Source organism: Camellia sinensis, chromosome 11 (genome assembly GCF_055761805.1).
Source record: "Camellia sinensis isolate YWXY chromosome 11, ASM5576180v1, whole genome shotgun sequence".
In the NCBI taxonomy this organism is placed as follows: Eukaryota; Viridiplantae; Streptophyta; class Magnoliopsida; order Ericales; family Theaceae; genus Camellia; species Camellia sinensis.
Genome location: NC_138971.1, coordinates 164,017,926 through 164,090,014, shown reverse-complemented (window position 1 = coordinate 164,090,014; position 72,089 = coordinate 164,017,926). Strand labels below are relative to the sequence as shown.

At 36.7% G+C, this 72,089-nt stretch overlaps 1 protein-coding gene, 1 non-coding gene and 1 pseudogene across 4 annotated transcripts; 1 reads left to right on the top strand and 2 right to left on the bottom strand.

The window, feature by feature from the left end:
* The first annotated feature begins 21,745 nt into the window (after nt 1-21,745).
* LOC114324071 (flavonoid 3'-monooxygenase CYP75B137-like) lies at nt 21,746-28,414 on the top strand. The gene is made up of 3 exons (XM_082896004.1): nt 21,746-21,931; nt 26,862-27,673; nt 27,794-28,414. Exons 1-3 carry the CDS (start codon nt 21,835-21,837, stop codon nt 28,412-28,414), a joined length of 1,530 nt encoding a protein of 509 aa, XP_082752130.1. The 5' UTR covers nt 21,746-21,834.
* Nucleotides 28,415-32,799: 4,385 nt separating this feature from the next.
* On the bottom strand, nt 32,800-36,622 carry LOC114324123 (flavonoid 3'-monooxygenase CYP75B137-like; annotated as a pseudogene). Its single transcript, XR_014344903.1, has 2 exons — nt 35,534-36,622; nt 32,800-33,657 (listed from the first exon to the last, which is right to left on the bottom strand). The product of XR_014344903.1 is annotated as a flavonoid 3'-monooxygenase CYP75B137-like (transcript).
* A 6,939-nt stretch (nt 36,623-43,561) lies between these two features.
* LOC114324122 (uncharacterized) lies at nt 43,562-52,261 on the bottom strand. Of its 2 annotated transcripts, none has more exons than XR_014344902.1 (2): nt 52,048-52,261; nt 43,562-44,401 (listed from the first exon to the last, which is right to left on the bottom strand). It is a non-coding gene; the product is annotated as an uncharacterized LOC114324122 (transcript). The 2 variants fall into 2 exon arrangements; XR_014344901.1 differs by having other exon boundaries at nt 43,562-44,415; nt 52,048-52,255.
* Between the last annotated feature and the right edge of the window lie 19,828 nt (nt 52,262-72,089).

The window sequence follows — 72,089 nt, the reverse complement described above, 5'->3', positions numbered from 1 at the left end:
ACAATGATCTTTACAAATTGTAGTAGTACTCCAAATAATTTATTAGGCGAACCAAACCTGTGTTCTAACTCTCTGAAATTTATACTAAAACTAATATGAAGAATAATGTAAAAATGCAGAATTTAGGACAGCAACAAGACAATAATCAGATTGAATTTCGAGTCCCCGGATTGCTAGATTTATGGCTATATATATAGGCAAAAACTCTGCCCCGAACAGGTTCCAAAACAAATTGAAAAGGTGCACAGAAAAGTTAGAACCGTTGACTGAACTCTTTTTCAAAAAGATTGAAAAAGTACCGTTGGTAAGAACAGTTTTTGAACCAATTTGAAAAGTGATCCGTGAACTCTTTTGGACCTTTATAATTTAAACAATTGGAAAAGAGCCGTTGGACAAAGTGAACTTTATTATATAAACTATTTGGAATATATATATATATATATATTAAAATATTTGAATATATATATATATATATATATTAAATTATTTGAATAGTTTAATAAATAAAGGAAGAGGTACAAATTTTAGGAAACCACTTAGGAACTCAAAATTTGAATTTAGAATTAAATTAAATTCCCACAATTACAAATTTTAGGAAACCACTTAGGAACCCAAAATTTGAATTTAGAGTTAAATTAAATTCCCACAATAATTTTTTATTAAAAAATTCAAAAGAATTTTATCTAAAAAATTAATGTAAAATCTGAAAATGACGTCAACTTCCCATTCACTCATAAATGGTTTTGACGTTCCGTCTTCACCGTGTGACTTGCCACGCGGCAAGGAACACATCACCTCTTCAGACTCACCACAAAAGACGTTTGGGGCCCACCCAAATTTGGGCTAAAAAATATGCCTATATTAAACCATTTTTTCAACAATCCCCCACATGAATGGAATTTGATGGAGAGAAAATGCAACAACATGATCTAATTACAGAGAGTACAGAAATTGGAAATATTCTGCAAAGGATAGATAACATTTGGCTTTGAACCTTCCCTTGTGAGACACTATCGGATTTACTAGCTAAACAGTGAACATGATGTCTTAAACTGTTCAGTCGTTTGTGTAAACCAAGGCAATAGAACCCACACAGTATATCTCCAGACACAGTTTAGTTCTCACTATTTTGTTCATTTTGGCCCTAAACAACCTGGTCTTTCATGAGTGCTCCAAAGACTTGTAGCCCTTCACAAATCTTATAGAACTGGCCCAGTTCACACTCACATAGGTGATTCTCATGAAGAGTATCCTGCCATACTCCACTAGGTTTACCTAGATATAAGAATCATTAAAATTTTACTTAACCTCAAACGCTGCAGACATCACTATTGCATTAAAGAAATGGGTAGGAGTTAGACTCCCCAGTGATCCTTCTGAGTCATGCACAACTCGGTTGTCCCTTTGAACTTAGATCTTGGGATCTCCAGTCAATTAGGTTGGGTTGCCGTTGTGGTAACTCTTATTTAATAGGCTTAAGTCCCATTCCCCTCGATGAATTCTCAACTAACTCTCTTGCTAACCCTTTGGTTAGTGGATCCGCTATGTTGTCTTTAGACTTAACATATTCTATGGAAATAATTCCATTTGAGAGTAGTTGTCTTACGGTATTATGTCAACGGTGAATGTGTCGAGACTTACCGTTATACATATGACTCTGTGCTCTACCAATTGCTGATTGACTATCACAATGTATGCATATAGTAGGCACCGGTTTTGGTCATATTAGAATATCTTCAAGGAAGTGGCGAAGCCATTCTGCCTCTTCCCCTGCTTTGTCTAAAGCTATGAATTCAGATTCCATAGTAGACTTAGCAATACAAGTCTGTTTGGAAGATTTCCAAGATACAGACGCCCCACCAAGAGTAAAGACATACCCACTGGTGGACTTCGAGTCTCTAGTATCCGATATCCAATTTGCATCACAGTATCCTTCAAGTACTGCTGGATATCTAGTATAATGAAGCCCAATGTTACGAGTAAATCGGAGATATCTTAGAACCCTTATAATTGCTTTCCAGTATTCTACTCCCGGATTACTCGTATATCTACTTAATTTATTTACTGCATAAGCTATATCTGGGCGAGTGCAGTTCATCAAGTACATTAAGCTTCCAATAATTTGGGCATACTCTAATTGAGAAATACTTTCCTGTACATTCTTAGAAAGATACAAATTAACATCTACAGGAGTTCTAGCAAGATGATCATTATCTTTGCTGAATTTGTCAAGTATTTTCTCAATGTAATGAGATTGTGACAAAGCATATCCTTCTGATGTTTTGGTAATTTTCATACCAAGTATTACATCAGCAATGCCCATGTCCTTCGTGTCAAAATGTTTATTCAACATTTTCTTGGTAGTTTTAATCATGTCATTATTACTACCAATGATGAGCATATCATCTACATAAAGACATACAATGACATAACATTTATCTGTGTTTTTAATATAAACACATTTGTCACACTCATTAATTTTAAATCCATTTGACATCATTGCCTTGTCAAATTTCTCATGCCATTGCTTTGGCGCTTGTTTTAAACCATATAATGATTTAACCAATTTACATACTTTATTTTCTTTCCCTGGAACAGAAAACCCTTCTGGTTGTTCCATGTAAATTTCTTCATTTAACTCACCATTTAAGAAAGCGGTTTTCACATCCATTTGATGAATTTCTAGACTGTATAGAGATGCCAATTAGCATTCTAATGGATGTTATTCTAGTAACCGGTGAGTATGTGTCAAAGTAATCAACACCTTCTTTTTGTCTAAAACCTTTGACCACAAGTCTTGCCTTGTATTTGTCAATTGATCCATCCGCTTTCAATTTTCTTTTGAAAATCCACTTGTACCCATGAGGTTTATAACCTGGTGGCAAGTCCACTAATTCCCAAGTGTGATTTTGCAAGATGGATTCAACTTCACTGTTGACAGCTTCTTTCCATAAAGGAACTTCAGGACTGGACATAACCTCTTTAAAAGTTAAAAGCTCATTTTCTAACAAATATGTTAGGAAATCTGGATCAAAAGATTTTGAGGTTCTAGCACGTTTACTATGCCTTGGTTCCTCTTCCTCATTTTGGTCTAACTCTTGCTCATGTTCTTGATCTTGACTAGTAATAGCATCATGAGATCTTTTATTATTACTAGTCTCTTGTCCAGTCTTATTTGGAAATACATGTTCAAAGAATGATGCATTCCTTGACTCAATAATAGTATTTACATGCATTTCAGAATGTTCTGATTTATGAATCAAAAATCGATATGCACTACTATTTTTGGCATAACCAATGAAAATGCAATCAATGGTCTTAGGACCTATCTTAGTCTTTTTAGGACTAGGAATAGCCACTTTAGCCAAACACCCCCACACTTTTAAAGTATTTGTAGGATGGTACTCTTCCATGCCACAATTCATAAGGTGTTTGATTCAATTTTTTTCGGGGTACTTTATTTAAAATATAATTTGCAGAAAGTATTGCTTCCCCCCGCAAGTTCTGAGATAATCCAGAACTTATTAACATGGCATTCATCATTTCTTTTAAAGTCCTATTTTTCCTTTCAGCAATTCCATTTTGCTGAGGTGAGTAAGGAGCGGTGGTTTGATGAATTATTTCACGTTCTTTACAAAATTCACCAAAAGGTGATTCATATTCACCACCTCTATCACTTCTAAGTTTCTTGATTTTCTTACCAAGTTGATTTTCAACTTCATTCTTATATTGAATGAAAGTTTCTAAAGCTTCATCTTTGGTTCGAATTAAATAAACATAACTATATCTAATATAGTCATCTATAAAAGTGATAAAATACTTTTTCCACCTCTAGTTTGAATTGATTTAAAATCACAAATGTCACTATGAATTAATTCAAGTGGTTCCGTACTTCTTTCAATTGAATGAAAAGGAGTTTTAGATAATTTTGCCTCAACGCAAATTTCACATTTATGATTTAAATCAATGTTAAATTTAGGTAAACATTCCCTATTAATTAATCTACGCAAAGATCCATAATTAACATGCCCTAGTCTACCATGCCATAAATTTGAAGACTCAAGCAAGTAAGAAGAAGATGTATTCTTATTAATAACTGAGGGTGCAACAGTCATTACATTCATCTTGAAAAGGTCATTAGACATGTAACATTTTCCTACATACATCCCGTTTTTGGTAAGTACAAACTTGTCACTTTCAAAAACTAGCCTAAACCCATTTTTACTCAACAAAGATCCGGAAACTAAATTCTTGCGAATGTCCGGTACATGCAACACATTGTTGAGAATGAGTTCCTTTCCTGATGTCATCTTTAGTACAATCTTTCCTTGTCCTTCAACTTTGGAAGTTGAGGAGTTACTCATAAAAAGTTGTTCACCATTGTCCACTGTAGAATAAGATGTGAACATTTTTTTGTCGGCACAGATATGGCGAGTAGCACCAGTGTCCACCCACCATTCTTTAGGATTTCCGACAAGATATGCCTCGGAAACAACTGCAGAAAGATTTATGACATCTACACCACTGGAAATTTTATCCATTTCGGTCATTTTGGCTTTAGCAACCTTCTTACTTGATCTTCCTTTGCCTTTACGTTGGTAATGGCAATCTTTGGCCCGATGTCCCTCTTTGTTACAAATGTTACACATGCCGTTAAACTTGTACTTCTTAGTTTCCTCTCCTTTAGATAGCTTTCTCTTCTGCCATATTCTAAAAACTGTTCCTAAGAACTTCTCTGGTTTTCTACCATGATTCACTGGCACAGTCCCAACATAAGGAGAGGTTGGCGTAATGGCAATCACCATACCAGTACTGGTTTGAACATAAGTTTGACCAGTTTTAGTAGCAATAAATTCTAAATTATAAAATAAAATTATAATTAGAATTTTATACTACACAGAAAATTTAATCCAAAGAACAAAGAATTTTAAATTCTGTAAAAATAAAAGAAACAAGAATTGTAACTTTTATTTCCAATTAATTTGAAAATAAAATAAAATTTTATTTAAACAAATTAAATCAAAACTACAGAAATAAATTCTGTTAAAATAAAAGAAACAAACAAAATGTAACTTTTATTTTCAATTAATTTGGAAATAAAATAAAATAAAATTTTATTTAACCAAATTAATTCCACATAGAAAACTAATCCAAATTCATAGAATGAAATTCTGTAAAAATAAAAGAAACAAGAATGTAACTTTTATTTTCCAATTAATTTGAAAATAAAATAAAATTTTATTTAAATAAATTAATTCCACATAGAAAATTAAATTATGTAAAATAAAAGAAATAAGAATATAACTTTTATTTTTCAATTAATTTGGAAATAAAATAAAATTTTATTCAACCAAATTAATTCCACATAGGAAATTAAATTCTGTAAAAATAAAAGAAATAAGAAAATAAATTTTATTTTTCAATTAATTTGGAAATAAAATAAAATTTAATTTAACCAAATTAATTCCACACAAGAAATTAAATTTTGTAAAATAAAAAAAATAAGAATATAACTTTTATTTTCCAATTAATTTGGAAATAAAATAAAATTTTATTTAACCAAATTAATTTCACACAGAAATTTAAATCTCTTGTAACACTCCAATAATTAAAATATTGTAACAGAATTTTAATTAATGAAAACTCAGAAATTAATTTCTAAAAACCAAAATTAATTTTCTAACAAAATTCCACAAAAATATATTCTAAATTGTTAATGACACCAGTATCGTACTACTAATTGTCAAAGAAAATAGACAGTATATTACTACTATCTGTCAAATAGCATATCATCACTATTTGTTTTTCCAACCAGAATATTATTTTGTAAATCCATAGAAAATAATTTTCTTTTTACAAACGAAGAATGAAAAAGGAAACAAACGAAAAATTCTATAAACAGAATAATTCGAATCTGTCTTAAGATTGTTGGAACAATCTTTTGTGTAAATAAAATAATTTGAAATAATTCAAACAAAATAAATAAATAACATACCGAATTTAATTATCGAACCAAATTAAAAATAAAGACCAAGTCGAGTGTGTGACACTCTGTCCTTAAAACAGATTCACCCCGCTACGGTACTTACGGTTGAGTGGCGTCTATCTCCCAGGATACAATGATCTTCACAAATTGTAGTAGTACTCCAAACAATTTGTTAGTCGAACCAAACCTGTGTTCTAACTCTCTGAAATTTATACTAAAACTAATATGAAGAATAATGTAAAAATGCAAAATTTAGGACAGCAACAAGACAATAATCAGATTGAATTTCGGGTCCCCGGATTGCTAGATTTATGGCTATATATATAGGCAAAAACTCTGCCCCGAACAGGTTCCAAAACAAATTGAAAAGGTGCACAGAAAAGTTAGAACCGTTGACTGAACTCTTTTTCAAAAAGATTGAAAAAGTACCGTTGGTAAGAACATTTTTTGAACCAATTTGAAAAGTGATCCGTGAACTCTTTTGGACCTTTATAAATTAAACAATTGGAAAAGAACCGTTGGACAAAGTGAACTTTATTATATAAACTATTTGGAATATATATATATATATATTAAAATATTTGAATATATATATATTAAATTATTTGAATAGTTTAATAAATAAAGGAAGAGGTACAAATTTTAGAAAACCACTTAGGAACTCAAAATTTGAATTTAGAATTAAATTAAATTCCCACAATTACAAATTTTAGGAAACCACTTAGGAACCCAAAATTTGAATTTAGAATTAAATTAAATTCCCACAATAATTTTTTATTGAAAAATTCAAAAGAATTTTATCTAAAAAATTAATGTAAAATCCGAAAACGACGTCAACTTCCCATTCACTCATAAATGGTTTTGACGTTCCGTCTTCACCGTGTGACTTGCCACGCGGCAAGGAACACGTCACCTCTTCAGACTCCCTCCAAAAGACGTTTGGGGCCCACCCAAATTTGGACTAAAAAATATGCCTATATTAAACCATTTTTTCAATAGATGTTTCACCAGCGTGTCAAACTCCACATCTTGATCATACTTAGGAGCAGATTATCATAGGTCAACTAGTAACTACTAGTGTCTTAAAAAATCAACCTGTGTCCTAAAAATCATTTTTATCAACATATCCCATTTCCATGAGAAAATCATTTTTGTTTGGATAATTACACTAATCTCTCTTAAAATTTGAAAAAATACATTAAATCTTACAAGTTTGACAAAAGTACATTGGACTCTCTTCAAGTTTTAATTCATATAACACTTGATCCTCTTTTCATTTGAAATTTGTTAGTTGTCTTAGAAAGCCAAACAAAATATAATATCAACAGTTGTATGAATGAAAAATAATATTACATTTCTTTTATATTGAAATGTATATTTTGCCTTATGTATCCTTATATTTTCATACCATCTGTTTTAATTTTAGTCTATTCAATCTTACTAAAAGAAAGATTAATGCAATTATGTCAAAATCATGGGACTCAATATATTGTCTTCAAACTTTAAAGGAGGTCAATATAACTTATCTTTTTTTATAATTGATATATTATTAACGAGAACCCTATTAATAATTTTTATGAAAAGGAGTGCGGTAAAAAATATTAAACATTTAAAATTTTAATTATCTAATTCCCTTCATGTTAAGTTTTATTTTAATTAATTAACTATTATTAATTATTTGAAGGTACATGAACAGCATGACACTTCTCTCAATTGAAAAAAAATAATAATAATAATTTGGAAAGGGAATAAAATAGTCCAAAAGTCAAAATACAATTACAAATTGTCATATCACTCTCTTTATTTTTTTATATATTTTTTTTATAAAAAGTCAAAAAATTAACTACAATAGTCAATTCTCAAACGAGTCCAAAGTATAAGTTTATGGAAAAATTATTGATTGGTCCTGGGACACCATGTGGCTATATTCTGGGCCAATCACAAATCTCCATGTCTTTTCATGTTTTTCAATCACTCAATATAAAATCGTGAACACCACTCTCTCTATCCATACCTGAGACATCACGTAACTATACTCCAAAATCAACAACTAACTTCTCCAGATTATGGGCACGTTTGATTTAACAAGCGAATCTTCCAAATTGTGGTATTAGATTTGAATGTGACGTTGGTGTGGGCACAGTTTTGTTCATAGTGGAGAGATAGGAGCTACAATGCTTTGGCTTCACTTTTCTTTTAAGCATATCATTGATATATGCCTCTTTTCAAATTTCAACTATATAAGTTGCTAGTTGAAGAGACACCTGTGGGGATTCAAAGTTAACAAAAATGAATTTAAAAAGGAACAAAAGGCCTCATAATTATAATTACTTCTTTACATAATCCAATTGTAATGCAAAAAATATCTAAAACAGGCTCACGATTGTAATACGAAAAATATCTTCTCTTCTAAGTAAATAAATAATGAAAGCAAATTTTAACAGAGTATAATTTCATTAAATCATTAAATCGTCATGCATCAACTTAGCCCAACCAAATATATACCGGAGCCTGCAATAAATTCAATGGTAGCATAGTTATGTATACTACTAATTAATTTGAAATTTACTACAAGTGCAAAAAACTTTGGACAAATGAAAACAATTTGCAGCCAAATGGCATGTTTGGCATCAAATGGCTTATATAATTCTGAAAAATATTCAATGGGCAAAAGCCACTTAGCTTACATCTGTGAATGAGAACATATTTCCGAGATGAAAAAACAAGAGAAAAAAATCTAATGGTGGCTCACAATAGCCCCAAGCATGGGAACTGACAGTTTTTGGTTTATTATCACTGCAAAAATCCCAGTTTTACTCAAAACTAGCAATTAGCTTGTACATGGTATATAGATTCAAAATTTTAAGTAGCTTACTTAGCTGCTGAACTTGCTCTGCGAATACAATCTTTATAGTTTTTGACCGCATCAGCACATTTCAGGGGGTTCTTGTCGTTTTCCTTGTAGCACTCAAAACAAGCATTTTTCTCCATCAAACAGGGCAGTGGCTTCTGGGTTGGAAGCTTGAACTCCTTGTCATGGAGATCCTTAGCTCTCTGTGTTACTTCCTGCACCATTACCTCCTCCTGCTTCTGCAACTTCTCCAAAACTTTCTCGCTTTCTTGAATGGCAGAACGGATGGCATCTAACTCTGCACTGGAAGAATGTGGAGGCGGGGATAAGGGCAGGAATATTGGTGGCTGACTGGGCCAACCGACCAGAGCAGTAAGTTTGGGTATTTCAGAATCACCAGAAATCTGCTTCTGATGTGCCTTAGTTTGGGATTGTTGGGGTTCCCGTGGTATCTTAGTTTTGGATCTTTTTGTTTTTTTCTTCGACTTCTCACCGTCATCTGCAAGCTGTTTGACTAAGTTGCTGCTAATCTGAATAGTAAAAGATTCACCCATTATATATAAGGTTCCAGACAACTTGCCTGAAGAATATTCACTGAAGTGATCAAATAATCAAAATCAGCAACAAAGTCGAGGCTAAGTCATTATTACAACTTTGAACATCAAAGAATGAGACAGGAGGAAGGGCAAATATGAGGGCTCTTGATGAGATGAGACGAACATAGCATACTAATGTTGGAAAAAATTAATCAAATTAGATGGATTTTAAGTGTGTTCGATTTCTGACCACACTGCCAAACTAGAACTCAACTAGAGAAACACTGGCAGAATAGATTAAGCCCGAACGACCTGTCACAAAAAGAAGAGATTGCAACGGTAGTTCGTCCACCCGGGGGCACTCCGACGATCAAGTCAGTTATCTCTCAAAGATAGTGAAAAGTGCTTAACTCATTATTCAAAACATAAAAAACGTATCTTAGACCCATAGGGGTGCCTCTCTTTTATAGCCAATACAAACCTAATCCCAATAGAAGCCTAGCTCCAATGGACTTAGGATTACCGCTAATCTTGTACTCCCAGTTAGATTGGGATAAACTCTCTAAGAGTCTTATCTTTATCCAAACTGAAGTCCTCTCCTAATCTAGGACTCTTGTCCCTTATCCACTTATCCTAGATTCTGGTATTAATCCCGCAGATAACCTCGGCCTAACTGAGATCATCTCGGCGTCATGACCAGGACCCGTGGCACCCCGGCTGGCACTTCGGTGACACCTCGGCCACGTGTTGTCACTCAAAAATTATGTCCCCACAACTGCCCCCTAGGTTCTATTACCTCGGTATCCTAAGGTGATGGAACCTATTTCGTTTTTTCCATTTAGCACGTCGGCTAAACTTGCCTTGTCTTTCATTACCGAGGTCATCACTCGTCAATTTAATATGATCACGAATAATCTATTTTCAGCAATACTTTAGAACCATTAACCAAGCTAGTTCGAGTTTCTCAGCCGAGATCATCCTCCTAGCCGAGGTCTTTGCTTCATTTAAACCAAGAACTCGAAGAGTTTCATTACGCGTATGAGCTGTCACGCACAACAACTCAACCGTTCTTACCACGCGTCTTTTCCCCTCTGGGCTGTACCTGACACGCGCCACTAAGTTGCATCATTCTTGCATGCGCCGTCTGACAAGCACGTCGTCTTAGGCATATTAATTGCTTTTTGCCGCCGTTTCGTGTTTTGACAAAATTTCTTCCCTCTCTCTTCGTCGCTTAACTTTTGCACCTTCACTGTCTTTAAGCCGATACGCCCCATTGCCCAAGACTGAGATGATTCTATAAGGTCCCTCCCAGTTTGAGCCAAGCTTGCCCTCTCTGGGATCCTTCTTATTGCCGACGACCTTTCTCAGGACGAGGTCCCCAACTTGGAACTCTCGTAGGTTAACCTTTTTGTTATAAGCCCTGGCAAGCTGCTGCTGATATGCCCCCAACTGAATTGTTGCTTTCTCTCTACTTTCCCCTAGTAGATCTAGATCTCGGGCTAAGAATGCATCATTAGTCCCATTCTCCACTCCCTGGGTCTGATCCCTGCGATGCCGACCTCTAATGGGATCACTGCCTCTGTGTCAAAAGCCATAGCAAATGGAGATTCCCTAGTTGATCTTCTCGGCGTGGTCCGATATGCCCAAAGTACACTGGGTAGCTCATCCACCCACTTTCCCTTAGCTGCTTCTAGCCTCTTCTTGATCCCATCTAGGATGACCTTGTTGGATGTTTCTGCTTGACCATTTCTTTGAGGGAAGCTTGGAATAGAGTAATAATTCTTAATTTTGTACTTTGCACAGAAGCTCTTGATTAGCTTACTGTCAAACTGCGTGCCATTATCAGCTATTATTGCTATTGGGATCCCAAACTTGGTGATGATGTTCTTCCATATGAAGTTCTTCACATCAATGTCCTGAATTTTTGCAAGGGGTTCAGCTTCTACCCACTTGGTGAAGTAGCTTGCTGCCACTAGTAGGTACTTCCTTTGTCCAGTTGCTTGAGGCAATTGTCCAACAAGATCCATGCCCCATTGGGCAAATGGCCAAGGACTGGACACTGGGTTCAAGTCTGCTGCTGGTTGATGTATCAGAGGTGTAAACCTTTGACACTTCTCACATTTTCTGACATAGGCTTCAGCATCTTTTTGCATATAGGGCCACCAGTACCCCTGAGTTATGGCCCTATGAGCAAGTGCTATGCCCCCTGTGTGGCTTCCACATACTTTTTCATGTATCTCATACAAAAAGTCTTCAACTTGTAATGGATGTACACACCTTAAAAGGGGTCCAGTAAAAGATCTCCTGTAGAGATGTCCCTCCGCTGCCAGGCTAAATCTTGCCGACTTTAGTCTGATCTTGTGTGCTTCTTTATGGTCATCTGGTAGTTTTCCTTCTTTAAGGAAGGCTATTAATGCATCTATCCAACTTGGTCCCATCTCCACACACATTGCTTCATGCTCTGTGTTCAGTGGTTCTATACTTGGACCTAACAAGTAGTCCACCATTATCGTCCTTGCCTCTCCAGGTTTCAGTGCACTAGCCAGGTTGGCCAAGGCATCAACATGGCTGTTGTCATCTCGGCTAACCTGCTGTAGTCAGCAATTCTGGAATAAGGCTACCAATTTGCCCACCTCCTTTGCATAGGCCGACATCCTTTCATCTCGGGCTGCGTATTCGCCTGTTACCTAATTGACAATAAGTTGAGAGTCACATAAGATTATTACCTCGTCAGCTTTCATTGTTGCTGCCAGCTTTAATCCTGCGATCAGTGCTTCATACTCTGCCTCATTGTTTGAGGCCTTAAACCCCAAATGAATGGATTGTTCCAATATCTGCCCATCTGGTGATACTAGAACTACTCTTGCCCCCACTCCTTGTCGGTTTGAACTTCCATCAACAAACAGTCGAAAGGAGTCGCCGATGTAAATGCTACAGGGCCTGAGTTTCTCTTCTTTCCTCTGTTTGGCTACCCCCAATTAGGTTTCTCTTTGTTCACCTCAGTTTAACGGAGCCCGATGTGTGATGGCACCTGGTGTGAACTTGGCCAAAAAATCGGCCAAAACTTGGGCTTTGATTGCTGTTCTGAGTCTGAATTCCAGGTCATATTGGCCCAACACCACTGCCCATCTGGCTATTCTGCCTGTTAGATCTCCCTGCTGCAACAGGGATTTCAAGGGATGTTCAGTTAACACCACAATTTTGTGGACTTGAAAGTAATGATTCAGCTTCTTAGAAGCCATTACTAAAGCCAGTGTTAACTTCTCCAAGGGCAGATATCTAGTCTCTGCACCTGCCAGGGTCTTACTCGCATACTAAACCGCCCTTTGCTCTCCTTTCTCTTCCCTAATCACTACTGCACTTACTGCATGTTCTGAAATTGCAAAGTATAAGAACAGCTCCTCTCCAAGTACTGGATTTGAGAGGACTGGAGCTGTGGTCAAGTACTTCTTCAAGTCGGCCAAGGCGACTTCGTACTCTTCTGTCCACAAGAAGTCTGTGGCTTTCTTTACTAAGCTGAAGAAAGGTTTGCATTTGTCAGAGCTTCAGCTTATAAATCTATTCAGGGCTGCAACTCTTCCAGTCAACATCTGCACTTGCTTTGCTGATATTGGGCTCTTCAATTCTAAGATGGCCTTAATCTAATCTGGGCTAGCCTCAATGCCCCTTCTTGTAACCAAATATCCTAAGAACTTACCTGACCGAACTCCAAATGCACACTTTGATGCATTGAGTTGGAGCCGATATGTTCTTAGGATATCAAAAACTGCCTTTAAGTCCTCCAGATGATCCTCAGGTTCCTTGGTCTTCACAACCATGTCATCTATGAATACCTCTACTGTTCTGCCAATTAGATGTCTAAACATCTTGGTTACCAACATCTGGTAAGTTGCTCCTGCATTTTTTAACCCAAAAGGCATTACTCTATAGCAATACAACCCTTTTGGGGTGATAAATACGGTCTTCTCCTCATCTGGGGGGTACATAGCTATCTGATGGTACCCCCTGTATGCATCCAAGAAGCTCATCCTTCCATGCCTTGAAGTGGCATCCACCAATTGGTTGATCTTGGGTAGTGGGAAACTATCTTTGGGACAAGCCTTGTTCAGGCTGGCGAAGTCCACACAAACCCTCCACTTCCCATTCTTTTTCTTTACAACCACCGTTTTTGATAACCATGTCGGGTAATTTACCTCTCGAATGGCCCTGGCCTCCAGAAGTTTATCTACTTCCTCTTCTACTGCCTCAACATGTATCAACGTCGGCCTTCTTGCTCGTTGGATGACAGGTTTAGCCGACATGTCCACATTCAGTCTATGGCAAGTGACCTCGGGGTCAATGCCAGGCATCTCGTACGGCGTCCAGGCAAACACTTCAATGTTTGCTTTCAAGAACGCCTCTAGCTCTTTTTCCTCTTATTCGGCCAAGCCCACACCGAGAAGGAAGTAACGCTCTTCATCCCCTTGCTGGACGAAGACTTTCTTTAGGGCTTCCTCACTCTTCTCAGCTGGCTCTTTACCGACGTCTTCCAGGACTTCCATGTCCTCATCTTCAATCTCTACTGGTTCTGCTTCTCGTATGTTACAGGTTGATTTCATTGCTGCCATGGAGCAATTCTTTGCCTGTACTTGATCCCCTCTAACCTCCTCAATTCCATGCTCTGTTGGGAATCACAACAGCTGGTGCAATGTTGAAGGAACAACCCCCATTGCATGCAGCCATGGCCTTCCTAAGATAGCATTATAAGGGGAGGGAGTGTCAATTACTGTAAATTCAGTTTTTATCCTTTTTGTGCCAGCCTGCACTTCCAAACTAACTGCTCCCAAGGGCCATGTCGGTGTTCCATTGAACACAACCATTAGACCATTGGACTGCTCCAGGTCATCTTAGTGAAGGCCAAGCTCCTTATAACATCTAACATACATGATGTCACATGAGCTTCCCTGGTCAATTAAGATGCGCTTCACTTGGCACTCCCTAACCTGGAGGGATACTACCAAGGCATCATTGTGTGGATGATGTACCATCTCTAGGTCGGCTTCAGTAAAGGACACCACTAGTCCTTGGCACTCATCTACCTTAGGTCTTTTCTGTCTGACCTGGTACACATGTTGTAAATGTTTTACCTTCTGTGTCTCTCCACGTATTTCGTTCTCATTGACCTTCGAGTGAATCACATTGATCACTCTAGATCTGCCTGCCAGCGATTGTGGTGCTGGAAGAGGTGGTACTGCCGATGCCTGAGGCAGTCTTGCTTGCTCTTCCCTTGTCCTGGCTTCGTCTATAAGGTCCCTTAAATGACCTTGTCTTACCAGGTCTTCAAGATGTGCTTTCAGGGCTCTGCAACCCTGAGTCTGGTGCCCATCTTCGTTGTGGTAAGCACAGTGCTTGCCAAGGCTTCTATCCATAAATTCACCAGGAGCCCTTACTGGTGCTCTGTAATAAGGCTGATTTCGGATTTTCTCCAAGACTTTGTAAATTGGGATTCGGAATATGGTTGTGACTGCCTGTGCAGCCCTTAATCTTGTCTCTTGCTTGTTGTTCCCGCCATTACCTCAGCCTCGCTTCGGCGAGTCGTTTTCCTTCTCTTGCTTCGATGCCTTTGTCCCCGGCGTGTCTTCCTCGGCCTTGGCATACTTCTATATTCTGGCTATTAATTCCTTCATACTTTTTGGCAGTGTTTTTGCCAATGATTTTTGAACCAGACAATCATCTTTTAGGCCATTCTTAAAAAACACGACCGCCACCTCTTGGTTGCATTCGGGTATCCGGTTGAATACCTCATAATACCTTTTGGCATAGGCCCTTAGGCTTTCATCCTCATTGATTCTCAGAGCCATCAGGGAGTCCACCCTTAATGGTTGTAGCTTGTTTGTCACAAACTTAGCCATAAACATATTAGCTAGGCCTTCCCAGGTTTTCACAGATCCTTTCGGCAACTTGTGAAACCAGTCCAATGCAATTTCCCCGAAGGATGAGAGGAACACTTTGCAAAGCAGCGGCTCGTTCCCTATGTATAGTGCCATCGAGTTCAGGTACAAGCTGACGTGAAAGTTGGGATCTGACTTACTGTCGTATATCTGGAACCTCGGCATACTGAACCTCTTTGGGGCCTCAAATTTGTCCAACTCTACCGAGAACGGAGTTCTCGACTTAACGGGGGAGGTTACCTCGGCATTTTGTTGTTTCCTCTAGAGGTAATCCCTCAGATCCTTCTTAGTCCATCCAAGAGCTCAGCTATCTCTGGATTTTAGCCGTTCGTGGACTTCTCTCCATTAGTTGCGTCAAAACAGAGTTCATTCCCCTGAACATGCCGATGTTCTTTGGGGTCAGCTTCTTTGGTACGATGCGTCCTCCGTGAATCTCCCTTCATTGATTCTCCTCACCCGACTTCCCTCGAAGGCCGGTGAGAGTGCTCCTTGGTCCTGGTGTGCTAAGGGGCTACAGGGACTGTTTTCTGCCCTCCCTTCTGGGCATTATTCTTGGCCGCTGGAATCAGTGAGTCTTGCAGTGGGAACGGTGGCTACATGACATTGTTTTGTATCATGAAATTGATGACCGTTTGCAGGTCCGCCATCCCCTTCATCTCTTCGTCCCTCCGTAGGCATCTATCTTTCCATACCTAGAGGTCATCCTCGTTATAATACTCGCTTCAGTCCAATTTCTTTGGTACGTCACCTCCCTGGCCGATGTATTTCTCTCTGTTACTCTGATCTTTAGTTTCCTCGTTGCAATTATCTTCTTCGACGTCAAGGTCAATATGTTTCCCACTTCCAATAGGGAAGTCATTTCCAACCTTCTCTTTCTGTCCGTCATTGGCCATCTATTCTCCTTTCGTTCTCACAGACGGCGCCAAATTGTGTGTGTCGATTTCTGACCACACTGCCAAACTAGAACTCAACTGGAGAAACACTGGCAGAATAGATTAAGCCCGAATGACCTGTCACAAAAAGAAGAGATTCCGACGGTGGTTCGTCCACCCGGGGGCACTCCAACGATCAAATCAGTTATCTCTCAAAGATAGCGAAAAGTGCTTAACTCACTATTCAGAACATAAAAAGCGTACCTTAGACCCATGGGGGTGCCTCTCTTTTATAGCCAACACAAACCTAGTCCCAATAGAAGCTTAGCTCCAATGGACTTAGGATTACCGTTAATCTTGGACTCCCAGTTAGATTGGGATAAACTCTCTAAGAGTCTTATCTTTATCCAAATTGAAGTCCTCTCCCAATCTAGGACTCTTGTCCCTTATCCGCTTATCTCGGATTCCGGTATTCCCGTAGATAACCTCAGCCTAACCGAGATCATCTCGGCGTCATGACCAGGACACGTGGCACCCCGGCTGGCACTTCGGTGACACCTCAGCCACGTGTTGTCACTCAAAAATTATGTCCCCACAGATTTGAATAACAGTAATATCATTGATGAGATTAAGAGGCTGTCAGAAAGTCCAAAACCTTAGGATACAACAGAATGCTATAGCCAACCAAATCTACCTGAGCAGAATCTTCGGTACAATTTGGATGTACTAGCCTTAGTTCCTAACATAATTCCACTCCTTGCAAAGAGAAAGAACAACCTAAAGATGTTGTGTTTTGGGATACTACTACAAACCATTGAATGCCAACTACCAACTAGAAGCTGTAAAAGGTCAAAAATGCGTAATAAGCATGGCACGATGGGCATGGAGGTTGAGATTCCATTCAATGAGAGAAACAGAATTCCAAACTCTAGAATTTGATTATAGTTAAATCAATTAGAAGCTAGTACGAGTGATTAATAAGGTGGTCTAGGTGTTCGCAATTTTTAGTGCCCTTCCAATGCTCCACCATGTCCCTTATTCTAAGAAAAATCCTAGCTATCATGGTACAATTGAAATGATACAATGCATCAAATCCTTCCACTGCATAAGAAGTCTGCCTCACTCACAATTCCATTCTCATAATCAGCGAACACATCTCCCTGATATTTAAAATCAATAACCTCCCCCGACCACTGAACCTTCCTATACTTCCCTAACCAAAAAATGGTCCAAATTCATATTGGGATCTACAGTGTCATCCACAATTGCATCCTAAAGATCAGTACATCAGAATATTTCTACAAAATTTTGAAAATTGGCATTTATACAAAGAAGAGGCCTACACTTTGTCAAATAACTAGGCTAAGCAGTTTGACATTAGCTATCCTAGAAGAAAAGACTGTCACTCAAGCAACAGGACTCCAAAAATGACCAAATCATGCTTCACAGGTACTCAAAGTGGTTTGAGCTTATAGTAGTGTGCACAAATTTATTTTACTAGACCACTGGTAACGACTCTTATAATTCTTCGTAACATCTTTATTAATGTGTTATTATAGCTTATTAAAAGAAGTTTGGCATTGAGTTACAATATGAATTCAATAATTAATAAATAAACATGTGAGAAGCTATAATAACATGTTTATTAAACTTCTTTTAATAAACATGTTTTAATAAACGTGTTAATAAATATTACAATATGTTTTAATAAGCTATTGTAATATGTTTACTAAAACAATATTACAATATGTTATTACAATAAGCTATTTATTAACATGTTTTATTAACTCAATATTACAATAAGCTATTGTAATAAATATGTGTGAATAAATGCCAAACTTCTTAAATGCCAAACATATTGTAATAAACTATTGTAACTCAATGCCAAACATATTGTAACCATATGTTTAGCATTGAGTTACAATAGCTATTACAATATTACAATGAGTTACAATAACTTATTGTAATATGCCAAACACATTAAAAGAAGTTTGGCATTGAGTTACAATAGCTTCCCAACATCTTTATCTTGTTTGGCATTGAGTATGTTTGGCATTGAGTTACAATAGCTATTTACAATATGTTTATTAAAAGAAGTTTGGCATTGAGTTACAATAGCTTATTAACATGTTTTATTAACACACTAGTGTATGCCCGTTCCTAAAAGCACGGTGTAAATAATATTATAATCAAAATACAGTTGTAATTTATACGTATCATGTTAAAATTTGTGGAGTTTGTAGCATTTTTTTATTCTTCTTAAAGAATTTTCAACAATTTTACTTGTACGACACGCTCTATGAAACTCAATTAAAATAACAACTCTCCCTAACCTTAATACAAATTAAGGAATAAGCATTTAAAATTTATAATGTTCAGTAAAATTGCAAATCAAAATAATAAAATGAAAAGTAAAAAAAATAAAAATTTATAACTCGTGCCTAAAGGCACTCTCAACAATTTTTGTGGTACCTCACACTCTAAAAAACTCAATTAAAATAAATCAATTTAGAATGACAACAATTTCATTGCACTATAGAACTCAATTAAAATAAATCAATTCAAAATGACAACAATTTCACTGCGCTATAGAACTCAATTATAACAAATCAATTCAAAATGACATACTTCACACATAAGAAGAATGGTGAATGAACATTTTGGTACAAAATAATAATCATTATAGCTTATTAAAAAACAAAAAAACTAATCATCCAATCAAGAATGAAAGACCAATCATTAACACACATAGAAAAAAGTAACACAACCACAATGTTTCTAATACTGATCAGTCACTTGTAACAAAATCACTCCAACACTTGAATTTGCCTTTAAAAAATCAACTAAAAGAAATCATAATAGGAAAACTCATTCAAAATATTTATGAGAAACAGGAAAACCAATAATTATGAATTAAGAGAGATTGAACAAAAAAAAAATTTCTAACGTAACTCTTCTTGATAAAAGCACCAGTGTCTTCCCCAATTTACCTGCAATTATCAAACTAAATACCAGCAATTATCACATTCACACTTCAACAATTTTTTCATGATCAAAATACATGATTCCTCATAGAAGGCTAAAAAAAAACCTATTTAAAAAAAAATTACCGTTAAAACAATGTAACACTTGAGAAAATCCAAACAATCCAAGCTGACTATTGCCGACAAAAGCTAAGAGGCAAAACAAACTATTGTATTAAAACTAAAAAAATAGAACACCTAGTCAAGGTTCCTCACCTTCGTAAGTATGAAGTGTATTGTAGATAACCGATTTATTCCCTTCAAAAAATTTGCATTGAGTTGTAATGGAGTATCATAGAACTAAATAGGAAAAGCAATATAAAGTACTGCACTTCCTTCTACGTAGTGTTAAAAAAAGGACAATGCTTCCAAATGCCTTCGAGAATTACCAAATGCATCCATCACTACAATATGTGAATTAGTATTATAAAAGATTGGTTCAATTCGTTCGACCTCCTTGATTTGAAGAACCTTTACAATTTGTTTACATAATGCCACATAAGAAAAGTTAATTTAAGTAAGCATGTTAAATAAATATATAGCCATTGAAGTAATAGTTAGTTAAACAAAATTATTGACTACATTATGCATGATTTCATTAGATAGTGAAGAGACTACTTGAATCTTTAAAATCTAAGATCTTACACAATCATTAATAGTACATTATCCCCTGTTTCTCACGATCCCATTAAAAGAAAATATGTTTAGAAATTACGAACGTATTTAAACAAAGCCACCATCTTATTGTGCCCTTGGGTCAATATTCACTTATCCAACTTTTCATTGGAAGAAAAATTCGGAATATGCAAACCAAAAAAAAAAAAAAATCCTACATGCAAGAACAAATTTAAATTCTTTGTTTTTAATGAACATAACAAATCTAGTAGTCCATAGCAAAACTGATATTACACCTATTACATTCCTAAGTATGCATCAATGTCGGAATTAAGACCACAATGTTGCATTCAATTGTTCAAACATGAGGAGCTTTCAACATAATTAGAAGCATAACAATAGAAACTTGACACAACACAACCTACCGGTAACATCAAATAAAAGTTTAACAACAATACTAATATTATGAAGCATCAAGTGCTTTGTAGTCTTGAAACATACTAATATTTTAATTGTTAAATAAATAAAAATGCTTGAAGAACCATATCAGTTGATAAGAATTTTATTCAAAAACCATCCTAGGACTAAAAAAAACTGCGATGTCAACACTTTAAATTCTTTATTTTTGATGAACATGACAAATCTAGTAGTCCATGGCAAAGCTGATATTACACCTATTACTACATTCCTAAGTATGTATCAGTGCCGGAATTAAGAAAAGACCACAATGTTGCATTCAATTATTTGAACATGAGGAGCTTTTAGCATATTTTTTTTTTCTTCATAAATAAGCAGACTTTATTAAAAAGCATCAAGATGATGCAAAGAATACAAAAATTCAGCCCCCAAAGGGATAACAAAGCTAAAAAATCAAATCATTCACAAAATCTAAAAAAGCCAAAACATCTGGATCAACCAAAACATTGACTTATTGGCTTATATTTTGGTCACATAACCTCTCTACTTTCTGTACATTTTTTCGTAATAAGCCAAAAAACCAGCTTATGAGCCACATATACTTAACAAAACTAAAAGTTTAACAACAATACTAATATTATGAAGTATCAAGTGTTTTATAGTCTTGAATCATACTAATATTTTAATTGTTAAATAAATAAATAATTCAAGAACCATACCAGTTGATAAGAAATTTATTCAAGAACCATCCTGGGACTAAAAAAAACTACGATGTCAACACTTTGAAGGTTGTTGAACCTCTTTTAAAATTAAAAACAAAAAAAAAATACTTTTGTGACAAAATAAAAAATTCATCATCTCAACAAAAAAGAAAAAAAAAAAGCATTTCTGTGAGAAAAAGACATTACCAAAAAGAAGAATATATTAGAATAATCTAGCAAATGACTTGTGCCTAAAGGCCCTCCCCAACCAAAATGAAGCGTAAATTATCAACATCTGATATTCCATAAATTCACTGTTAGCCTCACGCTCCATTTTTAATCCTCAAACAGTCCTCAAAGATTCAATTTTCCCAAGAAAATCAAATTAAGGATATTAATGCAACAAAGTTCACTCTAAATGGTTAACAACAAAGTCCAAAACAACGAAAATAAATAAATAAAAGAAATAAACAAATAAATAAATAAAAAAGAAAGGAAAAGCAAACAGACAAACAAAAATCTAAATAAAGGAGCTCTCATATGATCTAAACAACAATGCTAGGAATACATATGTTTAAAAACAAATCCAAAATAGAATTGTAAACAAACACCAAATCAAAATCAAATTAGAAAACAAAGGCACCTAAGGATCTCATCACAGCTTGAGTTGAAGATAGAAATGTTTTTAGAGATCTATTAGTTGGCAGAACGGGAAAAGGAAAAAACCAAAAAAGGAAAAGCTCAGGAGGAATGGACAAAGCTAAGGAGGGGTTGAGAGATATCTAGAATCTAAGATGGGTGAAGTGTTAAAAAATAGACCACTGGATTAAAGTAATCTAGACCATCCAAATTGCCACATAGGACAAATACATTTTCAAAATCAGTGTTGGAAATGGACCGTGGATGAAAGGGAGAAACAATCCTAGCCATTGGATCAAACACTACCCTTCCTTGTTATATAGAATGTTCTCTAAAACTAAATATTTGTTTTTTTTCAAATTTATTCCCCCATCACATTGTCACCACCTTATTTGTCTTTCCCTCCCCTATCGCATACCCTCTCTACCTCACCAACAACTTATCAAATTCATAAAGATAGAAATTCAATCAAACCAATGTAAACCAGCTAATGTGCTAAAGAAATTTAAAAGCGCATCAACTAATAAAAAATCAAAAACATCAAAATCAACAACAAACAAAAATAATGATTGATTAGGCATAATATGAAAAGTAGTTATCAATGAATACCTTCAATTATTTGGATGATGTCGTAAAAGTATAATCAGAATTACTTAAATTATTTCCTGCAGAATAACGCAAAAGATCATCTAGAGGGGATTCTATTTTAGAAAACCATGTACAACAGCTTTTGAATGTGAAAATGTGCAGGAAGTAGGCTTGGGAATTATTGGCCGAAATAACAAAAAAATGTAGTTAGGAAATAAACAATAGTACAGGAGTTACTAAAAAAAATTACGTGAACCTCAAATTATGAGTCCTCTTCTTGTTATAATGCTTTTAAAATTACATGAACCTCAAATATACAAATAGATTTCATGAGTATTCAAATGATAAAATAAAATAAAAAAATACATAGGAAAAAAAATAATGAATCACATAAAAAAATGTTTACAAATAGTGATTATATTAGAAACCTAAAAAATTGTTGACCTTTAGCAAGAAAAAATTAAATTTCAGAAATAGATTTAGAAAAAATTCAAAAAATCATGAATCACATAAAAAATATTCTTACAAATAGTGATTATATTAGAAACACCAAAAATTGTTATTCTTAAAGTAAGAAGAAATCAAATTTCAAAAATTGATTTAGAAAAAATCCATACCAAATTTTCATACCTTTAACATAGCTTCACCATTCTACAATCGAAGAACCAAGGGACATTACAAATTCTCCTGTAATACAAATTAAATAAAAAAATAGATAAAAAATTATATCAGTAATGGGAATGGTTAAAAAAAATACAAACATATTTAATGAACGATGTAAAAAATATTCAAAATTATACAAACAATGATACTATAAAGAACAAAAATAGTGCTTGAGAGAAAAGGGAGTGAGTTAGGGATTGGGCAGAAGGAGTTGGAGCTTTAGGGGGGGGGGGGGGATCGAGCAAGGCTAGAGTAGATCGGCAAAGTTCGGAAGAGGGTGGTTAGCACTTCATTTTAAAGTCAACTCACCAATACGATTGGACTGTATGACATGCTTCAACAATAGGATTTTAATTTCAGGTGGTTGCTGATTTTGCATATGAGACAGACAGAAGAAGAAAAAAAAAAAAAAAAAAAAAAAAGTGGAGAAAGTAGAAGAATTATCCCTCTACTAAAAAATTATACATATTATTTTGAATTTGGATGATAATGTTGGACCCAAAAAACCAACATCTATCTTTCTGTAACCCATTTACAAATGGATATGGTCATGGTTGTACAAATTCTCTCTCAAATGGCATACAAAAAGAAAGAAATTACATAGTACATTTAAGTCAACAAAAAAAAACACACACACACACACACAGAGTTAGCTCTATCAAGGCTTTAATGGTCTTCAAAATCAAAGAATCATGAGATTGTTGATAAAATGATACTATTTGTCAATAAAAAAACAAAGTGTTAAATGAATCAATGTCGAATTAAATTGAAAAAAATAAAATAAAATTAATGTAAGCCTACCAAATTTTTAGGTAATGAGAACACATAAATGTAATCAAATTCCAACCACAATGTTTGGATACAAAAGATTTTTAAGAAGTTTCACTTTTTTATCAAGCTCTCTAATGTGAGCCTATTAAGCAAATTGAAAGTAATGCTTCATGTACGAATTGTATGAATCAATCACAATTAAAGCTATAAAATAGATAGATAAATAAATAAATCAGTACCAAAAACACTTGAAAAAACTAACACAATTTTTTTTCCTTAAAAAATGAACATAAAAATTTGCCCAATCTTCTTAAATACAGATGAATGATTTACCATTGCAATTCACTTATTTCAATTCAATAATTTAGAATAATAATTGAAAATTGTTTACACAGATTAAAAGAAACTGACCAAGCTACTGCTATTCACAATGATGCACAATACAACGAAAAATAAAAGCTAATCAAGAAAATAGATATAGAGACATAACCTTGACACATATAAAGGAGATATAGAGGCATGGAGAGAGAAAATAATTGAGATGGTTGCTTTCCTTACAATGGTTACTCTTTTTATTAGGCAATGACATTATTGAATGAGAGAAAAAGAACAAACAAAATGAAATAAGGAATAATCTTTTTTCCTTTCCATTCATATTATGATCAAAGAATATGACACAATTACACAAAATAAGAGCAAAAGTGACACAAAAACCAAATATTTTAAGTTTGAATTAACTGATAAACCTTACAAAGCCCTGTCGAGGCTCATATGGCCTTCGTAGGTCATCAAAGTGAAGAAGACGATAGAAAGGAAACAAAGCCCTATAGATGTCCATACTTTGTGGCTAGAATATCTTCAAAGTCACAAAATGACAACTGAAAAAAGGAAACAAATTCTCCGATGCATAAATTAAAACCTAGGATTTGGAAGAGAAACATGTGCATCTGAGAAAGGGAAGAACACAATGAAAACATAATTGAAGGTCTATGACACTCCTGATTCCATAATTAAAATAAATAAAACAGAAAACACAATAACCAAGCCAGTTATCAACACTACATCATGACTCGAAAAAATAATAATTACTATAAACTCAAGGATATATCAATAGCTCTATAACAATCTCCAAAATCCTAACATGCAAGTTAGTTTAACAATAGATCTAAAACAATATACATACACAATGATGATAATAAATGTTAAAAAAATATAAAATAAAAAAATTAGAAACACTAATAGCTCTACAACAATCTCCAAAATCTGAACCTGCAAGTTAGTTTAACAATAGATCTAAAACAATATACACATGCTGATAATAAATGTTTAAAAAAAATAAAAATTAGAAACACACGGGTTAAACACATTATGTAGAAACACAACTCATAATCATAACACAAAATTTCAATTAAATGGAACTCAAAATTTCAATTAGATCGTTACCTTCATAACATAGTGGGTTCTCCAGCGTGATCTGCAAAACATAGAAGATGAAGAGATTCATACAGTAGATTGAGTTCGAAAGTTTCAAAAATGAAAAAGGAATAGTTGGCCCACATATCTAACTGAGGAGAGAAAGAGTGTTTTGTTGGAAGAAATTGAAGAAAATCTGAAATTGAAATCAGTCTCACCTATTATAATAGGTTGACTTGGTCGAAGACGACTTGCAAAGCCCACCATTTGATCGAAGACGACTCGCTTGACTTTGAACGATTGAATGGAGTGGTCGGGGTTGCAATGGGCAAAAAAGAGAATGAATAGAGGGTTACGGTTTGGGTTGGGGCAGGGGTTGGGGTTGGGTATCCGCATTAGATGGGCTCGGATGGAGGGAGATCGGGTAGAAGAGAGAGAAAACCAAAGAGTATGTTTGACTGTATGTGAGAGAGAGAGAGGGGAGGAATGGGGAGAACGTTGAAACCTGGAATGGGGAAGAGAGAGAGAGAGGCATCAAACCCTTGAAATGTTTGAAATTTGAAACCTGGAAAAGCAAAGCCTGAGAAAGAAAGAAAAAGTGTGATCTCAACCCTTGAAATGTATGGCAAGAAGTGTAATCTCAACCATTAATTCGTATGCCACCTAAGACAAATGTCCCATCAACACCCTTGTTTTGTTATATAGATATTACAATAAACATGTTTTACAATAAGCTATTACAATATTACAATATGTTTTAATAAATATTACATATTTATTAACACATATTTATTAACTCAATAAGCTATTATAATATGTTTATTAAAACATATTGTAATAACATGTTTATTATATTTATTAAAACATGTTTATTAAAAGAAGTCTGACATTGAGTTACAATATGCATAATTGTGTTGGTTAGCACAATCAAACATGTTGTATTTAATAAACATGTGTTAATAAACATGTTGTATTTAATTCTATATTAATATGAATTCAATTGTGTTAGTTAACACATTAATAAACAGTTTTTCTATTTGTACATAAATTTATTAATGTTGTATTTAATTCTATAATTAATTTATGTACAAATAGAAAAATTGTTTATTAATATGTTAACCAAAACAACTGAATTCATATTAATATAAAATTAAATACAACATGTTTATTAACACGTGTTTATTAAATACAACATGTTTAATTGTGCTAACCAACACAATTATGCATATTATAACTCAATGTCAAACTTCTTTTAATAAACATGTTTTAATAAATATAATAAACATGTTATTACAATATGTTTTAATAAACATATTACAATAACTTATTAAAACATATTACAATAGCTTATTGAGTTAATAAATATGTGTTAATAAATACAACATTAATAAATTTATGTACAAATAGAAAAACTGTTTATTAATGTGTTAACCAACACAATTGAATTCATATTAATATAGAATTAAATACAACATGTTTATCAACACATGTTTATTAAATACAACATGTTTAATTGTGCTAACCAACACAATTATGCATATTGTAACTCAATGGCAAACTTCTTTTAATAAGCTATAATAACACATTAATAAAGATGTTACGAAGAATTGTGAGAGTTGTTACCAGTGGTCTAGTAAAATAGATTTGTGCACACTATTATAAGTTCAAAACAATCCAACAATGGCAACGTCAAGAATACTCATTTACAATGTTTCTCACTACCTATTTCTTCAACAAACTATGCACCCTCTTCTATGGTGCTTGGTCATGTTGGTGGGACACCAACAATATATTTTTTCTATTCACTCTCATCGTTCTCGCAATCACATGGTACGTATGGATCTTTACAAACAATAGCAAAAAGAATCAGCCACCGCTGCCACCGGGCCCACGCGGCCTACCCGTGGTTGGAATCCTCCCATTCCTTGACCCCGAGCTCCACTCGTGTTTCGAGAGCCTCAGTCGGACTTACGGTCCGATCATGAGGCTCCCGATGGGTACAAAGGTGGGAATTGTGGTCAGTTCGCCATCTGCAGCACGGGAAATGCTCCGGGATCATGACATCACTTTCGCCAACCGTGATGTCCCGGAGTTGGCCAGTGCTGCGGTGGCGAAAGGTGATTCAGATATAGTTTTTAGCCCGCATGGGCCCGGGTGGCAGATGTTGAGGAAGGTTTGTGTCCGGGAGGTGCTTGGTAGCGCCACCCTTGACTCGGTCTACTACCTCCGCCGACGAGAGATTCGAAATACAGTTAAATATCTCTACAGCAGGGTCGGGTCTCCAGTTCATGTGGGTCAGCAGATGTTTCTGACTGCTCTGAATGCAATAACAAGCATGTTGTGGGGTGTGACGGTTCAGGGGCAAGAAAGGGCTAGCATTGGGGCGGATTTTCGAGTCGTGGTGGCGGATTCAATGGAGCTTTTGGGGAAGCCCAATTTGTCGGATTTTTTCCCGGGTTTGGCCCGGTTTGATTTACAAGGGCTGAAGAAGCAATTGTTGGGGATAGTTATGAGGTTCAATAGGATTTTTGATGCAATAACTGATAAAGGACCAAGATTGGAGGGTGGTAGACAGAACAAGGATTTTTTACAAGTTCTGTTGCAGTTGAAGAATGAAGGAGATGCCAAAACACCTCTCACCATGACCCATCTCAAGGTCTTGTTCATGGTATGTTTTAGTCTCTTCCAATTTAAATTCTTTATGGCAAGTCCTAAAATTCATTTAGTAATACAAAATAATAGCTAATTTATTTTTGCGTTATAACGAAATGTCAATCTGTGAGTATAGGATATGGTCTTGGGTGGAACCGAAACAACCTCCAATGCTATAGAATTTGCCATGGCAGAGATGATGAACAAGCCAGAGGTCATGAAAAAAGCACAAGAAGAGTTGAAGACAGTAGTAGGCAAAGACAGCATAGTAGAAGAGTCTCACATAAACAAACTCCCCTATTTACAGGCCATACTAAAAGAGGTCCTCCGATTGCACCCTGTCCTCCCTCTCATGGTGCCTCACTGCCCGAGCCAAACTTGCATTATCGGTGGCTACACAATTCCAAAAGGCGCTCGAGTTTTCATCAATGTATGGGCAATTCATAGGGACCCTTCAATCTGGGAAAACCCGTTGGAGTTTCGTCCAGAGAGGTTTTTGGATGGAAAATTGGGGTACAGAGGAGCTGATTTTAATTATTTCCCATTTGGGTCTGGGAGAAGAATGTGTGCAGGCATAGCCATGGCTGAGAGGATGTTCTTGTTCTCATTGGCTTCAATTTTGCACTCATTTGATTGGAAATTGCCCGAGGGAGAGAAGTTAGACCTGTCAGAGAAGTTTGGGATTGTGTTGAAGAAAAGAGTGCCTCTCATGGCAATCCCAACACCAAGACTATCTAATCCTACACTTTACGAGTAAGCAAGAAACGACCATCGATCATCTGTTTCACTCTCTGTCTCATCACTATCAAATATTACCCATGTGACTAAAAACAAAGATTAGAAGAATATGGGACCGACAATAGTACAGGGAGTGAAATAAATGAACTCAACCTACTAGCAAAAGTAAAAATGATATATTGTAATATTAGTTGCACTTTAAAAATCTAATGCAATTCTTTCTAGGATATTTACCAATAAATCCTATCTTACAAACAAGAACTCTAATTTATCTCAAATTTTTTCTATTGATTTGTTACCATCGAGACATATGTTCCTCAAATCCAAGCTTGCACCTGATCAATAATAATAATAATAAACTGTATCTTAAGAAATGTATAATTTTCCTGCAGTCACCAATGTGACTAGGCTTAAAGTGACATGTTACTTGCAACAAAACTATCAAAGACATGCCATGATCCTAAAAATTCTGCATACAGTTATTTGATTTCAAGAAACAATGACAAAAAATATAAGGATTTCATATGAATGGATACCTCATCAGCCAAATTAAAGCATTTTTTAAATTTGTCATCAAATTCTTTTTCCTTCTCATCTAGTTGCCTAGTTAGTAAGGTACCTAAAAGTATGAAGCAAAATTATCACAACTTACAAAGCTGAAAAAAAGAGCTTGTACTATTGAAAATAAACAAAAAAAAAGTTACAAGAAATTGGAGTATAAGTCAATGTGTCCATACAAAAAGGATTGTAATATTGCGTACCAAAAAAGAAATATAACTTTGGGAGGGGGGGTTCAACTTGTTTATGCAAAAGGAATATGATCCTACATTCAGAAGATATTTCAATTCCCCAAAGAGCAAAATGTTCAAAAAATATTTAAATTTAAAATAAACAGGGAAATTTGGTCGGAGGACTGGGATACGTGGTCAGGAAAATTGTGCCATTATGCTGAGTTCTTGTCAATGACATTGACATCATCACATTGCCTATTGACTTAAAATCTTGATCACAGCACACCCATCTTATCTCCACACCCTCCCGTGAGAATGACTGCACTACACCACTAACTTCTTTTAACAGTGTTAACAATTTCACTCTTCCATTTCCTCTACTAAATCAAATTAATGAACGTTATGAATTGACCTGAATCCCATCTTTGTAACAATTTTTTGAAGTTTTTATTCTAGGTCTTTTTAGACAACAATCATTCCCAAAGTTGTCTTTTCCCCCCCTCTTTTTATCAGCATGCTCGTTTACTCTCCTTTGTCTATTAAGTTGATCTTTTTCCTACCTCACTGAACTTGTCCAACAAGTTATTTAAAAAATGTAAGTGAAGTTTTTCATGTAATCCTATATGCAGTCCTCTAGATTTCACGACTTCCTAGCATATTGCTAAAAAATTTTGGTTGCCTCTTTTCATATTGAAAAAAGGTTATTTACCTCAAATCTAATTCTGCAGTCTTTCTTGTTAGGCAATACCAACAAGCAGCCTGTTTTCTTTTGCATCTGATAAGTTATACCAGTATTACTTATAAGGAAGTTTCATAAAGAATGAGACACTTGTAATCTTATAAACATAATGTTCACAATCAAGATAAAGGAAACATGCACAGAACTTGACAGAAGATACCTATAAGGCTACTGAGACGTTCTTTAAGTCTTGAATCTTTTAAGCCAGTTCCAGATACAAAAGCTACATCTGTTCTGAAAGAAATCCTACCCGAGATCTGCATAAAAAACAGAAAAGCATATGGGGTAGAAGAGAAATGGAAACCTGAGAATGGCAATCATAGTCCGTGGACGCCTGTAACCTGTTACCTCCCTGACTGCCTACCTGAAATACTAAAATGTTTGAAGAATCATCGGAAGTGTCTGAGAGTTGCGAACGACCAAAAATCACAAACAGATTTTCTTCGAGGCTCATCTTTTGTTTCTAGATTAAGATGGAAGAATCAAAATAGTAATGGCATGGGGTTGAGATTTAAAAAATCATGCAGCTAATTTGAGGGTGACCTAATCTAGAAACAAATTTATGTTTAATGTTCAATATAACTAAAGATGATCCTTCACCTAATTAGACAACATTTTCATTTTAGGTCTTTCCACTTCATCTAAAAGCAAAATCATGAAAAAAATTGTGATCTTGCCATTGAATTAAAATGGTTAGTACTAAGATTGTAAGATAGCAAAGCATTGCCGACTTTCCAAAATGGCCCAAATAGCTACTTTCTAGATGTGAATCAACAAGTAAGAATGCTTGATTACTATTCACTATTCAGATCTTAGACTTATGTTGTTTTTCCCTAGGCAATAGAGTATTCATAGAACAAATAAAACTAATAGAGTAATATAATTTTATGCACAGATATTACATGAAACAAACACGCTATTGTGCACCAAGACAATCAAACAACACAGAAACAGAACAAATCTTTCTATATAAGGTTCAAGATAACCAAGTCAAGATACAAGCAAAGTAGGAAGAATTTTGAGTAATTGAATCTAAACCGTTCTTATTGAATGAATACATTCGCGTAATTGATATGAATTATAAATTAGGAAGAAGAAAACTAGGGCACAAACCTTTGGCTATGGGTTTCTTGGCAAAGATGTTCATGATTTATAGAAAAAATATGAAACAATCAGCAATCAAAAATAAAAATGAAGCAATCACAATCACACAAAGCGATGCACAATGGCATATAATTGAATGGGACTTCCATTTTTGTATATCCACGTTCAAAAGTACATATGATCATACTATAACTGTTTTTGTACACATCAATAAAAATAATGAGTTTGCAAACTTTGATGTCTAATTTGCTAACAATGTTAGACACTAAGCTTCATTAATTTAACGAAACGAACAATTACAACCAAATTCATCTAATAAAACCTAACATATTCGTATAATTTCCCTTCTCGATCAATTTTGAATCCTGTTATTACTATCATGAATCTCATACACACACAAAAAAAATCACATACAGAATTGAAGGCTCTTGAGAGGAAAATGAGTAGTATTTCCTCATTTGTTTATAAAATCACATAAACAAATCAAATAATATTATTTTGAGATGTAGAGATCTGTTAAATCTTGAGGAGTAGTTTTGTTATTTCACACTATTTTTTTTCCTAAGGTTCTGACAATACATTGCTTTTGGAAAATTCATATAAAAACAATTTTGAAAACCTCTCATTAGCGATCCAGAAATTCCAACAATAATTTCAAGCAACCAAACACTTTCAAAACCAAGCCAATTCAAAAATTGCCCCTTCCATATGAATCGATCATAGAAATTACGCTTACTGATTATGAATCGATCAAAATCTTCAAATTCATCAACAATCGATCGAAATCTTCAAATCTTCATCAACTATTGATCAAAATCTTCAAATGAACAATAAAATTGAGATGAAGAGTCCAAAAACAGAGTCGAGTGAGTGGAGAGTGGAGAGTGGAGAGTGAGATTTTGAGAGAGAGAGAGTTGATACCGTTGGAGATCGGTCTTCAAAGGAAGAGAGCAAAATGGATTTGGGAAATAAGAGTAAAAAGGGGATAGGGCAAGCTTTCCAAGAGTTGGGGATTTTTTTTTTACGTTAGTTAAGAATACGATTGAGGATTAAAATAAAATTACATTTTAATGTAAAAGTGGTTTTTTGCGACAGTCGAACAATCGCAAAAAAAATATGCAAAAAGTCATATTTGTAGTAGTGTATGATTTATTTCCCTCCTTGGCTTAGCCGTTCCAAATTGTTCAATATATGATAATACTCTCTAACATTACATCTTGGCCCTATAATTGGGTTCCATGCTTTAAAATGGATAATAACAGGACATGTTGATTAAGAACATTAATGTGTCCAAAAAAATAAAAACACATGATATATATGCCAAGCACATATGACCAAAAAAAAAAAATCCTGTGTTGATTGCGATAGTCTACTAGCATAGTTTACATTTGAGCGAATAATTTATTTGTCAACATCAAAATCATCATAAATTGCATTGGCATTACGGAATAAATTTTCAGATAGAATCTTTATAATGAATCAATTGCTTCTCATTTTTTCCTTTGTTATTTTTAAAACTTCCCAAGTCATGTTAAGTTTGAATACATATTTGTAAAAAATATATTATATGAGATGAGAAAAAAAGACTCAGATTGAAAATTATCTTTAAGAGCACCCTAAATCTAATTTTTATACAAAATATTTGGAGATGTTCGATCTCAAAACCAATCGGTGATAATAGATGGAAAGACCTCTGAACCAAGTTTAGATGGTTTGAAGAAAACAATCTGCAACAAGCTTTTCCTAAAACTGATAAGATTGGCTTAACACAAATTTCAAGTTTTATTATCATTTTTTGAGCAAACTAATGTGACATGGTCTAACTACACATTTGTATTTGAAATGCTCATTGATTTGAAAGAAAAGTCTGTTTACATAGGCATTGGACAATCAGCAATTCATTTAGGAAAAAAAAAATGAACATAAAGTTCTCAACTTTTGGGTAATTAATACAACATGCAATTGCATCATCCTGGGACTTTCATTCCAAACATGGAACCTACATCAACCACCAGAACCTTTTTATTTTATTTTCTTTTTTTTAGTAACAATCTTCTCTGGATTTTACTCATATAGCATTGGGTCAGATAACCTCGGCGTTGGGATTGCAACAAGAGGTACCTTCTTCTTCAACACAATACCAAACTTCTCTTCCAAATCCAATTTCTCTCCTTCAGGCAATTTCCAATCAAAAGAGTGCACAAGCGAAGCAAGCGAAAACATGAACATCCTCTCCGCCATTGCAGTCCCTGCACAAATTCTTCTCCCAGACCCAAATGGGAAATAATTAAAGTCATTCCCACTATAATCCCACTTAGAATCCCCCAAAAATCGCTCTGGATCAAACTCCAACGGGTTTTTCCAAACTGAAGGGTCTCTATGCACAGCCCACACATTAACAAATACACGAGCACCTTTGGGAACAGTGTAGCCTCCGACAATGCAAGACTCAGTGGGGCAGTGAAGCACCAAGAGCGGGAGGGCAGGGTGGAGGCGTAGAGTGTCTTTCATCACCGCGTATAAGTAGGGTAATTTATGAATGTGCGATTCTTCCACTATGTTGTCTTTGCCGACTACTGTCTCAACTTCTTGTTGGGCTTTTCTCAGAACTTGTGGCTTGTTCATCATCTCGGCTAAGGCAAACTCAACTGTGTTTGATGTTGTGTCTGTTCTTCCGACAACCATGTCCTGTCCAAAAAAACATAGCACATTTCAAAAATATACTAAATTTAGAACAATTGTGACAATCATGTTATTCATGTCTGAACTGAATTGATGATTCCTCTCAATATAATAACAATATAATTTTTTTGAAAGTTGTGGTAGTAGTGGCATGGGTAAGGAAATTGAAAATAAAAATAAGGGTAATATTTGATTTTGTGTAAAAATTATTAACAGAGTTAAATTATGCGCTTTACCTCAAAACACAAGGAGGTTATGTGTACATATTTAAATTTGAAGAGGGTAATGTGTTTTTGAATTAAACGATAAGGGGATAAAATGTAATTCATCCCATACATATTCAATTTATTTTGTAGAACATTATATTTTAAATTATTTGTTTTCAAATATGACAATCATAAATATTTACATAGATAGTGATAAAAAAGTAATTTTAAAAAAGTTAGTAAGATAACAACAATTTTCTTCGAATAGTGCTATATGTACCAATTAGTATACTAACTAGTGTACTAACAGATGATATGACATAATTTTAGAATTTTTGTATATTTATAATTTGTATAATAGGTGGAATCAATAATAATGACATAACACTAATTAATACACTAATTAGTGCACTAATTGATATATGTATCACCACCTATTTTCTTCTATGAGTTGACTATATGCCATCAATATTAATAATGAATAGACATGTCAAAATAATTGAATACACTAATTTTATTTTTATGTTTTTTGAATAAAGGTTCTACACTTACTGCATCTCAAGATTATCCACAAAAGTAATTCGGTAAGTTACATCACCTAAAGTTTGATTTAATTACATTTCACTTTTTGATTTTCATTCTATCTGGTTAATAGTCTTATTTCTCTGCTTATATAAAAGGCAATATAACTCCTAGTAAAAAAATATAAAAAATTATATTTTAAAAAAAAAAGTAAAGCAAAAAAAAAAAATGTATTCGTTCAATGTTTTTATTTCGCCTAAATAATTATAATGATAGAAAATTAATATAATTTTTCAAATGTCAAGAGATAATATGTATCTAAAACGCCAATAAATAAAATAAAATAAAAATAGATAGTTTGGTTTATTTTTATTATTAAAAAAATTAACTAATTAAATGAAGTGATCTAAATAGGACAAACTAAAAAATAAATTGATTAAACCATCAAAATAGGGCCATAGTGGACCCACCCACGGGCTTTGAAGAAAGAATTAACGACAAATTAAAATTGTCCATAGTTATGTATCTTAATTATTGTATCATTTTAGTTTTATAATTTTAATTAAGTTGATTTTGATTTTAGATTTATAATTTATTTCAATTTTGTTTAATTAATTATAATTGCTACTCTCTATCTTAAAATATTAGTTCCTTATTTTATTTTTTATTATTTCAAAATATTAATTCCTTTTCAAAAATTAAGAAATAAAATAATATGAATTTACTATTTTACCCTTATTTCAAATTCAGTAATAACACAAAAAGTACAATTATGAGAATTGATATTTTTTAAAAAATATACTATCAAAGGGTAATTTCAAAAAAAAAAAATATTTTTAAAATATAATAATCATACTATCAAAAAAAAAATTAAATTCTTCAAAAATAACTATTATTTTAGAACAGAAAGAGTAATATTTTAATAAAAAATACATACATAAATTATATATATTATGGTTTTTAGGAATAATATCATAAGTTTGTTCAATTTCATGAGTTAATCTTAACTAATTTAGTAATAATTTTTTATAAAATAATAATAATAATAAACAATAATATATTATCAGATGGATTAAATTAAAATAAAAAATAAAACTAATAGTTAAAATTGACTTAATCGAAAGTGACAAAAATATATCCGAATATTAACATACCATTAGCAAGGCTTTAAGGTGGGTGATGGTGAGAGGCGTTTTGGCGTCTCCGTCGTCTTTCAGCTTCAACAAAAATTGTAAAAAATCTACACTCTCCTCGGCGGTTCCACTTTCGTGATCGTCCATTTTCAGCCGTTGATCAATTATATTCTGGAAAATCCGATCAAACCTCTTCGCCAACCCCTTCATCTGCTTCTGTATCCCCTGCAAATCAAACCGGGCCAAACCCGGAAAAAGTCTGACAAATTGGGCTTCCCCAACAACTCCGTCATCTCCACCACCACCTGTCGGAACTTCGCCTCCATCTTCCCCCTCTCCTCCCCCTTCACCGTCCCTCCCCACAACATATTCGTTATCATTCATCATCGTCAAAAACATCTGCTCCCCAACATTGACCCTCAACCCGACCCGACCCGACTATAAAAGTACTGGATAGTCCGCCGAAGTTCGCAGCGGCGAAGGCCATAGACGGAGTCTAAGGTGGCGTTACTGAGCATTTCGCGGACACATACTTTTCTCAGCATCCGCCACTCGGGTCCGTACGAAGTCCAGACAATGTCGGCGCTGCCATACGCCGCCTCACGACCTGCGACGGGGACGTCATGGTTGGCGAAGGTGACATCATGGTCTTTGAGGATTTGGCGGGAGACGGAAGGGGAGGAGATTACGATGCCGATTTTGGTGCCGGTGCGGAGAGTGAGGATGGGGCCGTGGGTTTGAGAGAGGGTGGAGAAGTGGGTATGGAGTTCTGGGTCGAGGAATGGGAGGCTGCCGAGGATTAGGAGGCCGAGAGGGCCTGGTGGGAGTGGGGGGTTAAGGGTTGTAGGTTTGAGGTATAAGAACCAGGAGAGGGAGAGAATGAGGAGGAGGGTGGCGGTGAGGAGGAGAGGGAGGGAGGAGGTGGTGGTGGTGGCGGCGGTTTGAAACCACCATGAATAGGTTTCAGAGAAGAAGGAGGTTAGCTTTTGAAGCATGGTGTGGGATGATGGAAATGGTTGGTTGTGCTTGTGGTGCCTTTGAAGGATGGAAACAATTGAATGGCTGTAGTCATTTCTTCCTTTCGATCAGCTAGCTCTTGATTAGTGATTTGCAGCTTGGTGGTAGTCCGATTCAAAGCTTGGTTAACTGCTGATAATTCTTCCTAAAGTTGAGCCTTCTTTTCCAACAGTTGAGCTTGAAATTGAGAGACAGAGGAATGTTGTTCTTTCAGTTCTGACACTTCAGCATGAACTTTAGAAACAAAACTCTAATCTCTCAGTAACTTCTCCTCTGCAGCCTTAGCAGCATGACAGATGTTGATGTAAAAATCTATAGTAGCTGCTGCCTGAGACAAATAACCTGAGACAGCCATGCCGGATTGCTCAACAATCTTGCAGCACTGGAGGAAGCCATTTCTTATTATTGGCCTCTGTAAGGCTTCGAAAGGGACCTTCGAAAAGGATGTCAGCAGCTCCAGACAGCTGTTCAAGTTTATCGGAGGCAAGGAAGTTTTACTGCTGGTGGAAGAGCTCTCAAAAATATCTAGCAGAGAATCAGCCAGAACTAATGGCTCAATCTCATTGCTAGCCATTGGAGAGGTAGAAGGTATGTCGAAGAGACTAGCTAGTCTAGCTTCGAAGATGTCCACCTCATCCATGGACATGAGAGGTGCAGAAAGAGCTTTGGTGGAAAGAAGAAAAGACTGCATAGGAATAGGAGATGTGGATGGAGCATTTTCAGCACTCTCTATAGTTCTGGCCACCAATAGGCCAAGGGAAGAAGGACTAGAGCTAGGCAAAGATAATGGATGATGGATTGGAGAGCTACCAGTACCCTCTATATAGAAATCAGCCACCATCGAAGATGAAGCAACAGGTGGAATTTTCTTAGGAGGGAAAAAGAAGTAAAGCTCAAAAGAGAACCAAATTGAGTTAAATGAAAAGACAAATAAGGGAGGTATGGAGTTAAGCCAGAAGAAAGAGGAGCAGGAAAAACCTTGCCCACAGAGAGGGTAAGTCTCAGTCTCTCTGTCCAGCAGGTATTTTGCGGATAAGGAGGTATAGAGGTTTCCATTTCAAAAGAATGAGGAAACTGAGGGGCATTAACACAATCAAGCCAGTCAGAAGAGCAAAGCCTCGTCTTCTGGGCTAAGAACGATGGGTTATACCCTTGTGCCTCTTCTGGGCGTCGGGTAGCTTGTACTGTCTTTGTAGGCATGGAGGATGTGTACCATGCTACAAGCAGATTGTCCTCTAAACTACGTCGGCGGTCAATAGGCACGTAAGGATAAACCACCGAACTTCGAGCATCAGAAGGGAATTCTAGGGGATTAGTGAACTCGACAAAGTGATGATTAACTCGTTCCCTTAACTCACATGCATCAGGTTCCGACTAGCTTCTTCAACTAGAAGCCCCAGAGAAAGAAGAAGCCACAGCCTCATCTCATGCAGAAGATTGTGGATTAGAAGAAGAACTTCCCATGTCCATATTTGCAAATTTCTGAATCAAAGAATTGTGGACAGTGTGTTCGTAGTCCAAGGGTTGCTAATTTGCAAAAGCTTCCATAACTTGAATATAGAAAGGTGGCTAATCAATGCATGAAGGTTCTTTCGAGGAAGAACAACATCATCAGATGACTCTTCGTATACTCGATCAATAGAAGAGAGAATTGGTTTGGCCATAAAAGATGTATCAGTCTGTTCGAATACTAAGGTAGTAGGAATGTTCAAAAGATTAAAAGAGAATTTAATGCAAATGATAAATGACGGTTGCATTTCTAGAAGAATGCAAAGCCATGCACGTTCTAAGACGTGGATAAAAGACCTTGATCCACTAATATCACCAAATATTGGGTATATTAGTGCGGGGGTAATGTTGGCTACATATTTTGTATAAGCCAATTGCGATTCGACGCGTGGCAAAATAAGGGCAATACGGGAAGACTATTCAAGTTTTCGATTGTGATCGTACATGTGACAGTTAATATTGGTTCTTACAAGATCTGCGTAGCACTGGATCAGCAAAGAGATGCAAAGTGATGTGGCTTCAACAGTTACTCACATTTAAATTCAAAATCAAAAGGGAAGCCTAACTGCAAGTGATGGCATAGTGGAGCTAACTATAAAGCAACATGATCAACGATCATGGAGGAACGATTCGACGGTTAGAAGTGCAGTTCAATGGTCATCCTTGAGAAGTATAAATAGCAGAGAAGGCCCTAGAAAAAAGCCCCAGACTCAGATCCAAAGAACCAGTTTTATTCTACTTTATTTCTTTCCAGTTTTACATTTCATGTTCTTTACATTTCTGTACTTTAAAATTCCTGCACTGCACTTCATTCCTAAGACTAGTTTCAAGTAGACTGTTGCTGTAAACCTCTACGAGGCTGAATTGGATCATTGTAAGTTTTTCATTTTAATGAAATGCTTCAATTGTTCTTCATTTGATTGTTGTTTGCTTAATTCTCCTAAATCAAGCTACCAGTAAAAGTCCTCTTCATTGAGGCTGAAAGAACTAAAACACAATCGTCTGATAATTAGTTGGCAATTAATTTTCTGTAAGGACTGATTGATCCTTATTGATACGCTCACAATTACAATAATAACCTTCGAAAGCCAAAAAGCCAACATGGGTATACCACATGAGTACACTTTTTATCTTTTTGTCTTTTTTGGTTTATATCAACTTTCTATTTTTCTACACATCTTTTCGTAAAAAGTTAAAAAATACATTTATTTAGATCTTCTCAAACAAATCAAATTCTTTTTTCTTTTTCTTTTTTTAAACAGAACCCTCCTTCCATTTGGTAGTCCCTATATTAATCTACCAAATTTTGTGCAAGGTTTAATTTAAACATTATGCAAAAAGATGTGAACGGGTTCAGCTTTCAAACAAAAATGAGATTTATTTCTACTTTTTACACTTATTGAATGTAAACAACAGTAAGCTTCAATGCTTCATGTATAGTTTTTAATGGGAATTTATCATTGGTACCTTTTTTGTCTTTATTTTTTTTCCCCTTATTTTCACCATGCATGTATTATTATTATTTCGCTTTTCATTTCCAAATAACAGCTCAATAGAAAACCTGCATTGTGATTTTTCAATTTAGAGATTCAGTGTAAAAGCAAAAGCAAACTCTAATTTATCAATTGATCAAATATGACTAGCTCTCTCAGATTGTTTAAAATTGAAATTGCGAATGATTGCATTGTGTTCTAAACCGAATAAAGAGCATATAACCAATCAAAATGCAAAATACAACTCAACAAAAGAAAAACAAAATAAAAACAACCTAAACACACTTATTTACACTTATTGGAACCTAGACAAGACTCAAAATAGGAGCTTGAGACACAGAGCTGAGATTCATTGCCTTTGTATTTGCTGCTCTGCTTGGTAGGAATTGAGATCCGGCCGGGTCTGAATACACACGGTCGGATCTAAGTGAGGGCAACTGGGCAGTGGGATACAACTGGCATGCACTCACCCATTTCCAATATCTATAAAAGGTGCCCTCTCACTGTTTTCTTGACAGAACAATTAACTTTTGATATTTTGCTCTAAAGATAGAGATTTTGCTTGGCAATAGGCTCAAGGACTGAATGACTACTTTGGACGGCACGAAAAAGGTAAATTTCAACGGTTTCGACAAAAATGCTATTTTCTCTTTGAGTCATACTTCTCTTTGTTTTCCATTCCTTTATGCTATTGCTCATTGTTAGGATCCATTCACTCAGGTGTTTCGTTTCGGAATGCAAGAGATGTGTCCTACTCTTGAATTAATCAATAATTTTGCTCAGCAAAGTGGTGAGCTAGTGTCACATCATTGTCATTGAGTCTTAAGTGTGAGAAGTTGTAAGATGTTTTGTTGTGTACACAATTATAGTGTCCAAGGGTTTGTGTATTGGTGAGTTCACCAATGTGTCAAACTCGACATCTTGATCATATTTGGGAGCAAATTCATCATAGGTCAACTAATAACTACTTGTCTAAAAAAATCAACCTATGCTCTAAATAATCCACATTTTCATTGGCCTAAATAAGATCAGAGTGCACAAAACAGATTCAACCAAATACCATTCATCAAGAGCAAACAAATTAAAGATAAAATCAGTGCAATGAATGATTATAGAGATCATAAATGGAGATGAGAACACAGTAATATTATACACACATGTAGTACATGTATATTATATGAGAGAGAGAGAAAGAAGGAGAGAATACCTGATTAGAGAGAGGGTTTCTGTAATGATCAGATCGGTTAGAACTGGAACTATGGACTAAGAGAAGGAGATCCGTGATGGAGATATACGAGGAAATGAAAAATATTGTGTTAGTTTAATGGGGGAATTACTGCATGGTAGGATAAAAAAAAAAATTACAAAGACATATGAGGTATAAATAATTTTGTGATGAAATGCAAGTGAAAAGCGATAAAGGTGCAAGTAATAAGCACCTCTCCATGTTGTGTAAAAAAAAAAATTTCTACCCACTGAGATGTAATTCCCCTTGTTTAATCGGTTCACTCTTCGTCAAACCGATTGCCAAGGACGAGGACTGCGATGCGAGTGTGTGGAAATTGTCTCGGCTATCACGTGCTCACCACGCGACACTTTTGCGACACTTTTCCTGTTTTCGTCAGCATATCCCATTTCCATGAGAGAAAATCATTTTTATTTAGGTAATTACACTAACCTCCATTAAAATTTTAAAAAATACAATAAATCTTATAAATTTGACATAATTATATTAAGTTCTCTTAAAATTTTAATTCATATAACACTTGATATTCTTTTCATTTGAAATTTGTTAGTAGCCTTAGAAAGCCAAACAAAATGCAATATCACCAGTTGTATAAATAAAAAATAATATTATTATCTTTTTTATATTGAAATGTATATTTTACCTTGTGTATCTTTGTGTCTTCATATTATCTACATTAATTTTAGTCTATTCAATCTTACTAAAAGAAAGATTAATAAAATTATGTCAAAATTATAAAACTTGCTGTATTTTTTTCAAACTTTAAAAGAGGTTAATATAATTTACCCATTTTTATAATTGAAAGCTTATTAACGAGAACACTATTAACAATTTTTATGAAAAAATGTACGGTAAAAAATATTAAACATTTAAAATTTTAATTATCTAATTCCCTTCATGTTAAATTTTATTTTAATTAATTAATTATTATTAATTATTTGAAGGTGATTGTTTTAGAATTTTGAAATAATAAAAATACATGTCTTTTACATGAACAACATAACACTTCTCTCAATTAAAAAAAGAAAAAGAAGCCAAATTTGGGAAGGGAATAAAATAGTTCAAAAGTCTAATTATAAATTATCATATCACTCTATTTATTATTTTATATATATATATATATATATATATATATATTTTTATAAAAAGTTAAAAAATTAATTAAAATAATTAATTTTCAAACGGGTCCAAAGTATTAGATTATGAAAAAATTATTAATTGGTCCTGAGATATTGCGTGATCATGTCTTAAGCTAATCACAAATATTCATGTCTCTTTATATTTCTCAAACACTCAATATAAAATTATAAACTCCACCCCTCTGCCAATCAGAAGATACCTGGGCACCACGTCATTGTGCCCGAGAACAACAAATAACTTCTCCAAATTATGGGCACGTTTGATTTAGAGCTTTGATGGAGACTTCCTCCAATCACCACCCCCACCACACTCACACACACGTGGTGGGTGGTGATTGGAGAAAAAAAAAAAAAAAAACCTGACCAATGAGAGAAAGAGAGGTCAACGGGTGGGGAGGGAAAAGGGGGTCTGGGTCTTTTTCCTTTGATTTAACAAGTGAATCTTTCAAGAAAAATGATTAAGACCTCTTTTCCCCTACTCCTTTGACTCCCTCTCTTTTCTGATTGGCCAGTTTTAATTTTTTTTTTTCCTCCAATCACCACCCGCCACACGTCGGGGGGGATGGTGGGGGGTTGGTGATTAAGGGAGTCTCAAATCACAACCGATCTTCCAAATAGTGGGATTAGATTTGAAGGTGATGTTGGTGTGGGAACAGTTTTGTTCGTAGTGGAGAGATGGAACCTACAATGCTTTGGTGGAGCTACAATGCGTTGGCTCCTCTTTTCTTTTGGGATGTGTTTAATTGAAAGGTGTGAGAAGAGATTTAATAAAAAATTTAAAATAAAATAAAACATACTTATGTTTTACTTAATTTTACATATATATATATTTTTTTTTCTTTATAAATCTCCTTCCAAAACTCTCAACCAAACACAATATTAAGTTGCTAGTTGAAGAGACTTGTGGGGATTCAAAATTAACAAAAAAATATAATAGTATTATGTATCAATTAATATATTAATTAGTATACCAATTAATTATATGACATAATTTAAGAAATTTTTAAAATTTATAATGTAATTAATGAGTGAGCCTAATAATAATGTCATAACTAGTGTTAATACATTAATTAATACACTAATTAATACATGTAACATAACCGTAACAAAAAATGAGTTTAAAAAGGAACAAAAAAAGTCCTCATAATCATAATTACTTCTTTACATAATCCAATTATAATGCGAAAAATATTCAACACAGGCTCACGATTGTATTGCAAAAAATATTCTCTTTGCTAAGGCCTCGTTTGCAAGGCAACAATTTTAGCTTAAAAGTTAAAAAATTATTAAAAAACTTATAACCTAATACCAAAAAATTAAAAATTTTCTTTTCTCTTTACTTTTTGCACATCTTTTCGTAAAAAATCAAAAAATTATTCCAAACATCAATTTTTTTTACCTCGTATTTTAACCAAAAAATCAAAAAGTTACAAAAATAATCTATTCTCAAACGAGACCTAATTAAATAAATAATGAAAGCAAATTTTAACAGAGTCTAAATTCATTAAATCATCATTAATCAACTTAACCCAACCAAATATATACCACAGCCTGCAATAAATTCAACAGTAGCATAGTTATGTATACTACTAATTAATTTGAAATTTACTGTAAGAGCAAAAAGCTTTAGACAAATGAAAACAACTTGCAGTCAAATGGCATGTTTGGCATCAAATGGCTCATATAATTCTGAAAAATATTCAATGGGCAAAAGCCACTTGGCTTACATCTGTGAATGAGAACATATTTCGGAGATGAAAAAACAAGAGAAAAAAATCTAATGGTGGCCGCAATAGCCCCAAGCATGGGAACTGACAGTTTTTGGTTTATTATCACTGCAAAAATCCCAGTTTTACTCAAAACTAGCAATTAGCTTGTACATGGTATATAGATTCAAAATTTTAAGCAGCTTACTTGGCTGTGCTCTAACTTGCTGTCTGTCTGTCTCTGTGAATGCAATCTTTATAGTTTTTTACTGCATCGGCACATTTCAGGGGGTTCTTGTCGTTTTCCTTGTAGCACTCAAAACAAGCATTTTTCTCCATCAAACAGGGCAGTGGCTTCTGGGTTGGAAGCTTGAACTCCTTGTCATGGAGATCCTTAGCTCTCTGAGTTACTTCCTGCACCATCACCTCCCCCTGCTTCTGCAACTTCTCCAAAACTTTCTCGCTTTCTTGAACGGCAGAACGGATGGCATCTAACTCTGCACTGGAAGAATGTGGAGGCGGGGATAAGGGCATGAATATTGGAGGCTGAACAGGCCAACTGACCGGAGCAGTCCGTTTGGGTATTTCGGAATCACCAGAAATCTGCTTCTGATGTGCCTTAGTTTGGGATTGTTGGGGTTCCCGTGGTATCTTAGTTTTGGATCTTTTTGTTTTTTTCTTCGACTTCTCACCGTCATCTGCAAGCTGTTTGACTAAGTTGCTGCTAATCTGAATCGTAAAAGATTCACCCATTATATAGAAGGTTTCAGACAACTTACCTGAAAAATATTCACTGAAGTGATCAAATAACCAAAATCAGCAACAAAGTCGAGGCTGAGTCATTATTACAACTTTGAACATCAAAGAATGAGACAGGAGGAAGGGCAAATATGAGGGCTCTTGATAAGATGAGACGAACATAGCATACAAATGTTGGAAAAAATTAATCGATGGATTTGAATAACAGTAATATCTTTGATGAGATCAAGAGGCTGTCAGAGAGTCCAAAACCTTAGGATACAACAGAATGCTATAGCCAACCAAATCAACCTGAGCAGAATCTTCTGTACAATTTGGATGTACTAGTGGCTAGCCTCAATTCCTGACACAATTCCACTCCTTGCAAAGAGAGACAACAACCTAAAGATGGTTGTGTTTAGGGATACTACTGACCACTGAATGCCAACTACCAACTAGAAGCTGTAGAAGGTCAAGAATGCATAATAAGCGTGGCACGATGGGCATGGAGGTTGAGATTCCATTCAATGAGAGAAACAGAATTCCAAACTCTAGAATTTGATTAAAGTTAAATCAATTAGAAGCTAGTAGGAGTGATTAATAAGGTGGTCTAGGTTAGTGTTTTTAAAGGCTCAAGATGCACGAAGGCGCTGAAGGTCTCTTGGAGCCTACGCGCAAGGCGCAAGGCGCAAGGCGCAAGGCGCAAGGCGCAAGGCGAGGCGCAGGCTTTATTGAAGCAAGACCCATAGTCTTAGTAAAAAATAGATAAATTAACATAAACTAATCATTCATAGTACTAAGACAATTTTTTTACAATAAAAAGTAATCAAGACAAATTATAGAATAAAAAGTAATCAGTAAAATGTAATGTGTGATGTGATGAATTAATTATTTGTATTTTTTTTTAACAGAGACTCAACTCAAAACAAAGGCATAATTGAAAGGAAAAAAAAAAAAAAAAAACAAGACAAGCATAAGAAGAGACTCTGTTCTACTCTTTCACCAAAAATTTGGCAAATTGAAGTTATACATTAACCATCACAAAAAAAATAAAATAAAAATTTAAAACAAAATGTTAATCTAAGTTCGGTAACAAGTATACACAAACGAAACAGCAACAGAAACAATTATAAAATAGAGAGACAACATCCACAATAAATACACAAGTTAGCTTAATTAAAAAAGGACATACTCACATATTTCATAATTAAAAATAAAAAATAAAAATAAAAGAAGAAGAAGAAGAAGAAGAAGAAGAAGAAGAAGGAGAGAGAGAGAGAGAGAGAGAGAGAGAGTCGAAATCGAAGCAAGAAAAAAAAAAGCGAGAGCAAAGAAGAAGAAGAAGAAGAGAGAGCAAGGAAGAAGCAGAAGAAGAAGAAGAAGAAGAAAAGAGAGAGAGAGAGAGAGAGAGAGAGAATTGAAGTTGAAGAAGCAAAAAAAACAAAAAAACCGAGCAAGTCGACACAGCGAAGAATGGAAAGGAGGAGGAGGAGAAGAAGAAGAGAAAGAGATGACACAGCGAAGAAGAAACAACCAGCGAAGCAGCGAAGAAGAAAAAAAAAAAAAAAAAAAAAAAAAAAAAAAAAAGCAACCAGTTGAAGTCAAAGAAGAAGAAGAAGCACTGACTAAGGATTAGGGATTCGAAGTCGACAGAGGAGCCCAGTCGAAGTCAAGAGAGCAAGAGACGACACAGATTTCTTCTTCGATAGATCAGGGATTTGAGTCGTATACTGATTCCGGTTGGGTTGTGTTGTATTGTATGAGTTGCAATCCTGTGTGGTTGGAACCTCTCCTACACAGATCACAGCCGTTAGGTCAGAAAGAAGAAGAAACAAAAAAAAGCCCTTAGGCTCGCGCCTTGAGCCTCGCTGCACCTGGTCCAAGTCATATCCAAGGCACGTGACTCATCAAATGCGCCTCGCCTTGGTCCCCTTTAGGCACACCCCGTGGGCCTTGCTGTGCCTTGTGCCTAGGCACGCTTTTAACAACAGTGGTCTAGGTGTTCGCAATTTTCCATGCCCTTCCAATGCTCCACCCTGTCCCTTATTCTAAGAAAAAAATCCTAGCTATCAGGGTACAATTGAAAGGATATAATGCCTCAAATCCTTCCACTACATAAGAAGTCTGTCTCACTCACAATTCCATTCTCATAATCAGCGAACACATCTTCCTGATATTCAAAATCAAATAACCTCCCCCAACCACTGAACCTTCCTACACTTCCCTACCCAAAAAATGGTCCAAATTCAGATTGGGATCTGCAGTGTCATCCACAATTGCATCCTGAATATCACTACATCAGGATATTTCCGCAAAATTTTGAAAATTGGCATTTATACAAAGAAGAGGCCTACACTTTGTCAAATAACTAGGCTAAAAGTAGTTTGACATTAGCTGGCCTAGAAGAAATGAATGCCACTCAAGCAACAGGACTCCAAAAATGACCAAACCATGCTTCACAGGTACTCAAAGTGGTTTTAGGATGCAAGTGGGGATCATTCATCCTTGAAAGAATGTTCTCAAGACAAGTAGACAACTGGATAAGTGAAAGCTTGATAGCAGTGTAAATGATCTAAAGTTATAAATTATATCCAGTTTCAACGCACTGAATTAAACACACATACACATGTACATGTAACCACAAAAAGCTCGAATAACCTAATTTAAATTTGTCCATAAAATTACGACCATCCATGACAATACAGCAAGGATATGCATATTCATACTGAATACTGACTCTAGAATAAAAGAAAATTTTATTCTATGTATATAAAAATATGCATGCGCATGCTCGTGCACATAAGATTGAATCTAAAACATTAATAGGAAATAGGAACAACAAATCAAGTTGAAACAATAGAATTTATTAAGACATGTTTTTATTTGGATAATTTTGGAATTGAAACATTATTAGGAAATAGGAACAGCAAATCAAGTTGAAACAATAGAATTTATCAAAACATGTTTTTATTTGGATAATTTTGAGTTAACACCAACAAAGGTGTTCACTTTATAATATGGTACTACATAGCACAGATAAAAATATAAATAAAATAGTACCTATATTTCACATATCTTTTCTCTTTTCTTTTCCAAATCATTCCCCAAATTCTTCAATCAAACCCAGTGTTAATTTGATGAAAAAATTAGAGATAATTTTTGAGATAGAATTAGAGATGCAATTGGGTACACAACTTAATCGTACATTTGGACCTATTAATTATAATATTATATCACCGCCAAAAATAGTTAAAAATTACTAAATGAAATAAGATTTAGCCGGTGTTTGGCAAGATTTGGGTTTGGGTTTTTTTTTATTTTTTTCACTAAAAGACAAAGTTTTTGCAAAATAAAAAAAAAAACAAATCCAAACAAAATATCACATCCAACCCCATAATCATTTTACTTTTTCTCTTACAAATATCACATCCAACCACAAAAAAACCCAACTATCTTTCCAAACACTAAAATTTTTTTATCAAATAATATCCTACAACTAAAAAAACCTACATAAAAACCCACTTTCCAAATACCCACTTAGTGTGTTTGGTTTAATTTTTTGGATTCAATTTTTTGAAAATTGATTTTTTTTTTTTTAGTGAATATTTTTAAAATTTTAAGTAACTTTTTTTAATTTTTTAGATGTACCTTACTTAGATGTATTTAAAAAGTAAAGGGTATGTTTGGTTTGTGTTTGAGAGATATGTTTTAGAGATAAAAAGTACGAAAAGTTGTTTGGTTTGGTTTTTTTCAAAAGATGTTTTGAAAAATTATTTTGAAAGAGAGTTTTGAAAAAAGTAATTGATTTGATGTGTGTGAGAGAGAGATTTGTTTGGAAAACTTGTTTGGTTTACAAGTTTTGAGAATTTTTTTTGGGAAAATTTGTTTGGTTTGATTACTTTTAAAAACTTATTTGTAGAGAAAATTTCCCAAAAATTTTTTAGAAATACAAACCAAACGAACCCAAAATATTTGTAAAAAAATATTTAAACAAATCAATAAATATACAAGAATACGAAAAATGTACTGAATTTTCTTTTTTTTTTTTGTATTTTTGGTATTTAGTGAATTTTTTACAGATTTTTTTCACAAATATTATACTTTTTAAATGTATTTATGTTAGGTGTATCTAAAAAAATTGCTTAGAATATTAAAAAAATTGCTTAGAATATTAAAAAAATTCAGTAAAAACAAAAAAATTTCATTTTCTAAAAATTGAATCCTAAAAATCCAAACCAAACAAGCTGATTATAGTTGAAGGGAGTCGATCAATGTCATAAACGGGTTTGGCGTTTGGACCGTAAACGGGTCCGGGTTCTGGTTTTGAACTCCCATTAAACCGTTCCGGATAAAATTAGATACGTTTGAACCGGAGACCAGTTCAATCCATCACGGTCTAATCTTGGACCGGACTACCTATTACCTCGCATACAAGAAAAAAACGCAAAAGCGAGGGTCCAACAAACACTTCAATCGTTCGACTGATTACAACCCAAAAAGTTCCAATTTGGGAATTTCACACTTCAATTTCTCAACGATCATCACTCTTCACCAAGTCCATCCTCTCTCTCTCTCTCCCTCCCATATGCAATGTATTTGCACGTATCGAGAATGTCCATGTTGTACCAAATTTATTAATTCTCTATCACATTTGAGAGATCATAGTTTTACATTTTGATAAATTTTCTTGAATTGCTCACATTTCTATGTTTAGTTTTTTATGCATTTCTAGGTTTAGTTTTTTTATAGAATTTGTTGATGAAATTTAAGAGATCTAAGGATAGTTTATTGCTTCCTAGCTTTGTGGGGGGAGAAAGTAACAATTGCATAGGTAAAGTCCTTTTGAAATTATCATAGAGAAATTATGGTTATGTTTTATTATTATTATTTTTATGTGTTTATGATATAATAGGATGTCCTGATAACCTCGGACCCTTAACCCAGCTTCATATTTTCAAACTTTAGCTGAAATAATACATAATCTTGAGAAACTAACAGTAAGATAACGTTTTGCACTTTCATATGAAAATGTTTAATTAGTAACAAAAATAGGTAAAGCTAGATAAAATTAAAAGTTTTCTGGTGTTAATAATATGATATGGAGTTAAATTACGGCCTTCATGAGCATCATAGTTGATGGTAACTGTTACTGGGAAATTTGATCTTCATTCATTTATAGCCGTTTCTTTGAGGATCAGGCTGAATATGAGGTTGGGAAACATAGATAAGTTCCCATGTCTTTTCAGCTCCTTATATGTGTAATTTGTCATAGAACCTCCTATTAGATAGTTGATCCATGAAATTGGGCTCTATGCAAGGTTGTTTTGTATGTGTATTTAAATTTTTTTTTACTTCATTGTGTATCTAGTAAATTAATAAAAGTTGATAAGTAGTCAAATTCGTTATCCCATTTATTTAAGGCTAAGACTAAGGTTTCATAGGTCAAATAATTTAGGGGTTTGGTATACTAGCAGCTTTTGTGAAGAAAAAAAGATATATTGGCTATGATGCTAGCATAATATTTGTCCTCTCTCTCTCTCTCTCTCTCTCTCTCTCTCTCTCTCTCTCTCTCTCTCTCTCTCTCTCTGTGTATGTGTTATTGTGAAGATGCAGTTGTTATACAATGTATCCCCTTCAGTAGATTAAGGGCACGTTTGATTCACAAACAGGATAGTCGAATAAAGTGGCCTTGGGATTAACTTATTTCGAGCAGGGGATTTTTGGAATTTGGCCACAAAAGTGTTTTCCTGGATTAGTTGTCCACCCTTCTTCATGGGATAAATAATCATATGTGGGAGAAAAGTAATGCATAGGATTAGTTATCCCAGATTACAAAGTTCAAACCAAATGCAGTATTATTTTAACCTGGGATTATTTGATCCAATCCTGCCCTTTATCACAAATCAAATGTGGCCTAAGGGTATCAAATAACATCTTAGCTAGGTGACTTTTCCTTTGGGCAAGAAGAGGGTGACTTACCATTTCATTAATATAATTGGTTGTGTAAATAATTTTTAAGAAGCATTCATTTGCCAGCCCAAAGTAATTGATATTAAAGCTTGCTAAGTTGATTTTGAGACATGAGTGAAGTTGTAAGTTTTAGCGGGACTTGTATTGTATCAGTAAGTGTGACAAAAATATACGAGGTAAGAGAAGAATTGTGGATAGCCTAGGCAGGAAATAACGTAATAACTGTATTTTTAATAGGAATGCTTTAAAAAGTTGAAACATGAGCATTTCAAAATAAAATTTAAAAAAAAAAATAAAAATTGCAGAGAGGTTTCTTTATAACTCCCCACACTGCACCCTTTTCAAAATAAATAGTAAAAGAAATATAGAAGAGGATTCAGTAATGTGTTATGTTTGTTTGTTTAACTTCCCCCCAACAAATACAAAAAGTGTTTTCTATAAAACGACCCTAAATGCTTATAAGAAACTTTCATTCTATATGAGTGGTTGTGAATGTGAGCCTGCATAACATCGTATAGGTGGAAGTGTTTTTGCTTTGGGTTTGTGATTTGGGAGGTTTCAATATTTTTTGTACAGTGTCAATGTCTCTTATTATTCGTTAAACCATTTTATACAAACCAAAAAGCTAATATTGCAACAGAAGGAGATTACAAAACAAGAAAGCTGACAAATGAGAGGGTTTTACTTTCTTTATCTAAATGAGAGGATCAAAATATATTCGCAGCATCACTACTAATCCGATCACAGCTCAAATATTTGAAACAGGGAAACTGAGTACTAACTATAGCTTTATGTTCTGCATGATGTGTTGATTGGTTGTTCCTTTAAAACAGGTCTAATTTCAAAATGACTAAACCAATTAAACTACACAGCACCGAATAGCCAGAATGCACAACAGTTTGGTGTGGTTTATAATAAGAACAGTCAGTTTCAATTCTTTGCTAATTGTTAGGAATGAGAACAAGTTGGGGTCGGGGTCGGGGCGCACCAGTTTCTAAATTCCTAGGAAGCACGGGTGCGAGTACGAGTACGGTATAGGTACGAGTGCAGGTACGCAGATACGGCAAAACTCAAAAAAAGTATGATACGGGCACGGCTGCGAAACGCCGATATTTTTTTTATTTTATAATTATGGTTAAAGGATCCAACCTACAAATTACGATTAAATATCAAAACTAAAAAAGAACTACAAACTAAAAGACAAATATTAATATATTTCAATTCAACAATGCCAACAACAACAAAGGAATCTGGACATATATTACATATATATATGACATATATCAGGAAAAAAAAATCAGGACAGATCTTAGTTCAAGAAATCTGGACATATAAACCAAACCAAACCAAGCCTTAAGTCCCATCAAATCTGGACATATATCAGAAAAAAAATTGGACAGATCTAATATATTGCATATATTGAATAAAATATATATTCCAGTAACAAATATCATATTGCATATATATATGACATATATCAGGGGGAAAAAATAGGACAGATCTTAGTTCAAAAATCTAGACATATATAAGAAAAAAAAAAGAGTTCAAGAAAAATGAAGAAGAAGAAGAAGGAGGGTCAAAGAAAGAGAAAATCAAAGAGAAGAGAAGAATCGATCGTTTGCTGCGAAGAAACAGCACAAAATCTGGACAGAAAATATGAAAGAAAGAGGATGAAGAATCGAAGAAGAAGAGGGGGAAGAATCGAAGATGAACTTACCTCTTCAATCGCACCTTCGAAGGAGAGAATCAATCAGCAGCACCTTCGATTAAACCTTTCAATCGCACCTTCGAAGTGTTCGTCAGACTCTCTTGGGAGTATTTCTGGAAGGAGATGATCGGATAGACATGGAACCCTAGCACCTTCAAAGTTCTTCAGTCTTGGTGTATTTCGGAAGGAAATGAGATGATCGAATGATAGAATATAGAACCCTAATTTTATGTGGTTTCTTGTTTTATTTATTACAAAAGAACCCTAGATTTTTATAATTTTTTAAAATAGACACAAAAAATTACTCCAGTACCCTTTAATTTATAAAAAATTTTGTTTTTTTTTACCTCAGAGTACCAAAAATGTACACATGACATACTCATGGCGTACCCATTACTATACTAACCATATAAAACGTACCCGGTGCATTTTTGGCATACCCGGTACTCTTGCAGCTGTACAGGTATGCATACCCGCACTCAGTAAGTACCCGGTACTTATACGGCAATATTTTTAGAATACCCGTGTTTCATAGCTAAATTATGTCCCCAATTTTCTATTGCACCCCGTGACTGTGGCCCGATTCCAATTGGTACATTTTTTGTAGTACCACTCATGGTACCTAATGGGGATTGGGTTTCCTCACCCTGCCAATCAGTACCCTGATTCTGATTTTGATTTTTCTAAAACAGATTCAACATAAGTTATACAAATTTCATATTGATAAGCAACTTCAATTGATTCAAAACTACAAAAATTAAAAATAAAAACCCATACCCAATTAGAAGTATGCACAATCCAAAAACAAACCATAACACATTCCCCTATAACAATAACAACAACTTCAAATCAACACACAACAAATATAACAATACCCACAGCATCCACACAACAGATAACAAATAAGGAGTTTCTTATCTTAAAAAAACAATCAAATCACATGCTAATGAACAAATCAAATAAAACTGCAAATTTATAGAAGAAAAAAAAATGGCTTGAGAAAAAAGAAAAAGAACCTGAGGTGAAGAAATCAACAACAGCTGTGAAGGAAGAGTTAAAGAGAAGATAGGTGCTTCGTCTCAGTGTGGATCGCCGCTACTGTAAACCAACGATATGGAACGACCAAGTGTATGTAAAGCCCTAAATTATGTTCTTCATTTATTTATAGAGAGGATAAATTACAATTACACCTATTAGATTTAGCTTTAACACGTACCTCTCTGATGTTATTAAAATGATATTTTTCTTTTTTTTTTTCTTTTTTTCTTTTTGGGTACAACGGAAAAAAAAAATTACATTTTTCTCACTAAAAGTTCTAATCTCATTATAATTTGCTTTTCTCTCATCTGTTAACTAGCCATTTAGTTTGTTAACGCCATTTGCTGATATCATAAATTAATTTATTTGATCGTTTGCAATGATGATGCCAACAACTTATGCAAATTTTTTAAAATAAACAATTTTTACATTGTATTTATTTCTATATGATTTGTTGTCATTATTGCTTATTTATTTATTTTTTTAAATTTTATTTTGCTTGAATTTTTAGTAGAAGTAGTGTGGAGCTGGTTTTTTGTTTGTCCTACTTATGTTTGATGAAATGTTTTATAAAGCGTCAACTAAAATTGTCCATCGTGAATGGACAATGGTGAATTATGAAAGGATGGTGAAATGGAAAAGAAACTCTATACTTAATCCATCTCAAAAAAATGACATCAAAGGGCATTAAAGTCATTTTAATTTTTATGTTAAAAGGATAATCAAAAAACTCTAACGAGGAGTCATTGCAATTTTTAGAACGACAAGTATCTATATTAAAGTCAAACCTCGGAAGGTGTGGATGTAATTTACCTTTACATATACATACACTAGCCGTGTGTGCCCACCTGATTGGTATGTCATTAAATTTAAAAAATATAAATTTTGATTTAAATATGAATATGAATTTGACCACCTACATGAGGGTATTTTGAATAAACTAAAATATCTTGACATCCATATCAAGAAAGCGGTTTACTTTATATATAAGAGTATCAATATCATGTCCTTAGGATTTGTTTTTTGGCTTATGTTGTGAAGTAGGTTAAAAGTAGAGATGGCAATTTAAACCCGGTCCGACGGGGACCTGATCCCCCGACCCCGAAATAAGTGGTTTTTCCCCGAAAAATATCCCCACGGGGACGGGGATGGTATTAAAAAATCACTCCCCGATCAATTTCGGGCCGGGGACGGGGATAGGCTCGTCAGCCCCGGCCCCGCCCCGGAATTTCCCCGATTCCTCCCCGCCACTGATGATTAGTTGTATTATTAAATATTAGTTGTATTATATTAATTTTGATGTCAACTCTCTCATTTCATTTCCTCTCATTTCCTGTGTCTCTCTCTCTCTCTCACCGACCGTGGCCCTCATGTCTCTCTCCCTCAAGTCTCAAACTCTGTCTCATCTCTCTCCCTCCCTCTCCTCTCCCTTTTTCCCTCTCCCTCTCCCTCTCCATCTCCCTCCGTCCGTGAAGCGTTCCATCGTCAGATCCCTCCGTCCGTGAAGGCTTCACGGTGAAGCCCTCCGTCCATCAGATCGTGAAGCTTTCCGTCAGATTGTGAACCCTCTCCCTTTCCCTCCGTCCGTGAAGCCCTCCGTCCGTCAGATCGTGATTCATGAAGAAGAACAGAAACAGATCTGAAGAAGAAGAATAGATCTGATTGTTGAATAGATTTGATTGTTGTGTGTATATATATATCTATGATTTTTGATGATTGTTACATATATATAATTTTTTTTTATGATTGTTATATATATATATATATCTATGACAGATTTTTTTTTTTTTTTTTTTTGATCTTCTTAATGTTGCTTTTTGAGCTGACTGACTGAGATGTTGAGATTTGTTGATGTTGTTTTTTAGCCGGGGATTTTCGGGATCGGGGAAACCCGATCCCCGTTAGGGGGCGGGGGCGGGGGTGGGGGTGGGTTCCCCGTCGAGGACAGGGACGGGGACGGGGGGAAGTTCTGCCATCGGGGATCGGGGACGGGGAGGGTGATCCCCGGCCCCACCCCGCCCCGTTGCCATTCCTAGTTAAAAGTAATTTTTTTGAATTTTTTTTGAAAAAACATGCAAAAAAATAGAGAGGTGATGTAATCTAAAAAAATTTTTAAAAAAAACTAACTTTTTTTTTTGGTTTCATTTTTTGATTTAGGGTTATATTTGCTATTTTAACTATATCAAACTAACACTATTATGTCTTGAACATCAATTTCTTAAAAATTCAGACCCTTCCCAACCCCCGCGCGCCCACGGGGGAGGGGTGGTTTCAAAATGAACATGAAAAGCTGTTATAAAAAATAGCCTTACTAATATTAACACGTCGCTATTTAGAAGAAACAAAAATGACGATAATCATTTAATGTGAATGCTAGAAGCAAGATTTATTTTTAAAAAATAGAGTACTTATCATAATTGAATTTTATTTTTTTTTTTTGAACAAGGAAAAAGGAATGTAACGTCCTCAAAATAACAACATTATCCATCAAAATAGGCATGCATTGATATATAAAAGTTCCACATTCTTCCACTTATTAGAGTTTCATTACAAAAAGTAGTACATGTTAACAACAAAAGCAAATGCCCTAAAGGCTTATAGCTTTCCAAGTTAACACTTGGTTACAACAAAAGAGTACTACCTCATTTACACATTAAGCCCTTGGCTTGAATTTACATGTAATACATCAAAAATAAAATGACAAAAGTGTGCCCGCCTCTAGCCTCCCAAGCTATGACCTTGGAGGTGGCATGCTACCTGTACCTGAAAATGATATTCCCATATAGAGTGAGCCACAGCCCAGTAGGAATACACTAAACCAAATATGAACAATGACTAAAAGATTAACAGTTGATAGATGGCCAACACAGATACTTTCTCTTATTACACTTTACAGTTTCATGACATACAAGTCCATGTTACAATTCATTTTCCAGTTCCTTTCAATTCTCAATTTACAACCATGGCTCAGAACCTGGCCAACAACTCATATGAGACAGTAACTCATATCAAACACTTCCCATTTCATAATAGATAAGCATACTAGCTATATCACACAACAACAGATAAGCATACAAGCTATATCATCACTTCCACAGATATGCATATGAGCACTATCACACTTCCAATGACAAGCATATGAGCTCTGCCAATACATCACTAGATAAGCATATGAGCTCTATCTACGGAGTCCATCCCCTATCTCCTCCCAACAACATCCGGTTTAGAGGTCCATCCCCTATCTTCCCCTAAACCGTGGAGTACATCCCCTATCTCCTCCAACACAACGCAATGCATATAAACAATAATTATACACATCATCACACAACACATAAATTTAACGTGTTCTTTCAATCATCATACTCAATGACTCATTCCAATGATTAGTTTTCGTTTGCCTAATCATCATGCATTGTCTACAACAATCACGACTATCCTCTACCGATAGCCCAAAGCAGTTATTTCTATACAGAAAATAAATGCAACAATGGATATATAATCAACATTTCAACTAGGTGAGTGATAAATAATCCAACTACACCCTTTAACCCTTTCCCTTTTCAATATCCACATTCTCAATTCAATTCCTCATTTCCAACAATTAATTATACAAATTAATCAATCAATGTAATTAGGGCATTTTCCATAATTAACATTACGACCCTTAGGTTCCATTTTCATTAATGTTTTATCATTAATTTCACTTTTTCCATGCCAAACACGCATCTAGGCTTTATTTAGCTAAAACCCCAACCTTTGTAAATTTGCACAAAAGCCCCAAATTTTCACCAAATTACCAAACCAACCCCAACATCTCAAAATACTAAAATTTAAAGACAAAGATCATAGAAAGGAGTAGGATATCTCTATCTCAAATTCGGAGCTCAAGGGGTGAAGATGAAGAAACTCAATGTGCTCCAAAACTCGAAATTTTTGGATCAATGTAAAGCCCTCGACGATCAACCCAACTTTCGTAAAGGCCAAAGGTGAACAAATTACTCCTACTAGATCAAATCTAAGAGAGAAGGGCCGGTTCTAGAGTGAGAAGCTCTGAAAATGGTTTTTTGGAAAAGTAAGAGAGAGGAAAGATCTTGAAAAAGTGATCCAAAAGTCGGATCTCGGATTTATATAATAGTCGCCCCGCTCGAGCGTCAAACTCCCCGCTCGAGCGGCACTCACAGACTCCCGCTCGAGCGGCCAGTCCCCGCTCGAGCTCCGGATGCACACTCCCAGAACTTTTACAGAACCAGGTCTCCGCTCGAGCGTCAACCCTCCCGCTTGAGCGTCACACACAACAACCCGCTCGAGCGTCAAAACTCCAGCTCGAGCCTACAACTCTGCAGAGGAGATACTGGAAGATGGAAAACTACGCTTGAGCATCGAAAACCCAGCTCGAGCGGATAGACAACAACGAAGGGCCCGCTCGAGCGTGAAGGCCAAAATCTGGGCAACTACTCTTGGTTTCTAAGTTCAACCAACCTGTTTCAAACTCGCCCAACACATCCTATAACTCATGTACAAAGTAAGAAATGATGTACACCAGGTAATAATCAACTACTATCATCCACGGACAAATGTACGGATCACTGTACAACAAGGGTAAACCCGGGATCGCTATAAGGAAGCTCTGTGGTGTCATCACAGCCTTCACAGGCCCTGGCCCCGGGGTAGCTAGTAGCCAGTAGCCAGTTGCCAGTCAGATTTAACTCAACCCAAAGGAAGGGATCCACTACTAAGGCACCAATGGAGCTCAACTACACGCCACAGCTTAAGGACAGGTGTCGAGCAGAGTACAGGGCAAGCTCTCAGCAGAGATCTCATTGCCCCCGCCCCCCCAGGAATCGACCCTGGCTCAATGCTGAGGTATCATAACTAAATTTGGTTTGTTTTTTTGGAGAAGAGCATTAATATTACAGCACTAATTCAATCTATATATGGTTGGTGAACATGCTTCGTGGTATGCAAAAGAAGAGGAGAAAATTAGCAACAATAGTAACAGACAAGCAAAACAGAAAAATAATCAAATGGTTAAGTAGGGTGGAAAATATAACAACATAGAAACAACATGAGCATCTTGTTTAGTTGCAACATTATCATCAACAACTTCAGATTATAAGGAGCAATTTCAATAGCTTACTATTATGAGGTTTTTTTTTTTTTTTTGAGGGAAAATAATTGGTTTAGGCAGTATTTGGTTGAAAGATTTGATGAAAGAAATGTAATCAGCCGAACGAAATGTTTGTCTAACCCTAGCTCTTGTGTTTCTTTCTTGTATGCGAGGCAAAAGGTAGTCCAGTCCAAGATTAGACCGTACTGGATTGAACCGATCTCTGGTTCAAATGAATCTTGTTTGATCCAGAACGGTTTAATGGGAGTTCAAAACTAGATCCCAAACTCTTTCACGGTCTAAACACCAAACCTATTTATGACATTGATTGACTCTCTCCAACTATAATTAGCTTATTTGGTTTGGATTTTTAGGATTCAATTTTCAAAAAATTAATTTTTTATATTTTTTTTGTTTTTAATGAATTTTTTTAATATTCTAAGCAATTTTTTTAATTTTTAGATATATCTAACATAAATACATTTAAAAAGTATAATATTTGTGAAAAAAATCTGTAAAAAAATACTACATACCAAAAATACAAAAAAAAATGAAAATTCAGTATATTTTTCGTATTCTTGTATATTTATTGATTTTTTAAATATTTTCTTACAAATATTTTACTTCTTAAATATATCTAAGTAAGGTATATCTAAAAAAATTAAAAAAATTACTTAAAATTTTAAAAATATTCACTAAAAACAAAAATAAAAACTCAATTTTTAAAAAATTAAATCCAAAAAATTAAAATCAAACACACTAAATCTTATTTCATTTAGTAATTTTTAACTATTTTTGGCAATGATATAATATTATAATTAATAGATCTAAATGTACGATTAACTCATATACCAAATTGCATCTCTAATTCTTATCTCAAAATTTATCTCTAATTTTTTTGTCAAATCAACATTGTGTTTGATTGAAGAATTTGAGAAAGGATTTGAAAAAAAAAAAAAAGAAAAGATATGTGAAATTATGTAAAATATAAGTACTATTTCATTCATATTTCACCTAATTTTTCTCTTTCTATTTCTAATTCTCTCCCCAAATTTCCCAACCAAATATAGGGTAAGAGAGTTATTTTTTTCATCAAATTGAAAACTTATCAAATCCTTCATTAAATTTGAATTTGATGAAAAGAAAAATTTGGAAAAACAAATTTAAAAATATTTTGATGAAAATTTGGTGAAACGATTAGAATAGTTCATATCTAATCAAGTTTTTCACTCAAATTTATAATTAAATTAGATGAAAAAATTAGAAAAGATTGAAGATGTTTTAAATAAAATTTTATAACTTCTCACTTAATCTCACTATTCTTTTTCTTATTTAAGATTTTATTTTTATTCAATCAATCTCATGTGGACACTTTTGTTTAACGTATATTTTTTAAAATAATTTTCTTAAGGAAAAAAAAAAGAAAAATAAATAAAAAGTGTAATTTTTCCCAGATTTAAATAGTATTAGGTTTCTAGTGGTTTTTAAGAATGATTAAAAATGATACATCATCCCACAAAAAAAATAAAAAATAAAAAATAAAACAAATAGAATGATTAAAAATGGAAGCATTAACAGAGAGGCCATTTGTATATGAAATATAGCCCAATTGAATTGAAAAACCAGAAGTATCAAAAGGACTCAACATTCCACTTAGAGCACCAACAGTGGATATGTTTAGTCCACTCATTAGTGCCAGCTACTAATTTCAATCAGTAATTTTCATTTTAAGTTTTACAGTGGAGCTGTGAAGGGTAACATTAGTGGTTAAAATTAGTGTAAGATATTATATAGTATGTTAATTACAGCTAGCGTTTTAGTCAGCAAGAGAGAGAGAAGGAAGTGTCATGGGGTCGTTTGATTGAATATCAAGCGGGTTATCTCTCTAGATGTCCGGCTTGTCGTCCCCTCCGGACGTTCAGACCCTTCAAGTACAAAAAAAAAAAAAAAAAAAGTTTGACCGGTTGACCGGCCGAACGTCCAGCCTAGCTGCTGCAAACTATTTATATATATATACATATTGTTTAACACACTCCTTAACATACACTTTAACATATCTATTATATCATTATTTTTCTCACTAAATTAACAAACTCTTAACACATATTTTTAAATTATACTTTTATCATTTTTTATTATATAATATACAATTTACCACACATTTTTAACATATCTATTGTGGATTCTCAGTGACCAACCTCTTTTATGGGCCAAATGAGGCCGTCATAAACAATGGGATGTTGAGGGCACCTTGGTTAATAGTGTAGGGTCCTATTTCCTCCTTATATCACATGCTTCTTTCTGACACAGACCATCCTCCTGTTTTAATGGCAATGGAAATCATAACTCATATTTTTAAGACAAAGTAGGATAAATTATTTCAAGCTAGGTTATCGTGAATATTTGTGTGGTAAAATAATTCTGCATAGAAAATAAAAAGAACAACAAAATAGTTATATGTTATTGGTCACAAAATATACATTGAAGTGAACATAAATTTATTACAAAATAAAATAGTCATATTCAGCATCATACTATTTCATATTACAAAACATTAACAAAGATCACCATTTGACTCGAAAACTTGCAGGTCGATCCAAACTTGAACAGTCAAGTAATAGGTTGTGACATCGGTGCGCCCGTAGAGGCTTTTGGCCCACCACTTAAAGCATAATTCACGGTTTAAGCACTAAATCCCAACACTGCTGAAACTCAACGTTGCATCAAGAACCAATGGCATTTAAACACTTGTCAAGAGGAGAACCAGCCACGTAAGTAGACAAAAATCCTGTAGAGTTATTGCACCACACATCAACCATTAATGAAGTCCCTGTAGCATTAAATGCGATAATCCCTTCACGTCGGAACATGCAGCCTCACCATGAACAAAGCAAGCTAAAGCATAGACTTTCGGTCAACATGACAAGTCAGAGTGGACAAGGAAAAGATGAACAAATAATAAAAGGAGGCTTCCAAGACACACAAAAAGTTAAGTTCCCTATCATTATTCTCTCTCTACTGGCCATTAACCTCTGCTCTTCTAACTTGATCGTCAGAGGGTCCGCAGGGGGACTCCCGTTCCCCGCTGGGCATTTGTGCAGGTACCCTGGTGGGCTTAGTGATCAAAGAATGGTGTTGGGAGCATAGGTCAGCCCGACTGGACCCCTAGGGATTAGCAGTATCATCAGTTGGCGCCGTATGTGAGAACGCCACTCCGCGTGACAGTTGTGCTCATTGTTAACGAAGGCCCGTTCCCGATAATTCTTCCCTACCGGCCACCAAGGTGGATGGTCATAACAAGATTCATGGCTTCTCAACACAATGTCATTGACCCCTAGGCCGACCCTCCCAATCCAAACAATCCACCTCAGTAATTCACAGAACTCACCAACAGTATCAACCGCTTGGCCGAGCAAAACCAGGCCTTGATCAACGCTTTGCTCCAGCGAAACCTTCCTATACCTCCTCCACTACCAAAAAAGATCGCTCCCAATCGGGAACAAACCCCGAGCTATCCTTTCCAACAAGCTCACTTCTCCAACTTAGAGGGTCGGCAAGCCCCACCCCAAGACATGAACCCGCCACCTTAAGGTTTACATCCGTCCGCTCAAACACCTGCCCTTAAAGGAGAGGCTAGTAGTGTTCAACCTCCACTACACTCGGGAGGTGACAATGTTCCTATTTGGGATGCGGAACTCCAAGCCATGAAACTCCAGCTTCAATGAGTCATGCAGAATATACAGAATAAACCCTCCACAATAGCCAACTTCCCGTTTGTCGCCTCCATTAGGGACAAACCCTTACCTCCAAGTTCAAAATGCCCTTGATCGACTCTTTCGACAACACAACAGACCCAGTTGATCATTTGGAGAGTTACAGGACCCTAATGATCCTCCATGCTTTTCCTGATGAGATCATGTATCGGGCTTTCCCCGTGACGCTTAAGGAGTCGGCTCAACTATGGTTTAGTCAGCTACGGCCGGACTCTGTCTCTACTTTCCAACACCTAAGTGATTCCTTTCTAAGCCATTTCATTGGCGTTCAATGCCAACGGCGTCCGACAACTCAGCTTCTTAATATCCGTCAGACGGAGGGGGAGTCGTTACGTAGCTTTGTCACCCGTTTCAACACCAAAGCCCTACAAGTGATGGAAAACGACGACAAGGTCATCCTCACGGCTTTCATAGCCGGCTTATGATCATCCGATTTCCTTTTCTCCCTCTCCAAAAACCCCCCAACCTCCATGGCCACCCTTCTTTCTAAAACCCAAAAATATATAAATGCCGAAGACTCTCTGGCAGCCTGCGAGGAGACTACAACTAAAAATCCAACCCCTAGGGAGAAGAGAAAGAAATCTAAAACCAGACCCTCCCAATATACACAGCAAATCCCTCAGTATACCGACCGACCCGCTTGTGCCGACCGATCGACACCTACCTGACTGTCCGGTCGGTTCGAACGGTACACTCCCCTCAATTTCCCCATAAAACAAGTCTTAAACCAGATCCAATGAGATTACAACCTGAAATGGCCCCAACTGTCACGGTCTCCCTCTAACTGGCGAGATCAATCCAAGTACTGTCGTTTCCATCAGAACCACGACCACAACACTGAGGAATGTGTTAACCTTAAAGACTAGGTGGAGGATTTGATACGACAGGGTCGCCTCAGCCGGTTCACGGCGGCCCGTCCCCAACAGTGACCACGGACCGACCCCCCTAGGGAGCACCGCCAACATACCCATCCCTCACAACCCACACAACCCAAGCGGGACAATGATTGGCCCCCATCACAATGCCGAGCACAAGGTAACCCTGCCCCCCCGATCGGAGAGATCAGAGTCATCGCTGGTGGGCTCGCATGGAGAGATCCATCCCATTCGGCCCAATGAGCCGAACTCAGAAAAATCAAATAGGGCTCTGATAAGGAAGTCGCCACATTGGATCGCCCCTTCAAACACCGCAAGCAGTGAGGCTAACTGCACAAGCATCTGTTACCTCCACAACGACCCCCTCGTTATCTCTACTCTCCTATCCAATTACAAAGTTAGACGGGTGCTTGTCGACAACGGCAGTTCTTCAGACATCATCTTTTTGAACTCTTATCGCCAGCTCAAGGTCAGAGAAGAAAAATTGTCCCCTCTCCAAACCCCGCTAGTCGGCTTCACGGGGGATCAGGTGACCTCTATAGGCTCCATCAATCTTCCCATCACCATCGGAGAGTATCCACGGCAGACCACCAAGTTACTCACTTTTCTTGTCATTGAGTGTCTTTCTACTTATAACATAATCCTCGGACGCACAGCTCTTAACGCTTTCTAGGCTGTCACCTCCACATACCATCTAGCCATGAAATTTCCCACTAACCTTGGGGTAAGCACCGTGAGGGACGAGCAAACGATAGCTAGAGAATGCTACGTCGCCTCACTAAAAAAGGTCAAGCTGAAGGAGGCTATGATCATTGAAGGACTCGACATCAGAGAGGAAGAAGAGTTAGTCAGAAGGGAACCAGTGGAAGAACTTGTCGAAGTCCCCATCGATCCTAAGAACTCAGCCAAAACAGCCAGGATCGACAGCCAACTATCCTTCCAGGCTAAGGCCAACCTCACAGCTCTCCTAACCGAGCACAATGATGTGTTTGCCTGGACCCATTCCGACATGCCGAGCATCGATCCCTCTTTCATCACTCACTGTCTCAGTATCGAGCCCCACTTCTGACCTTTTCACCAAAGGCAGTGTATCTTTCACCCGGAACGCAATGCCCTCATCGCCTTTAAGATAGACACACTACTAAAGGCGCAATTCATCCAAAATGTGGACTACCCTAAGTGACTATCCAATGTAGTCCTGGTTTGCAAAAACAATGGTAAATGACGACTCTACGTCGACTATTCTGACCTTAATTAAGCTTTCCCTAAAAATAGTTATCCCCTCCCCAGATAGATCTACTGGTCGATGCCACTGCCGAACATCAGATGCTTAGTTTCATGAATGCCTTCTCTGGCTACAATCAAATTCTGATACACCTGACTGACCAGGAACACACCTCCTTCATCACAGACAAAGGAACTTATCACTATCGTGTTATGCCGTTCGGCTTGAAAAATGATGGAGCAACTTACCAACGTTTGGTCAATGCCGTCTTTCATCACCAGATAGGCCGGAACATGGAAGTCTACGTTGATGACATGCTAGTCAAGAGTAAACTCTTCTCTAATCATTTGGCAGACCTGCGAGAAACCTTCGAAACCTTACACTAATATCAGATGAAGCTAAATCCAGAGAAGTGCACATTCGGCGTAGGATCTGGGAAGTTCTTGGGCTTCATGGTCAGCCAACGGGGCATCGAGGCCAATCCCAAAAAGATCAAGGCCTTGATAGAAATGTGGTCTCCCAGAACGGTCAAGGAGGTTCAACGGCTCACCGGTAGAGTTGTCGCCCTCAACCGTTTTATTTCCCGGGCAATAGACAAATGTCTTCCATGTTTTAAAGTCCTCCAACAAGCTTTTGAGTGGAACACCGAATCTGATGAGGCCTTTCAATAATTGAAGTAGTGCATGGCCAACCCTCCTTCCTCTCTCAAGCGCTCTCAGGTGAAACCCTCTTCCTCTACTTAGCAGTATCAAACACCGCAGTCAGTGCTGCCCTTATCAGAGAAGACAGCTCAGTCCAGCGTCCAGTCTATTACATTAGCCGCGCTCTCAAGGGGGCAGAACAGAACTATCCTCTGCTGAAAAAAAATGGCCATTGCTTTAGTCATAGCCTCAAGGCAACTCCGACCTTATTTCCAAGCTCACTCCATAGTGGTTCTCACTGACCAGCCTTTGAAGAAGGTCATGCAACAGCCCGAATTGTCGGGCAAAATTATGCAATGGTCTGTCGAGCTCAGTCAATTTGAAATCTCTTACCGACCTCGGACAGTGATCAAAGGACAGGCCGTCGCTGATTTTATCCTGGAATTCACCAATCTTACTCCGAACGTGCCACATTCGCCAACGCAATTCAACACTGAGGCAGAAGACCCCCATTTCTAGACCTTTAGTGTTGATGGATCATCCCATAAAGAAGGCAGTGGGGCCGGTCTCATCCTCACCGCCCCCAAGGGAGGGTATTTCAAGTGTGCCCTCCCTTTCTTATTCGATACGAGTAATAAAGAAGCCAAATATGAGGCCTTGATAATAGGTTTTTGACTGGCCAGAGACATTGATGTAAGCCATCTCCAAGTGTTCAGTGATTCCCAATTGATCGTCGGACAGATTATTGGAAAATTCGATGCAAAGGAAGACACGATGCAAGCCTACAGGGACATTGCACTCCCACTTATTTGCCTTTTCAATATTTTCCAGATCAGACATATCCCTAGGTTAGAAAACTCTAAGGCGGACGAAATGGCCCAATTGGCCTCGCCCGACCAGTCAGACCTTAGCTATGGCATCCGCATTGAATACCTGACCCATTCAGCTACTTCGCCCAACCAGCAGGAGGTTCACTTTCTCCAAAATGAACCTATCCCATGGGTTGTAGACATCCTTCTATTTTTGACGCGAGCGGAGTTGCCAGACGATAAACAGCAGGCTATTAAAGTCAGAGCCCGGTCGTCCAATTACATCCTCATCAGCGGCTTACTGTACAAACGAGGATTCTCATGCCCATACCTCAGGTGTCTCAGTCTTGCTCAAGTGACCTATGTGATGAGAGAAGTCCACGAGGGCATCTATGGTAATCATTCGGGTGCAAGGTCTCTGGCCTATAAAATCCTTCGCACCGGTTACTTCTGGTTTACTCTCAACCAAGATGCCACTGAATTTGTGCTCAAGTGTGATAAATGCCAGCTCTTTGCCAACATCCCTCATGCTCCACCCACAGAACTGATTACGCTCACCTGCCCCTACCCCTTCACCAAGTGGGGCATCAACTTAGTCGGTCCCTTGCCCACCGATAGAGGCCAGACCAAATTCACTGTGGTTGCCATTGACTACTTTATCAAATGGGTGGAAGTAGAAGCCCTCGCTATAATCACTAAACGAAACACCACCAGGTTCATCTAGCAGTCGATCGAGTGCTGATTTGAAATTTCCCAAGCCATCGTTTCAGACAATGGCAAGCAATTCAACAATGCCAAGTTCATGAAATTCTGTGCAGAGCTTCACATTAGGATATGTTTCTCCTCCCCAAGTCATCCCCAAGCTAATGGGCAAGTCGAAGTCACCAATTATTCCCCCTTGAAGATCATCAAGACTAAGTTAGAAGCCGCTAAAGAACTCTGGGCTGAGGAATTACCGAACGTGCTCTGGGCTTATCGGACGGTTGCCCGAACCCCTACTGGGGAGACCATTTTTCGCCTAATATACGGTGCTGAGGTAGTCATTCCAGTGGAAATCGGCCTGCCGACCCCTCGAGTTTTACGCCCGAATCCAGAGCTAAACGAAGAGTTGCGTCAGGCTGACTTGGACCTGATAGAAGAGCTCCGAGAGACAACTGATGTCAAACGGGCGTCATATCAGCAGAAAATGAGAACACATTATAACTGCAAAGTCTGACCTCAAAAGTTCGCAGTGGGCGGCCTAGTCTTGCGCGAAGTAACCCTTGCCACTAAAAATCTGACCGATGGCAAACTAGCAGCCAAATGGGAAGGACCCTATGTTGTCAAGGCCAGACCTTGCCCGGGCACTTACCGTCTCTAAGATATGAGACCTCCCCCATCTATGGAATGCCGAGCACTTGAAGCGTTATTTCCAGTGAAATGGCGTCTTCTGTTTTTGTATTGTTCAATTGTTGTATGTCATCTTTTGCCGATCTACACATTTGTTCATTTTCTTCCTTTCCATACATGGTGTAAACTTGTGATCAACAGGTTGTGCCTTAAATGATAACAATTTGACATCTCCATTATGTGTATTACGTTTCAATAACAACTTTTTGACCAAGTCTCAGCCTGACTGAGCAAGAAAAGCTCAGTCAAACTGAGTGAACTAAAGCCTCAGCCAGACTAAGCACGAACAGCTCAGCCAGACTGAGTTAACTAAAGTCTCAACCCGACTGAGCAAGAAAAGCTCAGCTAGACTGAGTTAACTGAAGCCTCAGCCAAACTGAGCAAGAAAAGCTCAGCCAGACTGAGTGAACTAAAGCCTCAGCCAAACTAAGCACGAACAGCTCAGCCAAACTGAGTTAATTAAAGCCTCAGCCCGACTGAGCAAGAAAAGCTCATCTAGACTGAGTTAACTGAAGCCTCAGCCAAATTAAGCAAGAAAAGCTCAGCCATACTGAGTGAACTAAAGCCTCAGCCAAACTGAGCATGAAGAACTCAGCCAGACTAAAATAGTTAAAGCCTCAGCCTGATTAAGCCCTCCAAGTCTCAGCCAGACTGAGTTAACTAAAGCCTCAGCCAAACTGAGCAAGAAAAACTCAACCAGACTGAGTGAACTAAAGCCTCAGCCAGACTGAGCATGAAGAACTTAGCCAGATTGAGATAGCTAATGCCTTATCCCGACTGAGCCCTTCAAGTCTCAGCCAGACTGAGCATGAAGAACTCAGTTAGACTGAGCTAACTAAAGCCTTAACCCGACTGAGCCCTTCCAGTCTCAGCCAGACTAAGCGTGAAAAACTCATCCAGTCTGATTCAAAACTAGTCTTATCCAGACAAAGTATGCAGTTACAATCAGTTGTTGCTAGACTTAGTTAAAATCCCAGTTCATAATTATCCATTTTTCCTAATTCATACAAGTTAGCCTGTTTGCCCATTTTTACAAGATAGGTTACTTATCAAATTTCATATTCCCAAATTTTTCTTACCCATTTTTATCCAATTCTACTCAGCCACTTTTACCATTTAAACTTTACAAATCAAAGCAATAACAACAACAACAACAATAAGAGAACTCGTCATTTTATCAACAAACTTGCACTTTTATGCAATTCGTTACAAAAAATTACATGTACAAAAAAAAAAAAAAAAAAAACAAAAACAAAAACAAAATTTTTTTACACTTCATTACAGCGATTAATCTCCTTCATTGGATGTGAAATCTTCCTCTTCAATCCCCTCATCCAAGGGAGTCTGGACAACATTGTCTTCCCTTACCTTCACGTGACTAAAGTCCACGTCTAAGAACAGCTTTTGTGCCTTATACTTGAAGCTCATCCAGCCGTTGTCCCAGTACTAGCTCATCCCGTGCTTGTAGAAGTTTGATCGCTGAAAGCTTTGGATCATTTCTTCTTCGCTCCTACCTTCAGCGGCCACTCTTGATGGCCGAGCACCCCCTTCTCCCTCCTTCGCCAAGCTCTGAGTGACCGCGGCGTCAATGGCCATCTGGAATTTAGTGGACCCCTTAAATTGCTCCACAGCAGCCACACATAAATCGGGGTACGCCGCCCTTTTAGATGCCAATTTGGCCCTCTCTTCTGCCAAGCCCTTCTCCAAGGCTGCAATTCGCCCATCTGCTTCCTCTTTGTCTTTGATTGCCTGGTCACGAAGATCTTCGTTGTTTTCCAGGGCTTTCTCCAACCTTTCCTTGGCGGTGGTGCAGGCTTCCTGGACTTCGCCTCCCTTCCTCTGCTCGCTCGCCAACTCGAACTCTAGCGATACCGCCCTGTGGCGCACCACTTCCAGCTTTGACTTGGTCATGGCGAGCTCGGCGGCAGCACGATCTGCCAAGTAGCCTTACACCACTGCCAGTACCTCCATCTTCTTTGCCCTCTGCACATACTTTAGCCCTTTGGTACACGCACTCCTCGCAGCCTTCCTCCAGCCCGCTGTCTCAGCCCTTAGATTTTGCAGCTGCGCTTTCACTCCTTTTAGCTGGGTCCTTAGCGGCTTTGCCTCCACTTTCGCACACATTGCTTTATTCATCAGGGCAGCCGCCAGGGTCGCCGCCTCTATTTACACCGAGCAGAACCCTCTCAGGAGGTCGGCCTCTGTTAATCGAGCCATCGACCGCATAACCACATCTTACTCCAACGAGACGGTTGGCTGGGACTCTGGTTTTTCTTCTTTCTTCTGCCAATCGACCGGCCACCGCGTAAACGTGGTACATGGCGGTCTTCAGCGCGGCATCCATCTCTGGTTCGCTCACCCCAACTTTTTATTCTACAGAACTTGAGGCCACTTCTGATACATGCCCCATCTTGAGTGGTTGCGCCCTTTGCTCTGGCTCCACCGCGTCCATCTCTATTTGGACACTTGGGCCTATCACTTCTTTCCCTACCGTCCTTATCTCCCTCACCTCCACTTCTAGGGTTTCCTCTGCCCTCCCCTCTTTCATCTTCTTCAAAAGTGGACCCCTCTCACCCTCCTCTACCGGCGCTCTCATTTTCTTCTTCTTCTTTAACATCGCCTACACCTCCTATTTGCTCCTCTCCTTAAGCGGATCCACTGGGGGCAGCAGTGACACAAAGTCAGTCAGATCTTTGTCTCCCAAAGGTTTGGGCCGTGGTTGGACCCGCTCCCTCATCACCAGTTTAGGCACAGGCCTCAACTGTGATTCCTTATATTTGTCCGCCTTGGTGAACGTTCTCCGCTCCTCCTCCTCCTGCGCTTTTCTCCTTGCCTCCAACTCCTCTCGCGCAGGATCCTCCTCAGCCGGCTGCAGTCCCAGACTTAAGGCAAACGGGGTTGAAGGTCGAACTAGGTCATCCCACTTCGTACCCTTCTTCTCCCTTCACTCCTTCACCTATTTCACCATGTTCTTAGCCTCCGCATCTAGCCTTGGCTCTACCGACTTCATGGGGACTTTCCACATTGTGTGAACCCCACTCCTACCATTTGCTGATAAGTAGAACCACCTCGGTCTCCACCCTTTCACTGACGATGGTAAGATCGCCACTAGTCCTCGGCCTGCCACCGCCTATAAGGTCACCCACGTTTCTTGTTGACCGGAAGCCTTGTAACACGAAAAGAATTCCTCCACTGTCATTGATGTCCCCTCGGTCCCCTGTGGCCATGCGATCTCGCAAGCCATTAGTATTTTCCATGCGTTGGGCATCAGTTGCCCTGGCGCCACCTCCAGTCGGTTCAGTACGTCCACCACTATTTGGGGGAGCGGCAGCCTTAGCCCCCCGGCAACGCTTCCTCGTATAATGTAAATTTTGTCAGTCATGCATCCAACGCCCTCTCTTTAGACTTAGGCAACTTCAGCTTTATCTTCGCCGAAATCTGGTACTCCTTTGTATCTCCTCCAACTCCTCCACCGTGAAGATAGACTTGTCGGCCTTGGTATGCCAGTGGTCTGGTTCCACTTGGCTAATTAGTCTTGCGGCTACGATCATCGTCGATGGGTGAGCTCGAGCCGCTTGCTCCGTCCCTCTTTCTTTCCGTCTCTCTGCTCTATATTGTTCAGCCAACTCCACTGCGTCGTCCTCCCCCAATGCCTCTAGCCTCATGGCCGGCACTTTATCTCGAGCCATCTCCTCTATGTGTCTACATATCGCTTCGGACGCTGGCACAAAGAAGTTCGCAAAGTATTGAAAAGACGTGTCACACGAAACAAATGAGTTCAACTCTGGGATATGTTGGTTTTTCGTGAAGAGATACGTAAAACGAATAACTCCAAATGCCTACAGTTTGCCTATATTCCAAGGATTGAGATTAAATTTCACCAGTTTGAAAATTTCGAAAGTTTCCGCCGTCGTCTTTTTTACATCCTATATTAGTCCTAACCCTTCGCTTCTTGCTGGCGCATCACCTCCCTTATCACTGGATCATGCCACGTGTACAACCACGATTCACTACCCTTTTCCCCTTCCCTGTCTATTCCACTTCACATCACCACGTGCCCCGCCGCTCCTCGAGCCCTGTGCGCCACCACTTTCTCGTTCGGTCCCCCTTCGCAATCGGCCCTCCCTTCGGTCGGTCTTCTCGCTCAGTCCCCCTTCACGGTCGACCCTCCTTTCGGTCGGTCTTCTTGCTCGGTCCCCCTTCATGGTCGGCTCTCCTCTCGATCGGTCTTCTCGCTCGGTCCCCCCTCGCAGTCGGCCCTCCTCTCGGTCTGTCTTCTTACTCGGCTACACACAATACCCATCTCCCTTTTTATTCCCTTCGTTGGACTGATGCTGCACTTGGGAATGGGAGACTACTGACATCGGTGGGCCTATAGAGGCTTTTGGCCCACCATTTAGAGCCCAATTCACGGTTTAAGCATTTAAGCCCAACACTACTAAAGCCCAACGTTGCATCAAGAACCAGTGGCATCTAAACATTTGTTAAGAGGAGAACCAACCACGTAAGCAGATAAAGATTCTGTAGAGTTATTGCACCACACATCAACCATTAATGAGGTCCCTGCAGCATTAAATGCGATAATCTCTTTACGTCGGAACGGACAGCCTCACCACGAACAAGGCAAGCGAGAGCATAGACTTTCGGCCAACATGACATGTCGGAGTGGACAAGGAAATGATGGACCAAAGATATAAGGAGGCTTCCAAGACACACAAAATGTTAAGTTCCGTATCATTATTCTCCCTCTACTGGCCATTAACCTCTTCTCTTCTAGCTTGATCGTTGGAGGGTCCATTGGGGGACTCCCGTTTCCCGCTGGGCATTTGTGCAGGTACCCTAGTGGACTTAATGATCAGAGAACTATGTTAGAAGTATGGATCAGACCGACCGGACTCCAGGAATTAGCAGTATCATTAGGTTGTACCTTGGGAAAGGCTGGCCGAGCCCAAATGAGGCTTGGCTTGGCTTTAGGTTTGAGGTTTGAAGTCTATTCTGACCCAATGACATGTGAGAGATAACATGTTGGCCCACCCATGAACACAACTTTTGAAAAAAATAAAAATAAAATACAAAAAAACCAAATAAATAGGCCACCCTCCACCATCATTCGCTAGCAACTCACTAACCATTTAATTTTTTAATTTTTTATTTCAAAATATTTAGCAACTCCAAATAAGTTATTTATTTATTT

Excerpts from the sequence above, each read along its gene's own strand:
- LOC114324071 (XM_082896004.1), top strand. The coding sequence starts at position 21,835 with ATGAAAGGGAGAAACAATCCTAGCCATTGGATCAAACACTACCCTTCC. Across the intron at positions 21,932-26,861 it reads ATATTTGTTTTTTTTCAAAT|GCAAAAAGAATCAGCCACCG; the intron begins TTATTCCCCCAT and ends TTACAAACAATA. Across the intron at positions 27,674-27,793 it reads ATCTCAAGGTCTTGTTCATG|GATATGGTCTTGGGTGGAAC; the intron begins GTATGTTTTAGT and ends CTGTGAGTATAG.